General features: G+C 36.9%; 1 protein-coding gene across 1 annotated transcript; it reads left to right on the forward strand.

The window, feature by feature from the left end:
* Positions 1-39100: 39100 nt before the first annotated feature.
* LOC149822572 (LRR receptor-like serine/threonine-protein kinase GHR1) lies at positions 39101-56397 on the forward strand. Its single transcript, XM_089981654.1, is given in 4 exon segments — positions 39101-39690; positions 41119-42700; positions 53054-54592; positions 55717-56397. Coding segments are annotated over 3 exon segments (3306 nt in total). The 5' UTR covers positions 39101-39690; positions 41119-41517; the 3' UTR covers positions 56301-56397.
* Positions 56398-72089: the final 15692 nt, after the last annotated feature.

Consider the following 72089-nt stretch of genomic DNA (forward strand, 5'->3'; position numbering starts at 1 on the left):
TAGAGAAGTTATCTGTCAATCCTATCTATATGAGTGTTATGAAAGGTACCAAAATATAATGAAGATTGAGAATGATAAAGTCAGGGAGAAAGCGTTCGAATTGTATTATGCAGAGGATTATCCATCAAATATTGAGGCTGAAGACCAAAGGAAGAATGAGGAAGAACTAAAGATGAAGAAGAAGAAGAAGAAGAAGGATGACGAAGAGAAGGAAAAGCAAAGGAATAAGGAGGAGGAGAACGAAAAGCAAAGGCAAAGGAAGAAGTCGAAGGAGAGGGAAAGGTAAAGGAAGAAGAAGGAGGAGGAGAATGAAAGGCAAAAAAAGAATAAAGAGGAGGAGGAGGAGAGGGAAAGGCAATTGAAGAAGAAGAAGGAGGAGGAAGAGAAGGAAAGGCAACTGATAAAACAGGAATATTTTGAAAAGCAAAGAAGGATAAGGCAAATGAAGGAGGCAGAGGAGAGGGAAAGGCAAAAAAAGAATAAGGTGGAGGAGGAGAGGGGAAGGCAATTGAAGAAAGAAGAAGAAGAGAAGGAAAGACAAATGATGAAGATGGAAGATGAAAGGCAAAAGAAGAAGCATCAGGATGAGGAAGAGAAGGAAAAGCAAAGGAAGGAGAAGGAAAGGCAAAGGAAGGAGAAGGAAGACGAGGAAGAGAAGGAAAGGCAAAGAAAGGAGAAGGAAGACGAGGAAGAGAAGGAAAGGCAAAGAAAGGAGAAGGGAAACAAGAAAGAGAATGAAAGGCAAAGGAAGGAGAAAGAGGACGAGGAAGAGAAGAAAAGGGAAAGAAAGAAGCAGGAGGAGGAAGAAAAGGAAAGGGAAAAGAAAAAGCAAGAGGAGGAAGAGAATGAAAGAAAAAGGAAGGTAGAAGTATAGAAGGCGAAGGAGGTCGAGGAAGAAAAGGAAAGGCAAAAGAAGGAGAAGGTGGAGGAAGATAAGGAAAGAAAAAGAAAAAAGCAGGAGGAGGAAGAGAATGTAAGGGAAAGGAAAAAAACAGGAGGAGGAAGAGAAGGAAAGGGAAATGAAGGAAGAAATTGAAAGACAGAGGAGGGAGACGATGGAGCGAAGGACGGAAGAAGTAGAAAAGCAGTGGGATGTGGCGGAGCAACAAGAAAGGCAGAGGATGGAGGGAGGGGATGAAGAGGAAAAAGTTGTGACCAAGGTACGTAAATCGATCTTGTCGGTCACAATTTACTGTGATAGCGATTACTATGTACAACGATTATTATGATAGCGATTACTGTGAATGATTTATTGTGATAGGTATTACTATGTATAGCGATTACTGTGATATCGATTACTATGTATAGCTATTACTGTGATGGTGTTGTGCAACGATTATTATTTATAGCGATTATTGTCTATAGCTAGGTGTTTAAGTACAAATGGGACTAATTTATAATTGATACGAATAATATGTTATTTTGTGTTACAGAGAGGTCAGAAGAGAAGTATAGTACCAGGTGAAAAGCTCAGAGGGCAGTGTCAGTGGCTTGTAGTTATATCGTAGTATGATCAACTGAGTGCATATCAGAAGGATCGATTACAAAATATGTACTTCGGTGGCCTTCTGGACGAGCATTATTTTGAAACGTGCTGGAATACCATGACCTACCTGGTAATAAGTAAAATCATCAGACAAACACATTCCAGTTTGATTCTTTTGAGATCATTATGACCCTAGAAAATGTGGCATGGATTACTAGCCTTAAGAGTCATGGCAGTGTTGTCCTATTACGGGATTCAAATTATAACGTAAGGAAAAAGTGCACGACCTTTCTAGGAATGTCGATGGACGACTGAAGTCAATGTATTTCTAGTAAAAGCAATTCCACATCGATGAAAGTTTCTTCTTTCCGTAATAAATGGGAAGGTCAGTCTGCTACATGTGCATCTTAAAGAGCTGACCAAGAGTTGTGTGACTTGCTTCTTTATTTTTTTGGTCTTACTTTATTTTCTGATTGTTCTGGTTTGAGAATAAGTTACTTGTGGTTGTAGTACTTGGAAGACTTAGACGAAGTCAACAACTATGCATGGGGTGTTGCTATGCTCGCACACTTGTACAGTCAACTTTATTGTGCGAGTAAGGGTACAAAAACCGTCAGGGGGTTTTGGCTATTTGTTTAGATATTTGTTTATTACACATTTAGTATTTATAGACTAAGCTCGTTGAAGGTTGAAGTGTTACTAATATATTGTTTTTGTAGGCCTGGGCGTGAGAGCATATTGTCGCGTTGCGTTCTCAGTGTGGCCCTGCGATTTGTGGTTTTCTGAAGATCGGTCGGTGGGCTAGACTAAATGTCAAGGAGGATAATGCTAAGTTCATTTTAGATGGGCTGCAATTAAATGAGATAATAGTTTAAAATCATTTACAATCGGTTCAACATTTATCATTCAGTAGTATAAATCGTTGAAATGTTTAGCATTCTTAAGTAATCATCGTTGCATGATTTTGTCTTCGTTAGTACAAATCATTGTCGCTTTAGCATTTATCTTTTAGTACTGTAAATAGTAGTAATTGTTTGCATTCTTAGTAACAGTCGTTGTAATATATTTAGCACTCGTTATTATAAATAATTTTAATATTTAAGATTCATTAGCATGAATAATTGTTTGCACCTAGACCATAATCTCCAATGTATAGGTTGTGTGAAGACCATATAGAGATGGGGAGGACGAGGACCAAGAGCTTGTTGCTAAGGGTGCGAGACTATCTGACCGCGATATTTGGCTATTTAGCAATTATAAAGCTGAGTTGCAACATGGCAGTCAACTTCTCCTACAATCTGGCTTGGGACACTCTATCCCAAAGAAGCCTATGGAAGTGAGAAGGAAGATGAATAGTGGTGGAGCCAGGAACGTGAATTGGCACGAACGCTACAGGAAACAATTGGATAGTTGAAACAAATGAGATGTTTGTGTCATAGCGTATGATTATAAAGAATGACAATATGATCCCGACTATTTTCAAAAATATTGGGAACCCATGCATCGAAATCTGGAGATTGAGAATACTGAAAACCCATGCCTCCCTCCTGTCCCCCATCATGTCACATCCCAGCATAGAAAACCCGTTCATCGTCTCCCTCCGGCTACAACAATGATTACCTCAGTAACAACACACAACGAGGAGCGAACAGAGCTCACAAAAGAGAACGTAGTCTCTGACACAAGGTTCTAGATGTTGGAGAGGGAGAATAAGGAATTACGGAAGGAGGTGAGCAATTTGGGGAGACAAATGCAGTCACTTGTAGAGATGATGACCAGTGTTTATAATAAAATCGAGGAAACCAAGAGGCCACCGAGGATAGAGAGTCCACCAAGAAAAAGAAAGAGACAATTTGTATGTCATAGTCCATATGAGTCATCAAGTGCCATTGAATAAATGATAGTGATTCTTTTTATCCCAATAATTATTTGTTGTAATTCTATAATTCTTTGTTGTAATTCTATAATTCTTTTTTGTAATGTGACATTATTTAATTGTTTAATTCTTTTTTTAATAATTATAACACACAAGTACCACTGAACAGATCGTTGTACGACCTTCATAAATAAAAGTGATTGCATTCATTTTTTATAAGAGACCACGATTGGCTTGCAAACAGTTGTATATAAGAGATTGCGATTTATTTTTTATAGAAGGTGTTCTATCACGATCTGTAGAGCCATCCCACCTAAACCCATCAAATAATCAAGACAAATCTGTTTGAATATCCTATTGCAATTTTCCTTTACAAGCTTTGTCCTAAGGAATGATACCTTCCATCGTGATTTACATAATGACATTAGAAAATGGCAAAAAAGAAAAAATAAACAAATCGACATGATGTTTAGACTTAGTAAAGAACAAATCAAGTTAACTTGACCGATACAGACGTCATTGTGTATATCGCTCTGGGCGTGGGAGCATAGTAAAGAAAAAATTATTGAAGGTTATAGTCTTACTAATATATTTATTTTGTAGACCTAGGCGTGGGAGCATAGTCTTACTAATATATCAATTTGTGGTTTTCCAAAGATCGACTGGTGGTTTAGAATTAATGTAAAGCAAGATAATGCTAAGGTCATTTTAGATGGTCTACAATTAAATGAGGTAAATGGTTTAAAATCGTTTACAATCGTTTCAGCATTTATCATATTGTAGTATAAATCGTTGAAATGTCTAGCATTCTTAAGTAATCATCGCTGCAGGATTTTGTCTTCGTTCGTACAAATCGTTATCGTTTTAGCATTTATCTTTCAGTATTGTAAATCATTGTAATTGTTTTCATTCTTAAGTAATGATCGTTGCAGGATTTTGTATTCCTTAGTACAAATCGTTATCGCTTACACATATAACTTTCAGTATTTTAAAACGTAGTAGTTGTTTGCATTCTTAAGTAATGATCTTTGCAGGATTTTGTATTTCCTAGTACATATCGTTATTCCTTTAGCATTTAACTTTCAGTATTGTAAATCATTGTAATCGTTTGAATTCATAAGTAATGATCGTTGCATGATTTTATATTCCTTAGTACATATCGTTATCGCTTTAGCATTTAACTTTCATTAGTGTAAGTTGTTTAATCGTTAGCATTCTTAGTAACAGTCATAAGATATTTAACACTTGTTATTATAAATAATTTGAACGATACATTATAACCACATTCATTTTCATGAGTATTTAGTTATAATACATCATGACCAATGGTTTGACTTAGATGCAATACATGACCATCATCATCATCAAAGAAAACAGACATCATCATCAGCATCAACCCACTTCCAAATAGTGATGTGCTTCGAAACAAACATCATCAACACCATCATCAGCATCAACACTTTCGGTTTACTTAGTGGCCTTCGCTAGTCACTGGGAACGAATGAAAGCAAATCTATCTACCAATGGAGGTCCTTATCTGTTTGCAAGTTTTTTTCCAAGATGTATATTGGCAACAGATAAAGGTATAGAACCCAACAGGCTAAGAAGATGCAGCCCACACAACTAGAATATTTGTCATGAAGTATATCAAAGATTAGGCAGATATTTTTTCAACTGAAAAATATGGTTTGCGAATGATTGAGAGTCCGACAGTATGAATAGATCAAATAGATAGTCATCAGCACCCACCTGTCAATCATGCAGAATATTTGTGCTTGCTCCAGTATGGCGACAAAGATTGCGGATGATTATGGTCATTATATACTACGTAGGCTTTGATATACTTCACAACAAATACGACACAATCGTATGTGTCATTAATATATCAATGTATCCATAGAAGATAACCATTATAATCATCATCAAAGATTATACAAATATTTTCTTACGGCGTGAAACAACTAGGTTATCAACATCAAACACCATCCATCAAGCAAAGGTAGACAGAACACAGAAGAACAAATAAGAAAGAAAAATATAAGGAAGAAGAAGAAGGAAAAGAAGAAGAAGAAAAAGAAGTCGTAAGAGAAAAAAGAAGAAAAAGAAGTTGCTTTGCCGCAGAAAAGAAAGAGGAAGAGAGGTTAAATAGATCAGGGTTTTTGACCTGGACAACGGGTCAGGTCGGGTCACTCTCCCACCTAAACCCATCACATAAATCGAGACATTGTTCAGACTACAAATCTAGGTAACTTAATAAATACAAATCTAGGTAACTTAATAAATACAAATCGACTTACAACCACAATACTTTAAGTTTCATAATTTAACAATATTTGTCCTATCGCGATTTGTTGTTACGAGCTTTGTCAATGTGAATAATATATCCTATCGTGATTTACACAATGACTGATTCATAAATGGCGGAAAAGAAAACAATAAACATATCGACATGATGTTTAGACTGATATGTCATATCGCGTTGACTAGTTTTATAAAAGGTAGCTGAAACAACATTTTTTTATTTAACATGTAATGCAATTAATTTGCGCATAGTTTTTTAAAATGGGCGGTAGGTGAAACGATGTTTCCTTTATATATGAATGACACATCACACAAGTACATGAGGGTGTCGATTCGCTTTGCTTCATGATTATGGAACAGATGAACCGACAATTTTTTTAGAATGACGTATTCATGAAACGAACATATAATTTGCTTCATCGCGAATGGGGTATCGATATCGAGGAAGGAGATGATGACAGCTACAAGGCCAGCGATGTCGACAAAGAAGACAATGACACCTAGACGGCCAGCGATGGCGACAAAGGAGATGGCCACAGCTACACGACCATTGATGGCGATTCAGGCATATATTTTCTAAACCTCGTGACTGGTTTTTACAATATTTTCCTCTTATATGACGTATATTCAATTTGTGTTGTGTACTGTAGAAAGCAATTTTAATGTCGAATACTAAATATTATGCTCATGTCAGTGGAACATCCACAAAAAAAGGTGTGCAAAAATACTGCAAAGAGCTCCAAGAGAACATCAATGGGATGCAAGATGAATTTGCAGAAGGGAACACTATCAATAATTTTGTACGTATGAACCACTATCAGTTATATATTTACGTATTCCATGGGTATGTATGTTAACAAGTTCATATTTATTGCAAATAGACTATATCCAATCTTGTCATGTATATTAAAAGCAACGCAACAAGCAATACTAGACGCATCATCACCTCTTATTTCATGGTATATTGGTACTCTTATTTGTATATTTTATTTTATGATTTACTATTGTTGCTTCATGTTTTAACCTAACTATTATCACTCTTTCGTTCAATAGACGTGCGTTCGCCGAAAGCCATACACCATTGGATTTCAAGATGCACTACCATGCTGGGGTAACGATAATCACTGCAGAGACTTTTGGTCAAGTGAAAAGGTAAGTTAACAAACTTCTTGTCTAAGGTTTATGCCTAACATTCCTAACATGATTTGTCTATCGATTTTTAATATATTGTATCGATTCGCAGATATTTATTTCTACACTCTGGCAAACTGTTGAGCATTGGGTCTTATACGTGATGGATTTACAGGAAAAACAACTATGGTGCTATAACTCATTGGACTTTCACACTGGTGTACAACATGACATTATATATTTGGTAAGTTTATGTCTATAAGTGTATTGTATCTTTTACGGTGGCCTAGATTTTAATAGATTCTGCATTAATCATAGAAGGGATTCCTAAAAGACATTTTGAGTGTCGACATTGGTGAGTGGAGCTTGCTCTGTGCGGACCATGCTTCTTTACAAAGTAATGGCGTCGATTGTGGTGTATTCATAATGAAGTATATTAAAGCAATATATAATGGATGAGAATCTGGTTTCGACGTTGTATGCTTTTTATTATCCTCTGTTATTGGGGACTCGATTTATATATTGGTTTCACATTATATTTTTGTTGCAGGATGATATACCGAGATTTTGCACCGAACTATGCCAAAAATTGACTGAGTTTCTAAATGTGAAAGAAAAAAAAAATCAGCCGACAAGAGTACTTACAAGGCAACGAACGACGCGATCCCCCCAGAATTAATATGATGTACAGAGATTACTAACAGATTTTGTAGACTGTGTATACCAAATTTTGTAGACTGTGTATACCAAATTTTGTATACAAATTATGTAAATCTCTCTAGGTTGAAATAAAATTTCAATTTTACTAAACACGCAAATAAGTTGGACTATTATTTGTCACCTCTATAGACAACGACTCTTTGTAGATGTATCTCTACTTACAATTTGAGAATGTTCGTTGTAATCATTGTAATATTTGAGAAGTTTGTCTATATGAACAAATCATTATAATGTTCTCCCTAGTAAGTGTTTGTCCTTCGTAAATGAACATCCTATAAGCGATTAGAGATGTGTACTAATCAAAAGTTATTGTAATTTTCACCCTCCATGAATGAAAATCGCAAAAAGGATTAGCGATGTATGCTTGCATCCTTGTTATCATGTGCATCATTAGTGCACGTGTTCACTTCTTCAGGTGCATCATTAATACATATGTTCACTTCTCCATATCTTTTAAATGATTGAGATAGATCATCTTCATTACAACCAGATGATAAGCTCACCACTGTTATAAGCAAGATATTAATTTGCATTAGCAAGCGCATATGTTTACTACGATTTATTCAGGATGCATATAACAATGGATACCGATAAGGTTGAGCAAGTCAAAGAAACAATTTAATGAATCAGAGTATAAAAGCAATTGCGGTTTGTTATTTGCTTATACTATGCATCGAGTTGTTACTTACCATGCCAATAAAAGAAATTACATATCGTACATGTGTGTTGACGATAGCGCTTTACATATATCTACGATGCTATGAAGTGAGTTTAATAGAAATCGCTAAATGAGCAGGGATTTGAATACGAAAATTGCCACCGCAAGCGCATAAAAATGTATTTATGCATGCACACGTTTTAAAAGTCTTTCTACAAATATATACTACAAAACACATAATATCTTACAAATCGATATACATATCGCATAATATATTATAAATCGATACTACAATTCAGCATAATACCTTACAAATCGATACTACAAAACACATAATATCTTACAAATCGATAAATATATCGCAAAATATATTACAAATTGATACGAAAATTCAGCATAATAGTAAACAAATCGATATTGAAAAACAAAACAATATCTCACAAATTGGTAGTATGTTACTAAAACCGTGATTTGAGATACAATGCATATACTGAGTGAATGGAGGATATCGGATGGGGTAGAGGCCCTTCCTCGCATTTGTAAACAAGCATTCTTGTCAACAGGTCCCAGCGTCTTACAAATATCGATAAGTTTTCAACCATCAAAAGGACAAGATCCACCTGCAATAACAAAACAATGCTTTAATGGCACTCAAGATGACATACGTTCTTCAAAGATAGCACGATGACATGGAAAGGTACTCACAATGCCTTAATGGCACTGGTTGGAATGTTTGTGCGTCATTGCTTTCTTCCATAATGCCTAACGACACTGAAAAAGAAGAGAAGATTGTAAAAATAGATGGCCGACAAATTTGCCTATGACGCCCACCAATGATCGAACCAGTCGATCGTGAACATGAGAATGTTTTGTAACACAAGGCAGAAACGAGAAGGCAATAATGTGTTGTAAAATAGGCTAAAAAACAAGGTGAGAACCTCGACTCGAGACGACAACAAAGTTTGCATTGTCAAAGGGAGCCCCTGTTACAGCAGATGGCGCAAAAGTTTATTGCTTAGAGCAAAAATGGAATGTTTGGACTTTGAAGAGTTAACATCATACTTTCTTGATGAAAGACTTTTTTTTGTTCTTTTCTCAAACCATCGTTTCCCTTCTTTTGAATGGAGGATATTTTTGTAATTTTCTTGAATCATCGTCTCATGACGAGCATAGCAGAAAAGGGTACTTAAGTCTTTGCAACCGCACTAGATTCTGATGCTAAGTGATGCTGACACACACGGGGATACGAGCTCCATGAGCTCTTATACGTGGCACTCATTAGGACCCCTAAACATGAGATGTAGCTAACAGTCGTCTTTGGAGGAGAACACACACCACCCTCTCAAGAACGAACGATTACAATTACAATATAACAGTTTACACATTAGCTAATGTAGTAAAATGTTAACTGACGATAATGACGGGTTACACAATAATTGATTTCATGCGTCGTCTATCCTGTAGCAAATCTTCATTTGATGAAACGGTTGCTACATTCATGGGACCTCAGCTCGGTATTGATGAGTCAACCTACATTTGTGGAATGATAACATTGAATGCTATATTCAAGGAACCACCTTGATGAGTCACATAACCAACTCCTCTTTAACCGTATTGGCACGCCTACATTAGAGGAACTGATAATGTGACGACTCCAAGGATAAACCTGGATGGTTATCGTTCGAAATTATCGATTCTAAAGGACTTATCTTATCACGCCGTTGTAAGCTCAATGGGGGGGCCCGCACGCTGAGCTTGTATTGAAGATTGACAAACTACACGAAAGGAAGTGGTTTGGTGAGTCCATCTACAAGCTAATCATGAGAGGAGATGAACTGGACTTGAAAGTGACCCTTGCGAACGTGGTCACAAACAAAATGAAAGTCGATTTCAATGTGCTTGGTCCGAGCATGAAAGATAGGATTGGCAGTAAGATAGAGAGCATTGATATTATCGCACCATAGCACAGGTGGTGTGCGGGAAGAAAACTCGAGTTCACATAAGAGAGAGTGTAACCATAGGAGATCAGATGTAGCGCAGGCCAGGGCTTTGTATTCAACGTCCATACTGGAACAAGCCACAGTCATTTGCTTGCAGGACGACCAAGAGATGACGTTAGGACTAAGAAAAACAACAAAGCCGACAATAGACTTGCGATCATCGAGACAACATGCTCAGTCCGCATCTAAGTAGGCAATGAGATAAAGAGAATGAGAGGACTGAAGAAGTAGACCATGATGTAGAGTCTCCTTTAATTAGCGCAAGATTCTTTTCACAACAGTCCAGTGAGTATCAGTCGGTTGATGCATAAACTGGCAGACCTTATTGACAGCAAAGGCGATATTAGAAGGAGTAAGTGACAGATATTGTAGGCCACCAACAATGTTGCAATAAAGTGTGGGATTCTAGAATAAGGTTGAGCCATCTGTGGATAACTTGGAGGATGAGTTCATAGGAGTGGAGATGGGTTTGGTGACAACCATGCAAGCTCATTGAAGAAGAGTAAGGGTGTAGAGCCGCTGAGAAAAAGTAAAGCCAACAGAGGAATAGAACACCTCGATAACAAGAAAGTAACTTAGCCGCCCAAGATCCTTAATAGAGAAAGCCACACCAAGACGTGAAATAAGACAAGAGATCTTTGTAGAGAAGTTGTGGGTGATGACGATGTCATCCACATAAACTAAAATATAGATAAGAATACTACCCTGGTGAAAAATAAAAAGTAAAGCATCCGATTGAGAAATAACAAAACCATGAGAGACCAAGTAAGAACTGAGGCGTTGGTACCAGGCTCGCGGAGCCTGCTTCAGACCAAAGAGTGCCCAATCAAATTGACACAAATGATTAGAAAACTGGGGATGCACAAAGCCAGGCGATTGGCTCTTATAGACGTCTTCATCCAAGAAACTATTGAGAAAGGCATTGTTGAAATCTAGTTGACGAATATGCCACTTGAAAAAAAATGCAAGAGAGAGAACCACGCGAATAATAGTGGACTTAACAACAAGACTGTAGGTCTCAAAGAAATCAACACCTTCCTCCTAATGAAAACCTTTGGCAACAAGGCAATAGAGCCATCTACATGTCATTCGATGCGGTATACCCACTTAGAACCGACCACATTCAACTATGGTTGAGGGGGGACGAGATTCCAGGTGTGATTTTGTAAGAGAGCAGTGTATTCATCTGCCATGGCAGAATGCCAATGGTAATGCTTTATAGCATGCTTGTAGGTGGTGGGTTCAGACTCAAGAAGATGGGCACTGAAGGCAAAATAATTAATAGGTTATAAAGACGTAGAAAAAGATTTGGGTTTAAGGAAACTCGTCATAGACTGAGTTACCATCGGATAAGTGTGATCAGGAGCCGGGCAAAGAGCAAAATAGGGACAAAGAGGACAGGCTCCGAAGAAGGGGGCAAAGGGTCAGAAGTGTTAGAATTGGGTAAGGGAGAGGTAGTTGAACACGACATAGGGGAGTCAGATAGAGGAGACACGAGGGAGGGGGAGGAATTAGTCGGGTCAGGCATAGGTTCGAAAGTGGATGAGGGTGGGAGAGCATCAGGTGAGGGTGAGGGATTAACTAACACCACCATGGGGGAGACACCCCACTGAGCAAGGGCGGATGGAGTGATAGGAGAGCAAAGCCCTGAAGGAGCAAAGAGAGATTCATCAAAGAGCACATGACGTGAGACATAAATGCGACCAGTAGGAGGATGAAAACAAATGTAACCCTTATGACGAGGAGAATAATCGAGAAAGATACAGGCTTTAGTTTTGGGTTGGAACTTGGTGGAGTTACAGGCAGTAAAGAGAGGGTAGCAAACACATCCAAACACATGAACATGATGATATTCAGGAGATTGATTAAGGAGAAGTTTGAAAGGAGTTTTGCGATTAAGGACTAGAGTAGGTAAGTGATTGATAGGGTAGACCGCAATGCGAAAATCATCAACCCAGAAGTCATGGGATAGAAATGTATGGAAGAGACTTAGTCCTGTTTCCACAACATGTCGGTGTTTTTGCTCAACCAACCCATTTTGTTCAGGCATGTGAGGGCAAGAGAAGCAATGAAAAATGTCATTGGTTTGAAGATATGTCTGAAACTCCCTACTTGTGAATTCACCACCATTATCGGATTGAAAAGATTTAACATAAAACCCAACTTGACTTTCAATAATAGGCTTGAAACCTTTGAAACAGGCAAATACTTGAAATTTGGTTTATAAAGGAAAAAGCCATGCAAACTGATTAAAATCGTCCACGATTAAGAGGTAAAAACGAAACCCTTCACAAGAAACAATCATAGTGGGGCCCCAGACATCAGCATGCAAAAGTTCAAGAGGTTTTGAACTATATGACAAGGAACGTCCAAATAGAAATTTTCTAGCTTTTCCAATAAGACAGTGTTCACAAACTGTAGTACTCTTATTATTAAAAAAGAAATAACATTATTAGATTTAAGAAAATAGACGATCTTATTTGCATGCTCGAGGCGCTGATGCCAGAGATCAAATGTAGCTAAAAGTCATGCATAGGCTGCCATCGTTGAGGTGTCACTCGCCTTAATTGGATAGAGGCTCGTGTTGGTTTTTTGATCCTTGAAGAAAAATCTTGTTTGTCTGTCGATCCTTAACAAAAAATGCAAAGAGAGTGAATTTGAAAATACAATCATTATCTTCCGTGAATTTTTCCATAGATAATAATTTTTTGGTAATGTCGGGCACATGAAGAACATTCTCTAAAGTAAACTTAGAGCCTTTGAAGAATAAAGCCAAATCACCAATATGAGATATGGGTAACGTCTTACCATTCCCGATCATGATGGAATCGTTGTCCTGATAGGAGGATTTGTTTGTAAACTGTTGATCATCTATAGTCAAGTAATTGGTGGCACCAGTGTCAGGATACCAATAGTCATCAGTTGACTAGCGTAATGACATGGCCAAAAAGGCTTTGGGAATATCCTAATAGTTTTTCGCAACATGACCGTATTTGCTGCAGTACTGATAGATGACAAGGTCGTGTTGATTTTGGGAACTATTGAAGGGTTGATTAGAATTTTCGGAGAGACCTCTGCTCTAGCCACGACCTTGATTCTAATGACCCCTATAAGAGCCACGACTGTGACCTCATCCTCTAGAGGCCGTAAAAATAGTTTGAGAGGATTCTGGGATTTCAGTTTACTTAAAATGAAGCATAATAACTCGCCTTTCCTGATTGATCAAAAGGTCATACATGTTAACAAACGAGTGGAAAGTATCTCTGTTGGTAATTGAGGTAACAAAGCTCTCATATTCTATTGAAAGAATATTGAGAGTGATTTGCACGATATCAACATCGTCGTCCGGGCTATTTGCAACAGCAAGAGAATCGGCCAAGAACTTGATTTTGTTTAATAAAGGTAAGATCTTTCTTCAGGAACATAATTCTCAATCGTGATTGAGAGCCATGAGACTTCACAAGCACGACCCAGGCTTCTCGTGCAGTTTTGATTCTCAGGATTTGACTCAACATTGACTCAGAAACTGTAGCTTTGATCCAGCTTAATGCAAGTTGATCGGACTTACGCCAGCTATAAAATGCGGGATTTGCTTCTTGTTTTTTACCTTGTTTGGGAACAAACTCGGGGGGGGGGGGGGGGGGGCGGAGCAGAACCATCTACAAATTTGAGGCCTTGACTCATCATGACTGATTCTAATTGAGATCTGCAGAGAAGGTAGTTTTCTTTGTTCAACTATATGGATACGAGACTTGATACGACATTCCACTAGGTTGCGGCAATGTTGGAGACCATTGAAGCACTCAAAGGAACTTAAGGCTCTGATACCATGAAAAAGAATGATATTAAGGAGAAAACTTGCTTAACATCTCACTTCAACGTGATTGTAGGGATTGTATATATTCTTTTTTTTTCAATTATTCGATATACATTTGGTACAGTAAAGAACGATTACAGCTACACGATGACAATTTACACATTAGCTAATATAGTAAAACGATAACTGATGATAATGACGGGTTACACGATAATTGATTTCATGTGCAGTCTATCCTGTAGCAAATCTTCATTTGATGAAACGGTTGCTACATTCATGGGACCTCAGCTCGGTATTGATGAGTCAGCTTACATTTGTGGAACGATAACATTGAATGCTATATTCAAGGAACCACCTTGATGAGTCACGTAACAGACTTCTCTTTAACCGTATTGGCGTGCCTACATGAGATGTACCGCTAATGTGATGACTTCAGGAATTAACCTGGATGATTATTGTTCAAAATTATCGGTTTTGAAGGACTTATCTTATCATGTAATCCCACACTCCCTCTACTATAAATTGAGGCATGGTTGCTTGATGAGAGCAACCAAGGTGTCCTTTTTTCTCATTGGGTTCAGGATCCTTATCACCATCGACTTGAGTGCTTGAGCTCATCGTAGGCTTCGATAGGTTGAGGAGAACATCGTGCACCTACATGAACGCTCGTCTCATCTATGGCGTCTACTGGTATGTATGTTTTGTTTTAAAATTTCGGTTATAGTTTTCATGAACGCCAACATACACAACAACCAACTTGCATTTAGATTCACTGATGGAGAGGCCGGAAACAAATTCAAAAGCTCTAAGAGCAGCCAAATCCTAGTCATTTGGGGGGGGAGGGGTTAGCACTTAGCAGCCCCAAACAACAGGAGGTCATCAGCATATTGTAAAAGCGAGGGGCATACAGAATCCATGATTAATACCTACCGCATTGAACAATTACTGAGAGAGTGGGCAGCCTTGGCGAAGGTCGCTTTTCATCTCAAAATAGGAGCCACCACCTGTTTTCTAATAAACCAGCGCTACTGCTACGGTGCTACCTAAGCATCCATTATGAGTTTCCAAAAGGAATGTTTTTTGTCAAATATATTTCATTTACACGTGGCATATTCTACCGAAATAAAGAAATGAACCAAACCATATTAAAAGCATTTGAAGACTGACACACAATTTATTGTCATGTTCAAGAACACTCTATTAATTCTTTAGAGGTCTCAAATAGAAGCGTAAAATTCCGTTGATAGACTCAATCAAATGAAGCAAAAAAAGTAATCGGTTTTACTTGTCACAGTGCAAGGAGAGTACGCCCTTCACCGCAAGGCCTGAGCCTAATGAGAAACTATACCTAACGAGGGAGGAGAGTTTATGCAAAATTAACAGGGATGGGATCATCCTCTCTCTCTCTCTCTCTCTCTTTTCAGTTAGGTCACCCTTAACCTTCCAAAAATAATAGTTTTAAATGTTTTACGCTGTCGAGACAGCGACCATAAGTACGGCCGGCAGAGCCACCGTGGCCTGATCCTGTGGGCGTTAACCTTCCAAAATATCACCTTTTCTTTTTTATTTCTTCTTACAAAGATATTTTATTTTTAGATTAACTTATTTGTGCTGATATTTTGCCAATAAAAATGCGACAAAACTGAAAATTTTCAGTTTTTCGAAGTATTTCGTCTTTCGTTTTAGACCTTTTGTGGCTATGGTATCCAAAGGGCTCTCAAAGCTTTGAAGTTGAAAGAGGTCGAGAATTCGATTCCTGGGGTGCGTGTTCTTTATCGCAAGGACCAACTAAAATGGGAAATTATATCCAGTGGATAGGGGAAAGTATTCTCTGCAGATACCGACTCAAATCTATCGTTAATAACGCGCGTCCAAACCTTTTCTACACTTAAAAAAAAAAGAAAAGAAAAGAAAAAGGAAACGCAAACTCATTTAGTTTGATCCAGATCCAATCACGGATCTAACATAAATTTTGATCCAAAATTTAATTAATCAAGCAAAAGTAGTGGTAAAAATAGGTTGGATACATGCATAATATTGGATATCCAAGTTCAAATACGAATTTTAAGAAACAAGACTCAAACTGATTATGGGTCTGAGCTAGATCTGGCTTAGTAGAGTTGAATCTGGATCCGAATATATATGAGACAATTATGAATCTGGTAAGAAAAGGTTGGAAACTAGTAGTTAAATAGGGCAATCTTGGTCTAATATTGAATCCAAATCCATCACTTTATTTCGTGAAATGGATCCTTAAACTAATATCCAAATGTTCTTTCGAATCAGATTCAGGTATACTTAATCGGATTTCTTTTTGGACTTGGATCGCATTCTGTCAGTGTTTTGTGTTGGGTTCATGTTCAGGTTTGGATCAAACCTGGTCAATTTATATCTTTTAGGCATGAAATTTTTTCTCTTTAGTCCTTTTTTACCAGTTCCGGTATTGCTACAACCTTAATGGATGTCATTCAGATCCAGATTCATATTTGAATCCATTGAAAACATTAGGATTCATAATCGGATCTGAGATGACTTGGCTGGGAATTTGATCCATTTTCACCCAATGGGAAACAAGTTTTTTGCCTAGAAATGTGCTCACCTATCGGATCAGATCTAGATCCAAATACAAATCCAATAGAAATGGTTCTGAATTCCAATCGTGTAAGTGCTGGTCCAATCTGAATATGCACTTGAATCTTGTTTGAAGGTCCATATCCCTGAATAATTTATCGGATTCTGACCGAAGGCCCGAAAGAATCCTATCCATTGGCACCCCAAAACTGAAACAAGGCTATATTTGTCAGGTAAAAGTCAAGGACCAAATTTGTCCATTCATATCAACGTTGACCGTTTAATTCATCAAAGGGTAGAAAAGCCGGCTCCACTTCGTCTTCATATCGCAAGACCGAATTATCAGAAAGCCCTAGAGTTGTGAGAGGTATAACCAAAATGCCACTTTATTTTGGCGACGAGATTACCCTTCCGTGCCAGGATGCATAGTGCCCCAACAGTGGCTGCTGCTGAGTCACATGGCTAATTGTGAAAACCTCTGCACTCAATAATGGCGATATTATCCTTTGACCGCTCTTGTTTGACTAAGAAACCCTAATTTACTATGTGCAAGGCTTATGGGTTCGTGAATTTTTTTTGGGGGGGATAATTTAGAGTTGTTGATGGATCCGGTATGATTTTATCATGATCCGTACCAGATGAGATAGGATTTGAGTTTGGTAATAAATAAGGAGATCCAGATAAAAAATTCATGCCGGACAGAGGGAGAGGGTGTTGTATACTTTAATCTTTACAAATGCACCCGACTTCGATGCTAAGTCCGGTATGATTTTATCATGATCCGTACCAGATGAGATAGGATTTGAGTTTGGTAATAAATAAGGAGATCCAGATAAAAAATTCATGCCGGACAGAGGGAGAGGGTGTTGTATACTTTAGTCTTTGCAAATGCACCCGACTTCGATGCTAAGTGATGCAGACACACACGAGAAAACAAGCCCCACGTGCTTACATACCTTACGCTCATTGAGACCCGAGAAGACGCACCTGCCTGTCCCATGAGAGAACATATAACCTGAATGGAGGAGAGAAAAACATAAGTTCATCCCCTTCGTCCTCGCCCCTCCTCCATCTTCGCACGAGTTTGAATTTAACTTTCCTTCATCCCCAGTCCAAACAGGGGCGAGGCCGTTACCCCAAGTCCTCGGCCATCCATGTCAGTGGCCTACTTTGGTCATAAGTCCTAAACATTACGGGCAATTCGATAATTTCGGGCAAAAATTGTCAAAATAATAGTCCTTGTTTCAATTTGGGGGCAAGCGTAGCCTTCCTTCCACGGCGGATTCCAAACTTACAATCAAATCCGGTTCGTTGTCGGGACTCGGGAACTGCACGCCTCGGGGTCGGGGGATACGGTACGGTATCTACTTTGCCACGTGGTTTATGGGACCCATCCTCCCCACGAGCCTTTGACTCTCCGGGAAGAGCTCCCTCGTAATGATTATTTTTAAAGCCTCTATTTTTCATATAATTACGATAATGCCATCAAGGTATTGGAGGGCAAAATTTACCACAAGAGACAAAAGGGGCCTCTTCTCTGACATCCCTTCTTTTTAGACAATGCCGCAACCGGGTCGGATCCGGGTCCCACCTTCAGGGACCATCATTACCAGGTGTAATTGCAGCTTTCCCAGAGCCCTATGGGTAGGGGTGGCAATTTCTGACACGACCCGCCAACCCGACCCGCCAACCCGCCTCTTAGGCGGGTTCGGGTTGGGCTTAAGCCAACCCGTTTAATAAACGGGTCGACCCGCGTAACCCATTTATTAAACAGGTTGAGCTCGGGTTGGGGGTATGCCAACCGGCTGACCCGTTTAATAAACGGGTTAGGCGGGTGGGTCAACCCGCCAACCTGACTACCTGCCAACCCGACCCGCCAACCTGACCCGCGAACCTGAAAACCCGTTTACCCGACCCAACCCATTTATTAAATGGGTTGGCGGGTCGTGTCGGGTTACCCGTTTATTAAACGGGTCGGGTTCGTGTTTGCCACAGCTGACCCGTTTAATAAACGGGGCGGGTTCGGGTTGAGGTATGCTGACAGGCCAACCCGCCAACCCGACCCTATTGCCACCCCTACCTGTGGGTAAAAAAAAAAAGTCTGCTTTGGTCTGTCTTAGTTACTTCTGCAGTTGTTAATATCTATAATTTTTAAAATCACTTTTTAATGATGGATGCTTTTCAAATGCCTTCATTTTTCACTTTCATATTATTCTTAACACGTTAAAAAATGACTCCCTTTCTAGTTTTTTTTTTCCATCATTTCCAGTCATACATCTTTACCATATTTATTAGATGTTATTTGCCATCACCAATATGTAAAAAAAAACATAGATCTGAATCCGAATCCCAAATACATGTGGTAATACTGAGTCTGAAAAAGACTTCAACAAAAACAGCCAGGTCAGATTTTGAATCAGGTTAATTCAAAATCCGACTTAAAATGCTGATCCGAATCCGAAAGTAATCCGATGACCAGATCTCGATCTGATCTGAATATACATTTGAATCTTGCTTAAAAAAAAAAATCACATCCGAAAAAACATGTCAAATTCCAATCCAATATCCAGTAATATCTCATCCGTTTATAGCCCTAGATATGAAAAACACTTGGTAACTATAATGACCAGCAATTCATCTCTTATTTATTGTGCAAGTGAAATATGGCTGGCATTGAACCAGACCCTGTAAGCACATGTCCACTATGGTGGGGCCCAGTTGACTAGTTGGTGGATTGACTGAGAATAGGAAGCGATGAACTTTGTCATGCGTCAATGATGCAAAGACGTGCCCTGTGGGTGCGCGTAGTGCCACCACGTGTCCCCACGCTTGTAAAACGGTGAAATACCGTTCCACCCCTAAAACGAGATAGAACAAAACGATGGTTAACATGCTTTAAAGAAAACAGGCGGAAGGGGTTATACCCAGATTCTCCCTCTCTCTCTCTCTCTCACACCCACCTCATGAGGAGACAGCTGGTGATGTTTGTTAGGATTATGGTTTTTCATTTAGTTTCTTTTTTTTTAATAGCAAGAATATTTCATTAGGTTTTAGAGTTTTATTATGCTTTTTTTAATAATATTTAGATTTATATTTTATTTTTAAATAAGATGAATATTTAATTAGGTAATTCCATGTTTTTTAATTAACATCGAACATAATTATATATGCTTGATAAGTATAGATGCATAATTTATGATGCCTAAGAATTATGGTTTAGATTTTGGATTATGCTTTTAGGGTGTTATGTATTTCACTACACAAAAACTATGGATTAGCGACGACTTATATCCATCGCTAAGCCGTCGCTAAACTGTTTAGCGACGGATTAGCGATGGATATAGGCCATCGTGAATTTTTGCTCGCTAATTAGCGGAAAAACTTATCTGTCGTTAATTCTGACGCTAATTTGTGACAGAACCGGCATCATCATTCTCTGTGAACCGGCATCATCGTCCTCCGTGAACCGGCATCATCATTCTCTGTGAACCGGCATCATCGTCCTCCGTGAACCGGCGTCACCGTCCTCCATGAACCGGTGCTCTCCGGCGTCGCCGTCCTCCATGAACCGGCACCGTCATCTTTCGTGAACCGGCGTCACCGTCATCCTCCGTGGACCGGCGTTGTCCTCCGTGAACCGGCGCCGACGTCCGCCAGCGATCGCCGACCGTCCTCCGCCGTCGCCGTCCTCCGTGAACCGGCGCCGACGTCATCCAACGATCGCCGACCGTCCTCTGGCGTCGTCGTCCTCCGTAAATCGACGTTGTCGTCCTCCGTGAACCGGCGCCGACGTCCTCCAACGATCGCCGACTGTCCTCCGGCGTCGTCGTCCTCCATTCTCATGTACATGCCCTCCAACGCGCTCTCCGACGTCGCTCGGTTTAAATCGAGCGCGATCGATTTAAATTTCGAACAGGGAGAGAGGGAAAATTTCACGCTCGGTTTAAATCGAAAATTAGCGAGGGAATTTTTCCGTCACTAATCCGTCGCTAATTAGCGACGGAAAAATTCCATCGCTAAATCCCTCGCTAAAATGTTTTTCTTGTATTGAGAATTAGCGACGAAATAATTGTTGTCGTTAATTGTTTCATCGCTAATCCGTCGCTAATTAGCGACGGATTCATTAAGAAAGTTTTCTCTAGCTAATTTGCGACGGAAAAAATCCGTCGCGAATTTCCGTCGCTAATTAACATTTTTCTTGTAGTGTTTTTTCTTTTTAATTAGCATTAAAAATAAATAATAAATACTTGACTTTGGTTAGAACTTAGAATTTTAGGTTTTTGTTTTTAATTAGCATAAATGAGGAATCTATTAGGATTAGAGGTTTCTTTGTGTTTTTCAAATGGCAATATTCATGTTCATATTTGATTTATGTTATAATTTGAGGGGTTTTTTTTGCATTTTTTTATTTGTTTTAGTATTTGATATATGTATATTTTACAAAAAATGACTATATTGTACAACAAAAAATGACTATATTGTACAACAAAAAATGATGTGTTTTTTAAAAAACCTGTAATTTTTTAATATTTGCTTGATGTCCAAAACTGCAAATGTTTGACATTAAAATGATCATTTTAACCTTCGCACAACGGACCTCCTGAAGTTCACGCGATACATTGATACGCTCTCCGGGTATCGCACCCTCTCACTTAAAGGTAGATTCACACAAATTTTTTTGTAAACCTCATAAATTTTGCATAACTATATTTGTGAACCTCCTGTTGAACTGATACCTCGAAACATCACAAATATCATAGTAAATTTTCATATATAACATCAATTTTGTGAGATATACTATGAACTTCATGTTAATATATTATAACTTCATAAATATTTCACTAAATTTGCATGTATAGTATGAAGTTCACACACCCATATTTGTGAACTTCCTGGTCAAAACATTGCAAACTAACTTCACAAATCATGTTATTACATATGTGTTTTTTTATGAATTTTTGTATAATCATTAAATGTGAATTTTCTTTATTTATATAAAAAGTACATTTGCATAAACTAAGGTTTTTTGTGGTCCCTAACCAACAGTCCACAATGTGCTTCCCCTAGCAATAATTTTCGGAAACTATTTTTAGTGAATCATCATCAACGCTTCATCTGTGATACTTCATCTGTGAAAAATAAAAAACTAGGGAGTTTTACACATCTTTAATTATTGAACCTGTTATTTTTTTGAAAAAACAGCTTGAATCAATTGTTCTTTTGAAACATTGGCATGAGTTAGTTATGTTGTGGAAGAATTTCATGGTTTTCGAGTTATCTTTGCATGTTCAATATTCAATTATATTTTTTTCTTTAATTAAATTATTTGCATGTGAGTGTTTGGGTGATTATATGTTATGTATCATGTATTATAAACATAATTAGAGAACACTCTTGGCTTCTTTTGATTATTTCCTTAATGGTTCAAGGTTTTCTTTATAGGCTATTTTGTTTATTTTTTGTAATGTATTTTCTATAACCTATGCCCTACTCGCTTATTTTCCTGTGTTGTTATTATAGAAAATTTTGAATTTGTTTAATATGACCATTGAGAATACTGACTTGAAGGGAGCCACTAGAGATGCACGCGAGCCGAGCTTGGCATGTTAAAGCTCGGCTCGCCCAAGTAAACTAGTGTTGAGGCTTGACTCGAGCTCGGCCCGATCTCGACTCGATTCATTAAGCTTGTCTTGAGCACAACAGACCGAGCTGCCCGAACATGGCTCGTTAAGCTTAGTTGGGCATCAAAAGGCAAATGCAAGTCCCAATTGGGACTCAACCATGGAACCATCACAATTCACAACCAAAAAGAGGTTTCTAGTTTATTGAACTAACCTGAGAAGGCTCACCCTAGGTGTCAAGATCTTTCTTATTAGATGCCCAGAGTTGTTGAATGGGAGAAAAGGGAGTCAGAGACCAACATTAAGATGGTTGGGGTTAGTGTCGACTATACAAGCAACTAGAGAAGTAACATAGACGAGCTATGCTCCTTCTTGGGTATTGGAGAACTAGGAAGCTTCTCCTCCAGCGGTCTCTGGTCATAGGATGATGCTTGATGTGGTGGTGTTGGTGGTGGTGGGGGCGAAGGCTGTAATACCTATGATTTTTTGATAATTAGTAAAAATTAAAATATAATATTTATGCTTAATTTAAGTGAAATTAGAATTTTTATTAGTGTCAATTTAAATTTGAATTTACACATTAATTTGAATCATAATTGAATTAGAGTTTGACATTGAAATTGAATTTGGGGTTAATTAAGAGTGAATCTATATTATAATTTAATTTAATTTAATGTGAATTTTGATTTTTAATTTGGATTTGGATTTTAATAATTGAGTGTGGATTTGTTGTGGGTTTACCTAAATTGGTTTGGATCTTAATTGAATTTGAAATCCAAAATATAAATCCATGAAAAAATTAAATAGAAAATTTAGTGGAATGAAAAAGTGAAAATTTATTAGAGTTAATAAAATGTAGGAGTCCAATAGGGTGGGACATTCCCCTATGTGGGGCCATCATACTTGACAACTCGCTAGCTAGATATTTTTGAAAATTTCCTAGAGATATTTACTTGTACCTAAAGTCAAGAAAATTTTTAAAAGTTTCCTAAATTAAAAATCCATGTCAATTAGGAATGTAATTAGGCTTAGATTTTTATGCTTTGTCAAAATAAGTAAAGAGGACCCCTAGGTTGGGATATCCCTCCCTCCCTAGTGGGCCCCTCTTAGATGGATGGAGCCTCTAATTTGAGGCAAGCCAATAAAAATAAAAAAAATTCAAAAATTTTAACTTAAGGCTAGATAGTTTGAAAAAAAATTTAAACGCATTGAAAGAACCAAGTTAGGCCTAGGATTTTTGTATTTGTCAAAATGAAAACAAAGGGCTGGAAAATTGGTGTAGAATAGGAAGGTTTAGGGCATTGCTAATGGGATTTGGAAATCCCAAATCAATATAAAAGGAGAGGCTCACACGCCTTGCCTTTTACTCTCTTTCTCCCATATTCCATCATCTCTTTCTTGTTTCTTCTTCATCTCCTTCCCCAAGTGTTGAAGACCTCCACTGAAGGTAGAGGTGTAGCTGAAAGGAAGAGGAACAGCACGTTGATCCAAGCCACCCAACCAAGACACCTGTATGGACTGCTTCCCAACTTCGGTCTTGATTTTTGAGATAGGGGTGCTCTTGCTCTTACGTGTGAGCTTAGGATCAGTATGCATGTGCACACTGTGAGGGTTTTATAGACTGAAATACAGATCTATACCAGTCATAACATTTGTTATGTCTGATTAGATATGAATTTCAGAAGTAAAAGAGCTCACAAAAATCATTTTTTAGTAAAGTCAGGTATTTTCAATAAATGAAGTTTTTATTTGAAACAATTTTTGGGGGGATTCGATCAGTTAAAGAACCTGTTCGTTCTGCTGATATACACATTCTTATCACTATGATGGTTGATCCATTATGGATTTTAAAAGGGTTGAAAAATAAAAACAGTTCTTCAAGAGGTTAGTCATGCATTGGCTGAATGTTTTGTCTTGGTTGTTAAAAGGGTTCATATAGTGTGAGCCAACCTAAGGTCTATACATGAAATATCAGCCCAATATGCTTGTTGTACAGGCAGGCTATATGTTAAGAAGGCATAGGCTCCAAAACTGAATTTGGGTTAATTGGTTTTGGAGAAGAGCCATCTATCGATTTCTCCTCGAAAAAAAAATCAGTTACAACCTCAAATGTATAAGTTGTATGAGGAACTTGTGTACCCATATATAAAATCAAGATTCATGATGAATATGAGATTTTATATATAGGATTATTGTAAAAATTCAAAAAAGTATATATACGTATATATACTTAGTGAAAAATGTCTAGAATACACTTGGTTGGATCTGAAAACTTGTTACTTAATTGTTTCGATATGCTCTTGCAAATCAATATTTTTTTATTAATTATGCGAAAAATGGGTTGATCAAATATTATGTGGGTTAGACACTCATTACCTTTGTTTGTAGCATGACCATGTGATGCTAAAATTGTATGCAATCATGAATGTATCATGTTTCAGTTATGTAACCGTATTGTATGTGTGTTTTATTATTTTCTTTGCATGATTAAAATGTATTTCAATTATTAGTATTAAAAGTTCAAAACCAAATTTGCATTTGGGACTTAATCAGTTTCAGAGTTGGACTCGTAACTCCTAAACCACGAACCTGATGGCCACCAAAGTTTCTATAAGTTTTTAACACACGTAGAAGGTATCTCAGAACAAAATTGGGGCCCAAGGTAGCATGGTTTGAGAGCAAAGCTCGCTGAAAAACGAGACAAAATCTGCTTGATTTGCAGGGTTGTTCAGGACACATTGTAGTGTCTGATTTCTAATTTTGAGAATATGTGTGATCTAAGGACCAAATTTTTACACATGTCAAATCATATGTGTGGTATGACACGTGGTAAAAATCTTGGATTTTTTATCCTTACCAGTAATTCCCATAAAATTCATAAAAAATATATATATTTTTTAGAAAAATAAATTTTGTCAAAATTCTAAGTAGCGTATGATCCCAGAATTTTTGTGATTTAATGGTAATGAATTTTGACATAAGGTTTTGGTATCTGAAAGCTAACATATGTGAAAATTCATTATAAAAAAAATTATTTTTTTTGTTGTCTAATAAATTCACAATGACTGAATCTTTTTGGCAGTCCTATGCATGGTTTTAAAGCCCGATGAGTCATCACTCGGCTCATCCTTAGAGTGACTCGTGGCTAGGCTGGGTCATATTAAGTTTATATTTTATATAAAATATAAATATATAAATATATACTATGTATATTTTAGGGTATGTTATCAATATATTATATATAATCTGCATTATATGATATTTTTATAATATTTTAATATATAATAATATTAATGCATATATAACTATATTTTCATATGTAATATAAATAATACAACAACAACAACTACGCATTCATCCCAAAACAATTACGGTCGGCGATAAGAACCAAAAAAGAAAATCATTCTAGGTCTTCCACATGAATCGTTCTCTTCCAATCATTTCTATCCAATGCATATATAACTATATTTTTATATGTAATATAAATAATATTTATATTAAATTTTATATATTATATGTAATTATATATAAAATATATCATAGATGTTTATATATGCATAACTAGACTGAGTCATGAGCAAACTCGGCCGAGTCATGCTAAAACTCGTCTGACTCGACCGAGTTTTGTACATAGGAGAGTTGAACTGGTTTATGATCTAGTACTTGGATGATCTGAGTCGAGTCATCAGATTGACCCAATGAGTTTTCAAACTACGATCATGTGCCAAAAATAGATTATCTCATGTAGAGTTTGAAAAAAACTAGAGTTTTGTAATTGGTTCCTAATTTCCAAACTACAATGAATTTTGATGAATGGTTTATGGGGTTTGAAAGATAACATTTGTGGGTAACTTTGATAAAAATTTAGGACCCAAACTCAGCCTGCATGCTGGTGGGTGACCAAACCCATAACTAGAAAACTAGCTGATTTAGGTGATTGAAGTGTATGCTTCTGAAAATGTTATACTAAACATCATGATGACATGATGATATGTTAATTGCAAATAAGTGATATATATGCATGTAAATGAATGAGATGTATGAATATTAATGCATGTCAATGTATTTTGTTAGGGCATGATATTAAACTATGTTAATGCATGCCATTGAAATATGTTAATGTATGCCACCAAATTATGCTAATGCATATGTGAGTATGCCAATGTGTGATATGAGATTATTCAAATGCATTATATGAAATATATAAAATGTTTGATATTGGAATATGCAATATATGATAGGTAAATGCATGATGTGAAATGTGAATATGAATGTTAATGAATTATGTTGGGCATGCATATGGTAATGACATTGAAATCATGCATAATTGTGCCCAAACTGAAGGCATGTAACCCTAAAATTGGTTAACTATATAAATAAATGAATGTTAATAAAATTAATAAAAAAACAGAACATGACATTAATTTTATTGATGCTTAAAATAAAAAGGTAAGAAAAAATTCTATTGATGCTTACAATGAGAAAGTAAATTGTATTTCTAGCTTTGTGGGAGTTTATTTAAAGCACTAAAGGATGCTTCTCTCCCACCAAAGAGATAGGAGAATTGACCTTCACTGCAGCCACATGGTGGTAGGTGTGTAACTCATAAGTGAAGTCTGATCAGGATAGATGTGTTGAGAGCTCTCTTTCAACGATGGTCATCCCTCACCCAGGACTGGTGAATGGTGCATGACCAGGATTAAGTAACAAATTATTTGAATATATCCCCTCCTAAGTCATTCTCTTGATTAAGGTATGAATCTGTGTTAGTACCCACATATATTGGATATTGAAATAATAATTGATTGTGCATTTGTTTGGGCATTACATGCATCACTTATGAAAGAAAACATAAATAGAAGATATTAAAGCCATCCATGCATGAAAGAGATATCCGGTTCTCATTGGTAAGTACATGTATTATTTAACTAATCATGTATAGTTATGATATTTGCTTCTGAATCAAATTGTGATATGTATTTGTACTTGCAACCATGCTCTAAATGGATAACTGCTTAGTTGTTTGTATTTGAATAAAAGCATGCATCATGTATATTTGGTTATGTTCATATATTTTGTGCTTTAGTATTCTCTATTGAGACTCGATGAATATAACCCCAATTATAACATATAGGTACTGGTTAAGGAGCTCTACGATGACGGAATGTTGGGGCAGTGTCGAGATCCAGTCATTTCCTTTCTCGAAGATTGTTTTGAAGAGACAATTTTTGTCTATGTTAGTTTTAAGAGACTCTGATATAATATTTTAAATTGATGGGACTGGATTAAATTTGAATAATGAATGTTATTTGCATTTTACTTTAGTTGTGATGATTATACGATCTGTAATCCACCTAGAACGTTTAACTGATTTCAAACTAGTAATTTTTGTTGTGATTTCAAAATTAGTGGATAAAGGGTTTTGTCAAATAGATGACTTTTCTCAAACTCGGTTCTAAGGAGATATTAAATGCTGGTGTTTATGTATCCTGACTCCTTTGAGCTTAATTTGATTTAAGCAATACCATAGCAGACACCTTGCATTAAATTGCATATAAGAAAATCATGTTTTTTGGGTTAAAATTCGAGGGTGTTACAGAGGTGGTCAGGCCACCGTCGCTGCAACCTGTACGGGGGGGGGGGGGGGGGGAGGTGTGACACTATCACACATGGTGACGCAGATGTGAGGGTTCCCCATGGTATGATGGAAAGAGGAATAGGGCCCGCAAGAAAGCAGAGGGGAGTAGTTGCAGTTCAAGAACTGTCGCCGCTACTGGTGAAGCCAAGGCTAGGGTTTTGAGGTGGGGTGAGGGGTGGGGGGCTCGACCAGTATGTGGTCAAGATTGGTGACCATCTTCCATGAGTCTCCAATGGTATAATGGAGGTCAGAACTATCTGTTGATTCACACATATTATTGGTTGCAGCGACAATGGCACACTTGAAGGAAGACCTCAAGCTCGTGCCACCACCACCTTTGACCCCGTTGCAGTCGTTGATCAACCCTTCCATCTACTCATAGCCATCGTTGAGTACTCCTTGAAGATGGATGGGTAGCTCCTGATGAACATGATCACCCTGTGGGAAACCCCATCTCCTCCTTCTTCGAAGCCACAGAAGTGAGGCACTCTTTATCAGGTTCTTGAGAGCAACCATTGTCTTGTGATGCTTCTCATTCTCCACGGCGTGATCAAGGCCCTTATCCCTCTTCATCTTCATTAATCACGTCCACAAACGATGTCCTCCGGATGAGCCAGTAACTATGCATCTCCTCAAGGAGGTTAGCACGATGATGGAGGAGTGACAAAAAGGCTAGGTTTCCATGGATAGACATCAAAACAGATTAGAAGAACAAGAGTGAAAGAGAATAAATAGTGGAGAGAGAGAAGGAAGAGAGAGGGAAGGGGCTCAAGGGAGAGAGGGACGGGGCTCGAGGGTGGGGAAATTTTATTTTTAAATATTTAATAAATATATTTTATATTTTATATTTTATATTTTATATTATATAAAATAAAATATGAGTCAAGCCTTATTGAGCTTGGCAGGCAGATAAAGCTCGGCTTGTTTCCTTTGATGAGCCTCAAAGGTTAGTTCAATCTCAGCTCAATTACAAGATGAGCTGAGCCAAGCTTTACTAAGTAAAGCCAGAGCTGAGCCTGAGTCGGCTTTGTTCGTTGTGCATCCCTAGGGTCCACACCCACAACATCTAATATTGTTGGAACACAACAAAAAAGGCAAAGAAATAAAAATTACGTATTAGGTGATCTTTTGAATTATAAAGTATGAATTAGGCTTGACATGTGGGTAGAGAGGGAGCTTTTTCCATTGCCAAAAGTCTAGGTGTGCGGCATTTTTCATAGAAAATACAATATTGATAAATTGAGACTTTGACTTATACACTCAAACTTGCACCAACTAACACCTTTAATACATACAAAACAACAACAAACATTTCAAATATGGGCCAACTCTAAGGATGAATATAAAAAAACTAAAAAAATATGTTGACGAGTATGTAGCTACATTAATGTCTCCCATTCTAGAAGCATCTAAGGAGAGAGGGGATGTGGATTCAGTGGTGAATAGGTTTCACCCATTGACTGACTTTGAGGTTCTTTCTAACCTCAATCTTCGGATAGAGGAAGCTGGAGACATGATCACCTACAATAGCAATGGTGAGATAAAGATGATACCTCAGCAAGAGGAGGATGTGAACCCTAAGGTTAAGATTAATATGGAGGGTCATTAGGAAATGAAGGTGAAAGAGGGTCCTCAAGAAGTAGAGGTGGGTGGATCAAATGCTCAGTCAAAGGTTGAGATTGCAGTGGAGAGTGCACAAGATCGGATGCAATGGAGGACAAGGTTCGGTACTCCAAGGAGGGGGTCATAGTAGGGAACAAGTTTCGGTGCTCATAGAAAAGTTCTTTGTTTATTTGTTATATATATATATATATAAGATGCTTGCAATCATTAAGAATTTTACAATGATTAAATTATCACATATATATTGCAATTTAATTTTTAAAATGTTATATATTTGTGTATGTAATTAAATGATTAATTTGACTGATTCTATCAAAATTAATTGTGATAGTAAGATCTGCAGTCTTAAGATTCAAAGGATCCAACAAGCAGCATGCACCGATTTTGCTGGTTCCAAATACACGAATGGTTTGTAATACTAATAGAGGATAAGAAGGACCGGTTGGATCAAATGCATTTTTAGAAATTCTTGGAGATCACACCATGAAGCATCAATCACAATCTCTTAAAGGCCGTTGTGCAGTTCTAGAATCTGGCAACCAACATATCCCAGTTCAGAGATATTGAGATAACCATCACGTTGGAAGATATGACATAAATCACTAGATTTAAGTGTCATAGGAATCCAATGAGTGCACATCAGTGGAGAGATTTTAAGTACATGTCTAATGTTTATTTGGGAGTGAAAGATGATGTATTTAAAGCTTAAAAGCTAAAGTTATCATAGCTGAAAAATCACTACGACCCAATAGGATAAGGAGAATGAAGAAAAAGCTACCATGTGTTGGAGGGAAGAGCAGTGTCTGGGTGGACAAGGAGGTGAAAGCATTCTTGCTCTACTTCTTTGGCAAATGTGTGTTCATCGATGCTAGTAGAAAGATGATCCACAACTCACACATTTAACTATTGCAAGATCTGCATCATGTCAATGAATAAGCATGAGGAGCAGTCTCACTTGCATATCTATATGAAAGTTTAAGTAGCGTGAGGCTTGGAAAAAGAAATATGGTCAGCATGTTGGTTTTGTATGAGGTATTTATTTCTTTATTTAACATTTTTTATATACTATACAGTGTATTAATCTTTGCAGGTTTGGATATGGGAGCACATATCCATTAGAAGGCCCTTGAGACGTGACTATCTTCCTAAATTTTTATGTGTTGCAATGTGGAGTCGGTCATACAATGAATAAAAGGGTTATGATTAAAAAACATTGGGTCCTCCTGTGAGAAGGAACTATTGTGCTACATCATTGTAACTATTCTTTAAACGATGTTCTACATTTTTATAAATAATGTGATACTTGACTAACCATGAATAAAACTTTGGTTTATATGTAACATGGTGCCCTTATGAAGACGCAAAAGAACACAACTAAGATGTGGGTGTGCAAGTGAAGCATAGTTTAAAAACACGCTAGGTCAACTTAGTGACTCAGTTGACTCGACCTGGATCACCCAATCACTGGGTCAAAAATGAGTACAAACTTGTTTTGTACAAAACTCGACTGAGTCATGGCGAGTTAGCCGAGTCATGCATATATATACATGTATACTATATTATATATATAATCACATATATTATATAAAATATAATATAAATTATATATATTATATATAAAAATATGGTTATACATATATTAATAAAATTATACATTAAATATATTTAAAAAAATATCATATAATGCATATTATGTATAATATATTGATAAAATACTATAAAATATACATAGTATATATATTTATATATTTTATATAAAATATAAAGTTAACATGACCCGACTGAACCACCCAGTTGACTCGACCGAGTCACCGAGTTGACCTAGTCGAGTCACAGGTCATTCAAGGACGAACCGAGTGATGAGTCAGTGAGTTTTAAAACTATAAAGCAAAGTACATCGCGAGAAAGAGCATTTGGTTGCAGAACATGAATGAAGTTATGCGCTAAATAGCCAGTTGAGTGGTCTGACAATTTTATTTTGTTCAACAATCACCCAATCACCCTTGCATAGTTAACAGAATAGTCTTATGCACAATGAAGGACCAGACAAATGATTACCCTATGATCTTCTTATCCAAACTTGAAGACTGGTGCGAAGGCAGCGATGACATCTGCTTGTTATCCATGGTATGTGCCTGCGATGATGAGGATATAACTGTTGCCAACCTCTAGTTTACAACCAGTGCTTTCGCAAAGAGGGCCATTGAGGAAGAGGAACTTTGGGTGAAGAGTCTAAAACACGTAAGGACTAAAGGTGGAGTAGATTACTAGTTGACTCCTGCATTAGCTGAAAATTGCATGCTGAAGAAGTTGTTTCAAGCAAAGGAGTCTATTATACGAACTCAAGTTGACCTTATCATTAACGACTACAATGTCATCGAGTGCCAATGAGCGTTCCTAATACATCTACAACAATGACGTTCATCTTTGATTATGCATATATATATATATATAATAATAATGATTCATTGTAAATTTGATTACTATTGTAAAACATTGGATGCAAATTTGACATATGTTTTGTACATTATATTTTGTATGTTTTTTATGTTCTTTAAACAAGTTTGCATATTTAGCTTCATTTCAAGTTTAATGTTTTGTAACAAGGACATGCACAAAATATATTGGTCATTGTAAATTATTAAGTCATTGAATTATCTTCGATTGAATTATATATCTATTGTATGATGTCGATTTTAATTGAGTAGGTGAACTTGAATATAACATATGAATTATGAAAATGTTGTAAATTTGAATTGATGATGTGATTTTGAATATAACAGGTGAATTATGTAAATGTTGTAAATTTGAATTGAGTAGGTAAATGCTGTCAATTTATGAAGATAAAAAGGATTGCAAAAAAAATTGAAAAATGACCAAGATTTACGAGGATGAGAAAGTTCACAAAAACAAATATGCACACAATCACCAATATTTGCGAGAATAAAAAAGTTTGCAAAAAAACAATTTTTGAACTATAAGACCAAGATTTGCGAGAATGAGGAAGTTCACAAAAAAGATTTGCGAAAATAACCAATATTTATGAGGATGAGATATTTTGTAAAAAAATTTATGAAATGACCCATTTTTTAGGATGAGGAAGTTCACAAATAACAAATGTATGCAAACTTAATACTTAAGTCTGCAAAAACAATTATACATACAATAACAAATATTTGTGAGGATGAAGAAGTCTATAGTTTTGCGAACAATAGGACCAATATTTGTGAGGATGAGGTAGTCCACAAAAAGTTTCATGGACTTTCTTATCCACACAAATATTTATCATTTTTCATAAATCTTTTTTGTGGACATCCTCGTCCTCGTAAATCTTGGTTCAGCTATTTGCAAATTGTTTTTTGTGGACTTCTTCATCCTTGCAAATAGTGGTCATTTTTTGCAAATCTTTTTTATAGACTTCTTCATCCTCACAAATATTTGTTATTTTTTGTAATTTTTTTCACAGACTTTCTCATCTTTGCAAATATTTTTGTAATTTTTTGTGCAGAATTTTTCATCCTCGAAATTCAAATTTACAATATTTACTAGTCAATTCAAATTTATAACATTTACGAAACATCTAGAACTTATAAATTCAAATTTACAGCTATAGAACAAAGACCAATATATTGACACAATTCAAATTCAAATTTACAAATTTATATCCAAAATATCAATAATTTAAAAAATATCAAAAAATCTATCAAATTTATATTCAATAATCTGTCAAATCTACATCAAATATTTTACAATAGTAATCAATGTATAGTCCTCAAAATTATTCACAACTCAAATTTTGATCTCTTGTTTTTCAGCACCTGATAGTCTAATGTCTCATCCTCTACATTTTATTTGCCATTTGAACATTTTATGTTCTACTATGGTCTTTTTTGGGCTTTTGCCTCTTTCTTAACCTTCTTTTTGGCATCTTTCGAAGCCATCTTCTCCCTCATGAGTTTATAGAATTGAATCATAGGCTTTTTAGTTTTTGTTACATCATTATGAAAAAAGATTATTAGCAAACAACTAACTACAAATTATATAATCAAAACTTAACAAAACAATACATATAAACATGTGCATGCATGAAGTTTAATTCATTGTTTATGCTCAATTCATGCATGTACACTACGATAAATATACCATAATCATACCTATAATAATCATATACCAAGTCAAGCACATATATATGTACGAATTAAGTTAACAAAAATATGTAAATTATAATAGTTGCAGTCAAACCATGGAGCGAAAAAATAAACCTGCAATGTCAATATTAAACCTATCGAGTATAAGAGAGCAATAAACACATTATTGAATAAGTAATGTTATCATACTATATTTTTTATGTTCTTATTTGCATTAATTGTGTTGCCTATGGAATTTTACATCTTGAACTCCATCACATTCATATTTATTTTTCAAAAAACACAGTGTTGGTTGTCCTAGTTGACAAAAAATAAGATTTGCAACATAAATTGAGTTTAAAGTCATTGTACATATGCAAATTTATATTTTGTAAGTACAAAAAAGTTGTTCAATGGATACCTTATCAGATTCAAAAAAAGGATACGCCAATTCTCCTGTCTCCAAACATCCACAAGTCCTATCTTGCATCCTTTCAGTTTCAACCATTTGTTGTGAACAATTAATGTTTATTAGTTAGTTTCTATTAGTCGTAGGGAAAATATTAGAAACCTCGCTTTTAAGACTCACAGAGAAATAATGAGTAAAGTAAATGGTCATTGACAATTTCATTTTGTCTGCCATGTCCTTCTTGTGGGTCGCTTCGAAGCCTTTCTATAAATCTTGCTTAGATGCTACATAAGAGAAATATATGATACATTCTTATTAGATTCAAATGTATGTACATACAAACATAACAAAAGAACAAACAATCAAACATGCAAACCTAACACTGATGTCACTTAACAACAAAGTTTCTTCATAAAAATTATGTTCTTTTGATTTTGGTGGCCCTTTGCTTTCTGTGTCAATAATTTGTTTTCATCACCAATCGAAAAATAAATATAAACATATACACCAAATTATACCACTAATTGTATACACACATGACTCGGCACATTGACTATACCTGAGGCAACACATCTGAGTCTTTGTTTGGAGTTGTGGATGAAGGTTTAAATCCCTTTATGTTACCATGTTTTATTTTATGTTTACAAGTATTCATTGTGAACTACCTAAAATATACATAGAAGACATAAGACATTGGAGTTGTTCATTCAAAAAACACTAAATAAATATAAAAAAACAACACTTAACAAATATATATTTTGCAAAGTATCTAACATATTGTAAAAAAACCCTAAACATAGTCAACTCTAAACAGTAAATCTAATGACAAGTATTAAATAAAATACAAATATATATATATATATATATATATATATATATATATATATATATATATATAAGATATCCACAACAACAACCAAATACAAATATGCATGGGGTTATTAAATGCTCATATCTACAAACAAAATAAAAGTTCATAATAAAATAACGTAAATACACAAGGGGCTATGAAACTCACATTTCCCCCTAACCTAAAAGGTCAATGTGAAGGATACCACAACATCATCAGAATGTAAAAAAAAAATAAGAATCATCGCAAACGAAGGAAAAAAATGTTGAGAGTTGTATATGAAAAAGGGTTAAGGTTCTTTCCAAAAAACAAGCAGGAAAAAGAAACAAATGAACAAAAATGACTTTATATATGATTCAATGAGCATTCAAATTTCATGAAACTTCACAACATATTGTATGCGTAAATCGCCATTTTTTTGTGAATCTTATCAGTTACTTAAATGAGATCTGCACGACGATATATGAACGTTGTACTATATATAAAAATTTAGTAGAATATTTTTGAAGTTTCTAGGTTTCAGTTATTGAAAGTTTGCAGATATGATTATGCGAACTTTAAACTATATATGCGAATTTAATACGATATTTGTGAAGTTTTTAAGTTTCAGTTTAACAGGAAGTTGGCAAATTTGGTTATGCAAACTTCATGAGGTCCACAATGTGAATCAACATGTAAGTGGGTGTTTGCAATACCCAAAGAGCGTATTGATATATCCCGTGAACCTCATGAGGTCCTCTATGCAAAGTTTAAAATTGCCCTTTTAAAGCTAAATATTTGCAATTTTGGACATCGGGAGTATTTTAAAAAAATATAGGTTTTTCGAGAAACACATCATTTTTGCCATACAATAGAGTAATTTTCTGTATATTTTATGAAGGTAGTTTGACCATTCAAATATTTTTGAAATGTAGACATTGGATTGATATTTCATACTTGAGACTTCATTTATCAAAAGGCTCTATGAGATTATAGCAGCGAGACTCATCATGTACTTCATCAGTATGTTAATTTACAAATTAACTTGATTGTTTTCACTTTGAGTATCTTGAATATTTTATTTTTAATCCAGCTTTGAGTGGGTTGTACTTTTTCTAGCTATTTATAGAACATTTATGGTGTCCTTTGTAGATTTTTTGAAAGATTAACTAATTAATTGACTATTTATTTGCCGAAAGTTTGTGTTTGTATGTGTCATCTTGCTGAATACATTTCAAGATCGAAACTTTTAGTCACATTGAATTATCCATGGAAGGTACTTCCTTTGGTCTTTATATCAAATAAAGCTAAATTTTATATTCTACAAGCATGTTATTGTGGTACTATGCAGTTTTTCAATAATTTCCTTTGTTACTCAAAACACGTTGCTTAGTTACAACAAAGTTTCCTAATTTTGAAGATGGCACTCTCTTGTTCCTCAATTTTTTTGCACTTGTTAGTATAATTTATTGTTATAGTGATTGTTTTTCTCCTTTATTGTGCATTTGTGCCCACCTTAGTTTAAATTCTTGGTTTCGCCCCTGGATGGGCCCATGTGAAGATAAGAGTTGTGCCAAATGATGGATCTCATATCCATCACTACCTCCAGTATGAAATCCTTGCTTTGTAAAACATATAGAGAGAGGAAATGATCTAACCGAATTCATGGAATCAAAACTTATATCGTCATATTTTTATTCTAAGTAGATCTATTGGATCTTAAGATCTGCGGGTATCAAATGATTCAAGGCAGTACAAACCATAGAACAAATAAGACTAGCTTAAACTCCAAAGATCCAGTCTGGTCAATTTTGCTTTGGAGTCCAACGTATCCTCAACAAGATAAATGGATTTAGTGTTAGTAATAAAAGTAACTAAAGACTTAAGAAGTCCAAGTTATGGAGCGGCCAATCAAAGGTTATAGTGACGATCTTTTAGTGGGACTTTCCTGCATCCTTGCCACAATAAACGTATAGTGACACCTCTGAATTAGTGACGATTTTCTTGGTCTTTAGGCATTTGGGGATGCCACTAAAGACTGTTTTTCCAGTAGTGACTTTTCCTTGATAGGCAGTAGTAATAACACTAGTAACAATACAATCAGGAGGGAAAACAAGTTGGATTCAGTTCGGATGTAAGCAACTTTGGATCCTACATTATAAGATATAAAAAAACCATATTTGAAGTCGGATAGTGAAAGGCACAGTCCTTAGGAATCCAGATCCAAATAGCTTTAGCGTGGATATGGTTTCAAACGTATTAAGGTTTTGGATGTTAACTGGATTTGGATTTTTTAGTCTTGGATATGAAAATCTGAAACCAGATCCAACAACTCAGTACTCGATGGTTCTGAAAATCCAAAAGAAACCATATCTATTGGACTATTACCATCATAAATGCAATAGCCAGAGTATTCTGAAAGAAAGCAACATGGACAAATGGCTTGGAGCTTAGTTAATTTCGGTATATCCAATTCATGGACTTCTCTAAATGCGTGAGAGAGAGCTGGTAAACTAACCGAGCAGCTTGTTAGTTGGCTCGGTTCGGCTCGCCATGAACTCATTCATGATCAGTTTGTATAGCTGGTGAGCTAAGCCATGAACAGCTTGTTTAGCTTAAACTAGTCGAGCATGAATACAAGGTGTTCGGCTTGACAGATCTCATATAAATAAAATATTATATATATATATATATTATGTGCAATACATTTTAAAAAAATTATTTTTTAAGTATATATATATATATATAAAAATATATATTTCATGTATAAATAATATGAAATGTTTCTACACAAGCCAACTCGTGTTTGGCTCATCCCATTCAAGGATGAGTTGAGCTCAAACTCAAACTCAAACTCGGCTCGGCCAAACATGAACATGATCCTAATCCATTGTTAAATGAGTCTAGCCGGAACATGCCTGTTTGGTTGGTTCGGCTCTTATACCAGCCTTAGCATGAGATCATTAAAATTCAGTATAAGATAGAAATTTTAACACAAGTAATTTTCATCAATCCTTTATGCACCAATCATCCTGACCTAGATCTTGCCCGTATTTGATCAAGTTCTCATTGAATTTGACATAGGGCTGTTAGATGGTAATGTGCTCGAGCTTGACAGTGTGAAAGTGTTGGTTTGAGGTAACGACCACTAGCTTAGCTTTTTCATGTGAAAAGTGAAAAAAAGATCACACAAGTTTTTCTTTCCATGTTTGCATCCAGATCCAAGTTCTAAGGGTGGCAATCGGGTCGGGTTGGAGGGTTGGGTTGGTGGGTTGGCGGGTCAGCATACCTCAACCCGAACCCGAACCCGACCTGTTTATTAAAAGGGTCGGCTGTGGCAAGCACGAACCCGACCCGTTTATTAAACGGGTAACCCGACACGACCCGCCAACCCGCTTAATAAACTGGTTGGGTTGGGTGAATGGGTTGGCAGGTTAGCGGGTCAGGTTGGTGGATCAGGTTGGCAGATGGGTTGGCGGGTTGACCTGCCCGCCTAACCCGTTTATTAAAGGGGTCAGCCGGGTTGGCGGGTAGTGTCAGGTTTTGCCACCCCTAGATCCATTCATTGTGCTTGTTATCTGCAATCGTAATGATAAACATTTCAGACAGCGGGTGCTAAATTCTCGTGATAAATTAAAAACATTTCATACTTGTGTGTTTTTATCGGGGAAGCATCAACAAAAATAAATATTGCATTTGTAAATAAAAGATAAAAATATATCAAATAAAATTGTTCATTTTTTCACAAAATTAGTTAATAAAAGTGTAAATGATGCGATAAATATTTTCGTTGTAAAGAAAATGCATTTGCATCAACTCAGATTAGAATCCGAACCCAGATCAACATCTTCAAACAGAGAACAAAGTCCGACACGACCACGGGTGTCCACCAACCGGAAAACACTGGGAATTAATTTCGTGCATGTGAAGGTTGCAGCAGCACCGGCACATCATCACGGCAATAGAAACTCGTAAGGGTATTTTAGTCATTTTATCTGTAAACGGAACAAACGAAGGACCCTTAACAGGAACGCCGTAAGGGCATCTCCGTCATTTTGTAAGGCACGCGTTGCGGGCAGCCTCGTTGTCCGAAAACAATTAGAAGGGCTTTTCCGTAATTCTCAACCGAAAATTCGCGCTTGTTTTCGGCGGGGGAGGAAGCAAAACTCGCGCTATGGCAGTTTACCTAGGTGCAAATTACTATTCTACCCTTAACTCTCGGGGTTCTCGCGCGAGACGCGGGTGGGGGGAGAAACTCTACAAAAGCCGTCTCGTTCTCGCCCGTCCGAACCCGCCATTTCCTGGTGCGGACTGGCTCTCGTGCTTTCTCAGGACTCGCCATTTCGATCTTCAGGAGGTCTTCCTTCTTCCTCTGGCGTTGCATCGACCGGAAAAACGGGGTCTTTGGGGACCTTTTTCTCGTGATCGTCGGCGGTAGATCGTCTGCTGGGGAGCGGATCGCTTGACGAACGCTTCGACTCTGAGAATCGCGAATCGAAGCTTCGTCTCTGGTGAAGCATCGCCGTGTTTCGAGCTCTGTAAGCCGTCTCCGGTGGTGAGAAGTCGCCGTGCTTTCACTTTTAGCTTCTGAGTGTGTCGAGTTGAAGCTTCGGTCCTAAAAAATCGCCGAGTTTTGCGGTACAGATGAGAGGAGTTACCGTTTCTCTGACGATTCTGTTTTCTTCAGATTACTGAGCTTCTGGTTGGTCGAAGATCGGCTCTGTGATTGAAAAGATCGGCGGATTCTGCGGGTTTTGAGTTTCTTGAGCTCGTTTCGAGCTCTCGGACCTCTCTTTCGTGCACGACCGCTCATCTTTTAGCTGCGTCCGAAGCATTTGGAGTAGCGATCGGTCGATGTTGAAGCGAGTTGGAAGATCTTTGAGGTAAACAGCTTTCCCTGCGTCTTCTGTGAAGTTCCGTTCGATTTTCTTTAGAGACGAAGTTGCTTCTGGGCAATGTGGGACGAAATCGGAGTCAAAACCGTCGGTTGAGGAGAAGCGCAATCCGTTTCCTATTCTTCTTTAGTCTAGTGTCTGGATAATCGTTGGGTTCAGAAAGGGTGGAATCTCTCGAGTCGTGCTGCCAGAAAGGGTGTCTCTCTGTGCGAAGCCCTACGGTTTTCGTTTTTTTCGTGCTCAAGGTCCAGTGAGAGCTCAGGTCTCTCTACTGAAAAGATCGCCGACCCTTTTCGAGCTGGCGACTGCTTGATGGTTAGATGGAGTGGGTAAGTTCGAGTTAGTGCCAATTAATAGCGGCATGCGCGGAATGCAAACTATTAGAGGGCTATTGATCGCTTAAACTCGGTCAAAACGTTGCCGATCCTGTCACATAAATCGGCCGTTGAAAGACAGAAGAAGGCGATTTTTTCCTCCTGATTTTTCGGCGCTGGTTATAACTCGTGGGTGTAAACTTGTCGATTCTTGAAGCTTCTTTTTCCGATTCCTCCATTGAAGGTGGTTCAATGACGCCCATTCTCTCTCGTTTTCCTTAGTTTTTTGGAGTTAGTTTTCCTTTTACCTTTTTTACCTTCAGTTTTATAAAAAAAAATTCAATAAATTTTCTTGTTAAAAAAATTCAGTAAACTTTTGGAAAGAGGTGCTAAAAGGTTTTGAGGGAAAATGAAGACCAAAAGATAGTAAAGCCGCTTTTTTTATTTTTTATGGTTAAAGACGTAACATTTCTAGATAGTAAATTAGTGAATATTGAACGACATCTATTGAAGGTGAATGGTTCTTCCCATAATAAATATGCTCTTTTCCTTTTTTCTCATTAATGTTATGTTAAACCTCGAGTGATGAATGGGCGTCCTTCCCTTTCTCTGAGGGACTTCAGCTGGGCAATTTTCGCTTCCGTAGAGTTGAAACAAAGTGCTTCAGTAGGAAAAGAGGTCGATCATGGAAGCGGATATCCTTAAAAAATGATGATTTTACCTTGGTTTCAAGCGTTTGGCAATGTAGTAAATGGATGGAATAAGTGCTCTACCTACAAAGGAAAGAATGACTGAAAACGACAAAGTTGGTGGTTGTTAGTCCTTTAGTGAAAGCTGCAGAAGCAGAGTGGGAAGTTAAAGTTTGCAATCTTCTTTTATACCTCAAATCTTTTGAGAGTAGAGAAAGTTCAGTATTTCTAAGAACCGTTTTAGGCGATTCACTTTGTGAAGTAGGGATAAAGAGATTGGTACTCTGAATCTTAGTGTCATTTCTCTGTTGCATTGTTTTTGTGGAAGTTGGTAAAGAAATAAATAAAGTAAATCTCGACGTTCTATTGCTTGAACAATTGTTTAATGACATCTTATTGTTTTCTTTGCCCAGAATTACCCTGCTAAGGGCGGAGGGAAGCTAGTTTCTGATAGATCTTCTCGCTATAACTCGAGCTCTTAGCTGGGTCGAACCTGTGTGTGGTAGCCTTGGTGTGATTTTACAGCCAGCTATGGGATCCAGCTTGGTAGGTCGACACAATCCCATAAAGTTTCTGATAATGGATCTGCCTTTGATAAAGAAAAAAGTCGTATTCTGTAGGGAAAATCTGCTTTTAAGCTAATGAGGGCTCATAACTTTGAACGGTTGGCCAGCCAGTGAGGATACTGTTTCTACCAAGTGAATACGTGTGTATCGTGCTGTTTCAGTTACCCTGCAAGTCATCAAGTCTGAAGAATTGCACTGCTTCCTGCAAAATGGCCTTTTGAATGCTTGAAGCAGTATCATTCACAGATGTGGTTGAAATCCCAAAAGCAATTTTGGTTTTGCATCTTGTCTGCAGTTTCACCATCCACCGTAAAGATGATACTCCTGGTTCTTTTATGTCTCCCTTATCTCTCTGCTTTGGCTCAGCTTCCTTCACAGGACATTCTCTCACTCCTCCAGTTTAAGAAAGAAATAAAGAGTGACCCATCTGCTTCCATCATTAACTCATGGAATGAGGAGTCAATTGATTTTAATGGATGCCCTTCTTCCTGGTATGGCATTATCTGTAGTGGTAACAGTGTTGCAGGTATTGTGCTCAACAATTTGAACCTATCTGCAAATTCTGATTTAGGTGTATTTGCAAACCTTACAATGCTGATAACTTTGTCTCTCTCAAATAATTCAATCACTGGAGAACTTTCCCCGAGCATTGGAAGCCTCCGTAGGCTCCAATACTTGGATCTCTCAAACAACCTCTTCTCAGGATCCTTACCTTCAGAGATAGGACACTTGCATAGCTTAAAAAATGTCTCTTTATCTGGTAACAGTTTCTCTGGACCAATTCCTGACTCTATTAGTGGGCTAATGCCCATCCAGTCTATGGATTTGAGTCATAACTCTTTGTCTGGTGTGCTGCCTGTTGGTCTCACTAAGTTGATTCAGTTGGTCTCTCTGAATCTCTCATGTAATAAATTTACTCAGAATATTCCTGCTGGCTTGAATCGCCTTCAGAATCTAAAAATGATTGACTTGCATCAGAATCTGCTCAGCAGTGTAATCAATGAGGAATTTTTCCTTCTGTCCAGTGCTACTTATGTTGACCTAAGTGACAATTTGCTCTCAAGTTCAAGCACTCGGAAAGGGTTTCTGTCTGGTATATCAGGTTCACTTCAGTACCTGAACCTTAGAAAAAATAACATTACCGGCTCACTGATTAAGCCAAGCGATTTACCACTTATGGGAGAACTAAAGGTTTTGGATCTCAGTGATAATCAGTTCTCAGGGGAGCTTCCGGCATTTCAATTTGCATATGCTCTTGAGGTTCTGCGACTTAGTAACAATGGTTTCTCTGGATTTGTACCAAATGGGCTTCTGAGAGGTGATTCTTTGGTGTTAACTGAACTGGACCTGAGTGGCAATAATCTGTCAGGTACTTGTCATTCTTTTTAATGGGTTGCCTTATTTTGCATAGTGGCAATAATTCCTTTTTGTTTTTTCATTGATTGTAAATGGTGGGGGTCCAAAGTCTTGGTTCAGATGCTGCAATACCTCTGCTCTGCTGATATTTTGGGGGTAACGTGCCAGTTGAGAGAGAAATTCAGAGTACATCACATTCACATGGGTACCAGCATGTTGTATGACATGGGTACAGCTGGAATGTTCCCTCATTTTGACGAGGCTGTGGGTACACACACATAGAGTAATGTGTATCTTCCATACCATTTATCTCCCAGACCATCCTAGACCTCTTTAAAAAGCATATTCGCGCCCAGTATTTGCTTAACCCAAATCTGTAGATGTGTTTATCTTATCATTGCTTATTTACTAAAAACCATGCTTTGGATTGAACCAAGATTTCTTGATTTTAGTTAATCAAGTTTTTGGTGCAATATATATATATATATATATATGTTGTTGATTTTTTTGTTGAGCTAAACACACACACACACACACACACACACACACACACACACACACACATATATATCATCGTACCCAAAAGGGTTGGCGCCTGTGCGATCGCTGCTAAAGGCACTTTTTTTTATGCATGGCACACGGCCCCATGTTCAAATGTTGTTCGACGATACACTTTCTCTGATATATATATATATATATATATATATAGAAAAATTGGTAGCTGCTCAATCCATAGGTGCTCAACCCACACTCAATCGCACTGACCGTTCATAGCATGCATGTGATGGACAATTAACGCCCAAAAAACAAGCAAAAAAAAATCAAGGTTGTAAGTATCATATTGTTACTTGTATCGGTCGAGCCCAAAATAAAATACATATTGTATCGTAAAAAATCATAATTTTTAATAAAGAAATCATAAATTTTAATAAAAAAATCAAAAAATTCTCAAAAAATCTTGAAAACAAGAAAAACTTGCAAAAATTCTAAAAAAATCATAACACATGAAGCAATGATGAATTTCATAAAATACAACTATAAAATCACATATGAAGCATTTATGTCGCTATGAGTTTCATAAAACATTATCATACATCAACTATCTCACAAGAACAATGCAAAATATTAAATATCTTGCAATTAAGAACATGCCCCATTGTCATGCTGGATCATTTGATGCCATCCTTGTTGGAGGAGTGTAGAGATTGATTTTTGCCTTGATATAAATCTCTAATTTCCATGGATCCAACTTCACGGTAAGTCGACGGGGGGGGGGGGGGGTTACAAGGGGGTAGTGCCTAAGGTAGAATTTTTTTGTAGAGTAGCTTTGTAATTTTACTTATAATATTTTTTTACCTTAACCCATTTCTTTGAGTGAAAAAATGGTAGAAATGCACTTTTATTTTAGTAAACTGCAAAAACCCTCTTTCTTGGGCACAGATCGGCCCTCCAAATCGCTCTCACGAGTCCTAGGGTACGTGGATACCTCTCTAATGGGTTCTAAACAAATGAGGAAGTCATCCCTCGAGATATCTTTAAAACCCAAAATTGAAAATTTATGATTCAGCCCTTTTTTAAACGCTACGATATGAGTTTGTTCATGCGATACATACAATACAGATACAAATTGTATCAATATTTTTCATAGTAATGATACATATCGTACTGTGTCATATGATATGGTACGATATATACATCATATGATATGGTATGATATATACATTGAAAAAGTGCAAAAACAAGCAAAAAAACACAAAAACAGACTTTTTTTGCTTAAAAAGCCCTTTAGTGGTGCTTCGAAACACTGCTAAAAGCCCAGTGGAGATACACGTGAGATTTTTTTGTTGCTTTTACTAGTGTTTCAAAGCACCGCTAAAGGTCCCAGCGGAATTGGGATCTTTAAAACGATTTTTTTGTGCATTTTTTGAGTTTTTGCATGATTTTTTGTGTTTCTTGCACGCTGACCGTCCACGTGCATGATGGATGATCAGTGCACTTGATCTCAGGTTGAGCACATATCTCTCTCTCTCTCTCTCTCTCTCTCTATATATATATATATATATATATATAGAGAGAGAGAGAGAGAGAGAGAGAGAGAGAGAGGCATTGCATCCATTGAAAATAAGAAGAGAGAATCGTTTATGGTGGTTTGGACATATTCGGCGAAGGCCTAATGATGCTCCAGTTAGAAGGATGGAGAAATGGGAAAATATATTAGTTAAAAGAAGTCTGGGTAGGCCTAAGAAGACTTGGATGGAGATGATAGAAAATGATATGAATGCTTTGAACCTCACCGAGGACATGGCATTGGATAGAAATGATTGGAGGAGAAGGATTCATGTGGAAGACTCAGAATGATTTTCTTTTTCGGTTCATATCGCCGACCCCAATTGTTTTGGGACGAAGGTGTAGTTGTTGTTGTATATATATATATATATATATATATATATATATATATATATATATATAGAGAGAGAGAGAGAGAGAGAGAGAGAGAGAGAGAGAGTTTGATAAGGAACTCCCTCGGAATAAACTGTAATGTTTTTTGTTATTTTTTTGCACATCCGACCCCTCAGATGTGATCTATATGTTTAGGTTAGTAGAGATCGGTGATTGGATCATGTTATTCCAATATGTATGTAAGATTTGCAGGGGTTGAAAAATCAATGACATGCAATGTACCAAATTTTTAACACCCACAAAATCATAAAATATCATCCAAGAGTCCATTCTTACTATTTTGAACATGCTGAACACATCCATGGGTTTAGATTTGGTTAAAACAACTTGCGACTATGAGTTCCAACTAGGTGGTTCTTATCCACGAGGGGTACCATGTACTGTTCCCCCCCCCCACCCACCCACCCACACACACAGGATAAATCTTTGGAATGCACGTCCATACAATATCAATGAGTGGAAGCTCATCGATATGACTTGTTTCGGCTTATACATGATCTAAATGTTTTATTTAGTAGGGATCAGCCCTTAGATCATGTTTTTTTGACAAAAAAAAGTTTTTTTAATAAAAAATTAGAGCCATTCCTCATCAAATAAAACATGTAGATCACTTCTGCGGTGTCAGATTGAGTCAAAACAAGTTGCACCTGAGTTTTGACTCATTGATACAGTATGACGCATGTACTAAAGACATGTATTTTATTTATTTATTTATATTGGTCATGGTGCCATGAGGTGAAAACATCTCTTTTTCTTTTTTATTGTTTTACACAGAATTAACTTTCTACATGGACACCTAAAAGGGAAGCATGTGGGTGTGACACTTGGACATGGCTTATGCAATGTAAGGTTGTGGTCAACCGCACCAATGTCCATTTCTGTCTGAAACTGAACTTGGTTAACTAAGTCCAGTTTTTTCGATATTATGTACATAACGTGCACACACATACATATATATCATACTCATCGATATTGCCAATATTTTGAAAATATCACAATATTATCACCATTTTAAGGTAGGCCAATAATATCGGCAGAATATCATGATATTTTCAAAAAATTGCTCAAATGAAAATATCATGATATTCTTGTCACATTTTTATAAGATTCTTATCTTATATATTTTAAGATTCTTATTTTTTATCTTTTGTATTTTAAAAACTTTAAAAACTTGTTTCTTTATATTTTTGCAAGATAAATAATACAAAACATATTTTTTAATTTCTTATTATTATTTATATTTTTTAAAATTTTTCGATATTTTCCATAGAAAATCCATTCTTTGAAAATATCTCCAACAAAACCTTTAGGCGAGAAATTACCTTGACCAATACAGGTGACTATGATGTATATACATATTCGCACCTCCACACCTAAGTTTTTTTGAAATTGTTGAGTCACACCCTTCACACCCACACCCGCACCCGCACCCGTAGCTATGTGCCATAGGATGTGATCTACATGTTTTACTTAGTGGGAATAAGTTCTTGGATTATCCAATTATAACTTGTAGGCATGTTTCTATAAGGCTTAAAAAGCAACACAATATGATTATCTTCTTGACTCAAATCATGTTTTTTCATCATTCAAGAGTTGATCTTCAGAATTTGGAACATGCTGAACACATATATGAGGTCTGATTGGGTCAAAACAACTTGCACCAGGGGTGGAGCCACATTGTGGGGAGGGTGGGCACCTGCCCACCATGACCCACAAAAATCCCTCAAGGGGGGGTATGGGTGCCCCCACCCTGACCTGGGCACTCATTTCCGACGGCCCCAACCCTTTTGGCTCCCCTCAATAACCTAACCTCTCTCTCTCTCTCTACAGGATTGCGTCCAACCATCTACCCCCCAACGGCCTCTCTGGTAGACACCCTTGGTGGCTGGATCTTCCTCTTCTTTTTCTTGGATGTGTCCCAAAAAAACTTGTTGGGTCTATTAGTTTTTTTTGCTTGATAGGGTTTTGATTATAAGTTAAATGGCATGAATGTAATTATGGTTTTAGGATTTTTAAGTGTTTTTATTTTTTTAATTTGTTTTTGGCGTTTCATAACATGGGTACTTATTTCAGTCATTTTACCTTGTGCTATGCTCGCTAAAAGACAAGACTCTGGGACCAACAATACTTTTTTGATTTTTCAAATTCATTCAGGAACAAAACATAAACATGGTGTCGAGCTTTTCCCTACAGAATGATCCATACATCATCAAGTTCCTTCTTCACTGTGGTGTGGTATATTAATTAAAGGGCCCTTCTACGTTTTACTAAGAAATATATTAGGCTTGTGCATCTAGGGAGGAAACCAAGTGTGCTAATTTCATCTAAAAATTCTCTGCCACTTCACTGTCCATGCTGGAGAATTTGATCTTTGCAATATTTGACAATGAATGATGTTAGAGAAGGCTTCATCTGAAGTTCCAAAAGCTTCTGCAAAGGGGATATAGAGCGGAGTCAAATTGGAGTATATGTTGCACCAGCACAATGATAGAGATATGTCTTTAACTCTTGGAAATATTCTTGGGAGGCTGTGTCACATGGATATGGCTGTGTATGCGGGGATTGTAATGAGATATTGTGTAAATATAAAGAGTGCTATAAGCACTTACAACAATGAATAAAAGAGACAATATCACAAGTCCACTAAGGGACAATACAAACACAAGCCTTCAAGAAGGCAACAATATAAAAAGCCTCTTATTGAAAAGCGAGAGAGCTCTCAAGCATGCATACATACAAGGGGTTCACCCCTATTTATACAAGAGGGAGTGGAAGGAAAAGGAAGGCCAAGGGCCTCAAAAGGAGAGCCCAAAAGGGGGCTCCCATGGAGTCGTTGGGAGCTCCCAACATTTGTGACCGTTGGGGGCTCCAACGACTCTATGATTGGAGCCCCTTTTAGTTCCTAAAAAATACAAAAAATAAAAAACAAAAAAATAAAAAAAAAGAAATTACATTTTAACAAAAAATAAAAAGTTGTTTTCTAAAGCAACTATGTGAAATTACAAAAATACCCCTATCGGGTATTGATGTAACATATATATATATATATATATATATATATATATATATATATATATATATGGAGTACATTTTAACACCCCCCTCAAACTTTACGGGGAAATGACAGAAAGTTTGCCAAGGAGAAAATGAAGCAGGGAGCCGGAAGGGTTTTAGTAGAGAAGTCCGTCAACTGATATTCTGAAGTGACATATGGTAGAGCAATTGTTCATCGTATGTATTCATCGCGAACATAGTTGCAATCCATTTCAATATGTTTGGTACGCTCATGGAAGGTATGATTGCTTGCAATATAGATGACACTCTTGTTGTCACAACGTAACTTTGAAGCTTCGGTAATATCAACCTCCATGTCTTTAAGCAGACTGCGAAGCCATACAAGTTCCATTGTTATGGGTGCCATAGCCCGATACTCAGCTTCAGTAGATGATAGTGAAACTTTCTGCTGCTTCTTGCATCTTTAGGCAATCAAAGAGTCCCCTAGAAAAACACAAAAACCAGTAGTTGAGACTCGATCATTAGGATTACCTCCTCAATCTGCATCAGTATAAGCAAGAAGATTCAAGGAAGAAGAGGAGGATAGAAATAGCCCTTTATTGATGGTGTTCTGAATGTAACAAATGATTCGAAGAACAACGCTCATGTGCGCAGTTGTAGGAGCATGCTGAAATTGACTAACTGAGTTAATCGCATGGGTGATATCTGGTCTGGTGATGGTTAAGTAGGTGAGAAACCCAATGAGTTGTCTATAGGGTGTGGGATCTTCCAGAAGAACCCCATCCTCCAACCGTAATTTGGCATTAATAACCTCGAGAGTCTACTTTTTTATCATCTGAAATGCTAGACTTAAAACATATATCTACAACAAGCTTCATCTATGACAAAATATATCCTCGAGAAGAATATGCAACTTCAATTCCAAGAAAATATCTAAGAAAACCTAAATCAAACATATCAAAATTATTTTTTAACATATTTGTAACATCAACAATACTATTGTGATCATTCTCAATGATAATCATATCATCAACATAAAGTAACAACATAACAATACTAGTACCTGCATTTTTAACAAAAAGAGCAGTGTCAGTATAACAAGAGTGAAATCCTAATTTTATCACGATATCACTGAAACGATCATATCAAGCTTTAGGGGCTTGTTTAAGGTCATACAACGCTTTTAAAAGCCGAAGAGTTTGACCTTGCTCAATATTAATTCCAGATGGTAGATCTATGTAAACTTCTTCATTTAAACTTTCATTTAAAAAAACATTTTTTACAGCAAGTTGATAAATAGGCAATTTTTTGGTTGATGCGACAGCTATTAAAGTCCTAACACTGGCCATTCGAGCTACGGGAGCGAATGTTTCTTTATAATCAATTTCATATTCTTGTGAGTATCCCTTAGCGACTAACCTAGCTTTATATCGTTCATCGCTTTTAGTTTTGACTTTGAAAACCCAATGACACCCAATAGGTTTTTTGAGTGGGGGTAGATTAACTATTCCCCAAGTATTAGCCTTTTTTAGTGCAATTAGTTCAACTTGCATTGCTTCAACCCAATGGGGTATAGATTTAGCTTGATTATAGTGATCCGGTTCAAAATAAGAATGTAGGGTTATTAAACATGATCGATAGTTGGGTGTCAAAGAATCATAGGATACAAACCTATTTGGTGGTATTGATATTCTAGAAGAATGTCTAATTTGTGGTTCCTCTGTAGACTCAGAAATTTGGGAGTATTTTTCGAGGGCACTAATAGGGTTTTCTTGATTTCTTCTTAAGTATACGTTCATATTTGCATCATTATCATTTGAGGGTATTATATCAAGGTTGGACACCTCACATGTATCTTATATGCTTTCAAGAGAATCATTTTGTATGTCATCAATAAGATCATATAAAAATATGTAATCAATTTCATTTGTTTCTTCTATTTTATCAAAACCATTCTCATCTTCTAGAAATGTTACATCTTTTGAAACATAAAGTTTATCATTTTTAACATCATAACATTTATACCCTTTTTTATTTTCACCATATCCTAGAAAAACACATTCAATTGCTTTTGGAGACAACTTATCTCTCTTATGCAATAAAACAAAGCATTTACAACCAAAATACGAAGACGATTGAAATCAGGTAAAAATTTAAAGAGTTTTTCATAGGGAGAAGCATTTTTTAACTTAAATTTAGGCATTCTATTGATTAGATAAGTTGCGGTTAGAACAACTTCGGCCCAAAACTTCTTTGGAATATTTCTAGAGACAAGTAATGTTCTATGCTAGGCCATTTTGTTGAGGGGTTCTAGGACATGATTTTTTATGACAAATTCTATTTTGAGTTAAATAGTTTTGAAATTCATGAGATAAATATTTACCACCGGAATCGGTTCTCAAAGTAGATATGTTACTTTGGAATTGATTTTGGATTTTTCTATGAAAATCTTTAAAGAAAGTAAATACTTCTGACTTATGACTAACAAAATAAATCCAAACATACCAAGTAAAGTCATCAATAAAAGTAACATAATAAGAATAGCCCCCTTTAGACATGATCAGAGAAGGTCTCGAGACATCCGAATGCACCAATTCAAATGGTCTTGAAGAAAGAAAAGTTCTAGTTGGAAACGGAATAAACTTCATTTTTCCAAAAATACAATCTTTGCAATTAATTTCTTTTTCCTTACAAAATTTGTTTCTAAAGGGAAAAATGTACATTTTGGAATAACTTGGATGACCAAGTCTTTTATGCCAAGTTTCCATATTTTTTTTCTTGGACATAAGAACAAAAATAATTTGTGGGAAGGTCTAGATGATCCATGTAGAGGTGTTCCTTTCTATGGCCTTGCCCAATCCGCTTCTCTGACCGGAGATCCTGCACAAAGCAACCATTAGATGAGAAAGATATTTCACATCTATGGTCGGCAATTTGGGAGACCGAAAAAAGATTTAAATTTAGTTTGGGAACAACTCTTACTTTTGGAACACAAAAATTTTGAGTCTTTAAAAGAGCTAATACTTGAAATTTTTAAAAATGTTCTATCGGCCGTAGAGACACAAGAACCCTTTGAATTGGCGCAAACATCAACAAGTGCATTTTCATGGGAGGTCATATGAAAAGAGGCTCCGGAGTCAAGGATCCAAGAATACGTATCGGGTGATGATGTAGAAGCAATAGCTGCACCGATGTGGAGGAAGAAGCTTTAAGAATTTGTTGAAGAGCCATAGATATTTGCCCAAGAGTTTCTTTGAGGTCACCATTCTTGCCTTCATCTTCTTTGGTGATAGTTTCTTCAAGAGAGGCCACCTTAGGCTTGAAAGTTTCATTTGTTTTTGTCTCAATTTAACATATTCCATAGCAACCCATTTTGGCTCTAAAAGAGTCAATTCATCCCATAGTGGGTTTAAGGCACTATAATAGTCTTGAATGATAGAATCACCTTGTTTGGTGGTTCTAATCTTTTTTTTGCAAAAAATACGCTCTTGCAAGATACTTTTGGTTTTACATACCCTTTATAAAGAACCAAGCCTTATTGGCCCGACGAAATTTAGCTATATTAGCACATACCTTGAGTTCAACATTGTTCATAAACCACACAAGGATTTTTGCGTGATTGCTTTCCCAACCTTTCACTTCTTTTTGATGATTTTCAATGGTCTTTAGGCGAGCATTTCCTTCAAGAGCCTTTTCTTGACCTCCTTCATTCTTTGTGAGCATAAGTTTAGGTTCCAGAACGGTACCCATGACAAAACCCCAAAGTTTCTTTCCTTTGAGTTTGTTTTCCATTGCTGATGCCCACATCATGTAATTCTTTCCATTGAGCTTGAAGGATAGGTCGATCTTTGCCTCCATGATGTTTCCAAGAAGTGAGAAGAGAAGAGATACATAAAATATGAAATATACGTACCACACTTTTCTTTCAAGAACCGAGTGACTCTGATACCATGTAATAAGATATTGCAGAAATATAAAGAGTGCTTATAAGCACTTACAACAATGAATAAAAGAGAAAATATCACAAGTCCATTAAGGGACAATACAAACACAAGCCTTCAAGAAGGCAACAATATAAAAAGCCTTTTATTGAAAAGCGAGAGAGCTCTCAAGCATGTATACATACAAGGGGTTCACCCCTATTTATACAAGAGGGAGTGGAAGGAAAAGAAAGGCCAAGGGCCTCAAAAGGAGAGCCCAAAAGGGGGCTCCCATGGAGTCGTTGGGAGCTCCCAACGGTCACATTTGTGACCGTTGGGGGATCCAACGATTCTATGATTGGAGCCCCTTTTGGTTCCTAAAAACTACAAAAAATGGAAAAAAAAGAAATTACATTTTAACAAAAAATAAAAAGTTGTTTTCTAAAGCAACTATGTGAAATTACAAAAATATCCCTATCGGGTATATATATATGGAGTACATTTTAACAGGGATACAGCCATTTTATGAAACTCCAATATGACTGAAATAAAGAGGAATATGGAACATGAGTGAAAATGTAGTAGTTGGGTGGTCTTTTTGCCTTTTTTTTTTCACTTTTGTAATTCCTTTGATGCTCCCTCCCCCTCCCTCAGATCAAGAGATGTAAATACTTCATTGAACAAAAATTTTCTTAGTATGTTCTGTTGTAGTCCTAGAAGTCTGGTCTTTACCCTGTTGGTATCAGAAATTTTATCTGGTATTTTAGTTCAACCTTTACAACATTCTACCACAAAAGTGTCTTTGGATACATTCTTGGTTGTTCACATTTGGTTTATTGCTTTTGTTTTTCAGTTTGTGTTTCCTGTCTAATCGTGATTATCAGCTGTTTGTTAACTATGAAGATTACTTGTTCAATTGTTAGTTTCTTTTGAGGATGACATTTTTATTTTTATTTGTTGCAAGTTCTAATCATTGACTATTTGTATACTGCTGTTCTCATTATTTGTGCTTGTATGATCTCGTGTTTTAGGTCCAATAAGTATGATCACTTCAACTACTCTACAAGTTATTAACCTATCATCAAATGCCATTTCTGGTGAACTCCCACTCCTGACTGGAATCTGCACCACTCTAGATCTGTCAAACAACCAACTCACTGGAAATTTATCTGTTACTGTAAAATGGGGAAACAATCTGGAATTTGTTGACCTAAGTGAGAATCAGCTGTCCGGACCTTTTCCGGAATCAACTTCTCAATTCTTGCGGCTGAATGCTCTGAATGTTTCACATAATTTGCTGACTGGATCACTCCCATCTGTTCTTACACAGTTTCCCAAGCTCAGCATTCTAGATCTGAGCAATAACCGTTTCGATGGTCCCCTTCTTTATGACTTGTTAGCTTCACCCACATTACAAGAGCTTCATCTTCACAACAATTTCTTCATTGGTGATATCCCCTTCAGACCCTCGTCAATGAACAATACTCATCTTCAGGTCCTTGACCTATCTGTGAATCGTCTGAGCGGTGCACTTCCCTCTGAAATTGATGTCTTGACCAACCTGAAAACACTTCACATTTCTGGAAACAATTTTTCTGGAAACTTGCCCGCTTCTATAACCAAGCTTGTTTCACTTGTTTCTCTTGATATGTCTTCTAACCAATTTACTGGCCCTTTGCCAGAGTCGTTTCCACAATCTCTCCAGAGCTTCAATGTTTCTTACAATGGTTTCACAGGCCTGATTCCAGTGAACCTTAGGCAATTTCCTGATTCTTCGTTTCATCCTGGCAATGAAAATCTGATGTTTCCTTATTCCCCATCTGGACCTAATTCTGGCCCTGGTGGAAGTCACCACAAACCAATTAGTGCTATCACAAAAGCTGTGGTGATTATAGCTTGTGTGGTTGCATTCACCATCATAATCCTTCTGGCAATTTTCATACATTACAAGAGGATTTCAAAGACAAAACATAGTGCAGAAAGCAAACTTGTTTGGGGTTCAGGTGTCACAGGTTCTTCTTTGGTCGTATCTGCTGATGAACTTATTGCTTCTAGAAGCAGAAAGGGTTCGCCTCCTCCTGGTATCATGAGTCCTGATGAGAAAAAATCAGGCATCAGTGGTGGTGATGTTGTGGGCTTTTATTCACCTTCAAAGAACAGTCAGTTCTCTTGGTCACCAGGTTCAGGTGGTTCATCCACTCCGGAACATATGGGGAAATTGAAAGTGCATTCCCCGGATAGGCTTGCTGGAGAGCTGCACTTTTTGGATGATTCCTTGACCTTTACACCAGAAGAATTGTCAAGGGCACCAGCAGAAGTGTTGGGGAGGAGCAGTCATGGAACGTCATATCGAGCTGCTTTGGACAATGGGGTGTTCTTGACTGTGAAGTGGTTAAGAGAAGGGGTTGCAAAACCAAGGAAGGAGTTTGCAAAAGAGGCAAAGAAGTTCAGTAATATCAGGCACCCAAATGTTGTGGGATTGAGGGGGTATTATTGGGGCCCAAGCCAACATGAGAAGCTTATTCTTTCTGACTACGTAGTTCCTGGGAGCCTTGCAAGCTTTCTCTATGGTAAGCTCAAATTTGAACTTGCTTGCTTTTTCCCTATCTTTTTGCTGTTGTAAGGTGTAACCTGAAGATTGTTTCCTTTAAGTGCTGCATCTTTTTACCCCTGTTCCTAATGTATGTGGACCCTACTATGATTTGAATGCGACCACCAACCACTTGCAGATGGCAGATTCTACCATCTTTCTGGCCTGCCCAGTATGATCTATGCACTGATGAGCTATGAACTCAATCATGATCCATAGCAGATGATGATTGAAACACATTTTCAATCAAAGGATCACTGACCAGGATGGTGGCTGTTGGGGCATACCTGAAGTGAACTGTCTTGTAATTCATACATGAGCATTTGCTTCAAATCACTGTCACCAATATCGATGATATTTTGAAAATATTGCGAGAAATACCAATATTTTAAGGTAGCCGATATTAAAGGGAATATCTCATGATATTTTCAAAATATCGCCAGAAGACAAAATATCACGATATTTTTGGGAAATACTATTTTTTTTAAGTTTGCATTTCCTATTTTTTGTTTCTTTTATATTTAACATGTTTTCTTTATATTTTTGGAAGAAAATAATGCAAAACTTATTATTTTCTTAGCTTTTTTGTTGTTATTTATATTTTTTTTTCAAAATTTTGAACTCCTGAGATTTTCTCTAGATTTTCCCAAGTTTTTTCAACTTTTGAAAATCTCTGAGAAATATCCTTGCCAAGATAATACCTTAAACGATATAGGTACTATGCTTCAAATTTACCTCTGAAGTCAAAGCTCTAGGCTGTTCTGGTATTAGCCTGTTCCTGCTAGTGCATGCACGGCCCAAAGTGAATATGGATGATCCAACATCCTTTCTCTAAATATGCTCTGAAAATTTGTGTAGTATAGTTCTATGTGGTTGTTTTCCACGTGTAAATTATCTCCCCATATGGTCCTTTGTTTGATTCTACTATGCATCTGGACTAGCAGAATTCAGGTGGATAAGCAAGGTTCACTTTATACCACTGAACCAGTCGGATACCATATCTTTTTTTTTTTTGAAAGAGATGGATACCATATCTGATTACCCTCTTCTACTGTTATGTTCCTTGCCTAGGTTCTAATGTTTTTTTTCTCTGTTCCTCTGTAGACCGGCCAACCCGAAAAGGTCCACCATTAACTTGTAACCAACGGCTCAAGATTGCAGTGGATGTAGCTCGTGGCTTGAATTACCTACATTTTGACCGTGCACTTCCACATGGCAACCTTAAATCAACCAACATCTTGCTGGAAGGATCAGAACTAAACGCACGAGTTGCTGATTATTGTCTTCACCGTCTAATGACTCAGTCTGGCACAGCCGAACAAATACTGGATGCTGGGGTTCTTGGCTACCGTGCTCCTGAATTGGCAGCTGCCAAGAAGCCGATGCCTTCATTTAAGTCAGATGTCTACTCATTTGGTGTGGTCCTTCTGGAGCTTTTGACAGGAAGATGTGCAGGAGATGTGGTGTCCAGCGAGCAGGGTGGGGTGGATCTCACTGACTGGGTTCGGGCACGAGCAGCAAACGAACATGGTTCGGAGTGTTTTGATGTAGCAATTGTCACAGAAAGTGGGAATTCAGCTGTAGGGAAAGGTATGCAGGAGATGCTGGCGATAGCATTGAGATGTATCCGTCCAGTGTCTGAGAGACCAGGAATCAAATCTGTTTACGAGGATCTTTCCTCTATCTGAGATGAATTTCTTTATGAACACTTAGTAGTGTCGATCTGGTTTAATTCAATCTTTGTAAGTTTAATTTTGTTCAGTGCTATTTCCTTTTCTTGGGGTATGAAATAGGGTCTAAGGCCTCCTGAGATTTGGGTTATGCTTTGCTGTTGTGATGGTGGTGGATGCTGCTGGTATGATCATATCCGCATAACTGAAGCCTACTTGAAAGAAACGCTCCATCCTTCACGGGGACGGAGGAAAGGTCAGTTTGCTGTTGATTGCCATTGAATAGACTTGGCTTGGAGTCAGGTCAAAAAAGGTGAAATGCTGATTTGTTTATACGTATTCATTAAAGAGGAATATCACACCGTATAAATTTTCTCAAGTACTTGAGGAATAGCTTGAAGTCCTGGGGAAAGGGAAAATGTTTTGAGAACTTAGGCACAGTTGTCAACTAATATTGGAATCCTTTACAGCCAAGTAAACAACTGATTCGTCAAGTTGCATTCATCTGAAGCCTTGGTTCAACTTTGGCACCGGTTGAACCACAACTTTCTCAGGTTAAGCTCTCATCCGTTGCGAAGGTGGCCTAAGCGGTTTGATGTTTGGCTGCTTGATGTGGTGGCTTGCACATACGTATGTCCATTTCTTTTTTTATGTTGAGAAACTTTGGCCTCTTTGCATGTCAGGTTGGAGGAGGACATTATGATCAAGTTGCTTGATAGATCTAGGTTTGGAATCAGTTTTTGACTTTTTTTTTTGCATGACCCACATTAAAATGAGTGCTAGCTTAACTAATTTTTTGTTTTTATGATAGGCAAGCTTGGGGATGACCCCGTGTGATTTGAAACCTAGATCTCTACGTAATGATAGTGCAACCCAACCATCACAACTATCTCATTCTGCTTCAGCTTGACTGAGTATTTGTTTACGGTTCAACTTGTTAAGCTCTCATTAAAGCTTTATCGGGCCTGTGATCCCACCTATAAACTTATTTTTGACAACCATTTTGATTATGAGTTTTTTCAACTTGTTTCGATCAGTTGACAGTTTCAGTAATGCCTTAGTCTTAATTGAATGGTACACTATAATCAGCAGCGCCCATGGTCGATTTTAATTCCTTATTCTCTAAACTGCAGCCTACCATTGACCCTGATGGAGTTGAAAAAAAATCCCATCAGATTTATATGCCTCCTAAAATACCAATCTCATTGTTGGCTCATAAATAAAATGCTGTTGTAATCATGGATTCATATTTAAAAGAGCAAGAGAATGCACACGCCAATTGAGGAAGATTTACACAGGTTGAAAGTATGACACATTCGATTTAACGTGGTTCGGTGAGATATCACCTATGACCACGGTACACTAATAGTTTTCTACAAATGTACAAGTCGTCCCCTCCTACCTGAGACTCTCTTTATTGAAAAGATAGTTACAAATGGGAATCTTAAAACAAATGAGAAGATTTGTCAAACTGCTTTCTCTCTCTAGGTGGCGCTACTCTTGGAGAAGTCCATCTATTCCGAGACACCTGAAATGGTGAAACCCTATAAGGAAGCTTCCTGGGTGGAGCCATATGTGATGAGTCCTTATCTTTATCAGCAGCAGGGTGCTTCTTGGGTGGCACTACATTTGGTGAGTCATCCACATCAACAGTAGTTGGGTTATGATCCAAACTGAACTGGATCGGATCTATAGCTTTAACATCCTCTCGCAAACTCAGTGGGCCAGGGCAGACATTGAGTTTGGATCTAAGTTCATTGAATCTATCAGTTGGTAATGGTTTTGTAAGAATATTCGCAATCTGATCATGAGATGAAATGTGCTGAATCAACTGTTTTTTGTGAATTTGATCCCGAACAAAATGAACATTAATTTCCACATGCATGCTTCGTTGATGAAAGTTAGGATGAGATGCCATGTAGGTGGCACTCACATTATCACATCATAGAACTAGGGTGGACTTGGGAGAGATACCAAGTTCATGAAGCAGGATTCAAATGAGTGTAGCGGTAGTGTTGGCAACTGCACGATACTCTGCCTCAGTACTAGATTTGACAACCATGGATTGCTTTTTATAATTCAAGAGAGTAAATTTGGGCCAAGATAGACTGCATAGCCTCCAGTTGACTTACGATCATTTAGACAACCAACCCATTAAAGAAAGTGGATAAAAAAAAATCTTCAGTAGGTCTTATGAGAAGATCAAACTGGATAGTGTGCTTGACATATCATAGAATATGTTTGACAGTTGTCTAGTGGTCCACTCTAGGTCGAGCCATAAATTGACAAACTTTATTGACTGTATAGGCTAAGTCCGGTCTGGAGAGGGTCAGATATTGGAGGGTGCCGACAACCCTCATGTATAGGGAGAGACAGGTATCGACGGTCTTGCATTTGTTCTTTTCAGTGCCAGCGTTCAGACATCTTCCTTTTCACTCTCTAATTAGAGGAGCGGGCTCTAATTTATAGGCATTCAAAACAGATCCAGATCATAGGACTCTTCGAGTTTAAATATGGTCCAAATAGATCCGTACTCTTCTCGGATAAGAGATGAGGTCAACTAGGAGGAGTCCTTCCTAAAAAAAAGTTTATCTGGGAGAAATATTCTCTCAGAATCGTGCAAAAGTGGTTGGAGATGAGATAAATATGTCTCATTTGCTCGAACTAATTGGACAACTAAATTGGTTTGTCCGTCTAGAGATGGATGACTAAATAGGTTTGGCCATCCTCTAGAGAGGATAAACCAAATGTTAGATTGGTTGGACGACTGAACTAGAGTAGCCATCTGAAAACAAGGCAGGTGTTGGATGGCTAAACTGAGAAAGCCATCCAGGGTCGGACGGCTAAACTGAGATAGCCATTCAGAGTCGAATGGCTAAACTAAGATAGTCGTCAAGGGTCGAGATGAAACTGAGATAACTGTCCAGGGTCGGACGACTAAACTGCTTTAGTTGTTCAACAGATCCTCTGGGTTTTCTCGTGCTATCTTCCTTGTGAACTTCAACCTGCAATTTGGTTCTTTCAAAGATGTTAGTATTTTGGGCATTTTAAAAATTGAGTATATACAAAAATACATCATGTTTAATCATATAAATATATACACATGCTGTAAACATAGATATATATCTCACATCATTGATCAAACATCAGATCTTACGTTTTTACTTAAGAAATTGTTTTTTTTTTTCACAAAACCGATTTCCCTCAAAACGATTTTTAGAGTTTTATAAAAATCTTTATACATGGCACCATATCCGATCTAGGATGATATGTATGTGCTTGTATACATATGGGATCAATCCCATAGCATGTACATGTAGCCTAGTCTATACACACATACAAGGTTAGTAGGCTCCTACCTCAAAATAAAAAATAGTAGGAACTAGAACACCTTCTTCTTTGTTGCACCACCAATGGAGGAATAACCACTCAAACTTCAACACCATTCCAAAAGAGGTCATGTGGGATGAAAAAGGGAGAGAGAAAGAAGGGAAAAAGAGAAAAGAACTAAAGACTAACCAAAATAAAGATATAGGGAGGGTGTGAGAGGGGATTCTTCTTTTATAAGTTTTCACATGGGTTTCCTAGTCCCATATGATTTCTTCTTAAAAACTTGAGGGAGGGAGAGGAATACCAAACTTGCCTTAATAGTGACCTTTTCTAAGTGGGTTTCTTAATTAAATGTGCATTTATTTAGGTAACCCAAGCCATTTCTGATTCCTAGTTAATTAGGACCCCTTTTTCACTAGTCAAATTAATAAATTTTGAGAAGGAAAGGTGGCACATCCCACCTTGGCTAGAGCATGGCCCCCACTTCTCATGTATTCTCATTTAATTCCCCCCTCTTAGATTCTAGGATCCAAACTCAATGGGGCATCCCACCCATAGGTCCCACTAGATCCACTTACCCAAATCGATCCAAATTGAAATTTGAGTCCAATTTGAATTTATATCCCAATTTGAGATTTAATCCAATTTGAAATTCAAACCCAAAATGAAATTCAAATTCCAACTTAATTCACATCCAAATTGAAACTCAAATAAAAAAATAAAATTCAACCCAAAAATTGAGACATAAAATTCATCCTTATTCATTAAATAATTTAAAAAAAAATCAAGGTATTACATTTATACCTCTAACAAATTTAAAAATAAGATGATGATTGGATGTATGACAGCTCGCCAACATGAGGCATTCTAATAAATCTATAGGGAGAACACAATAAGACACATCTGAAGTACAACAAACAAATACACCATTGTTATGAAGGTAAAATAGAGTATTTATTATTTATAAAATAAGTTATTAATAGTTCGCTCAATCCGTTAAGTACCATTTGGCAATGCAAGAATGCCATAAGTACCCCCTACATCAAGTATTCAAAAATGAGAGCCTAAAGAAACATTGAAAAATGAAAACAAAATTATAGGAACCAGTTGACAAAGGGACTAGATGCGTACAACACCATTTCCACTTCCTCCACAGTAGATACTGTTAGAAAAGTTTTAAAATTAAAATCTTGGTGATTTTGTTTACTACCAAAAGTGCCTTGAAAAAGTTTAGTCCCATATTTAAGAGAGAAAAGTTTTTCAAGAAGTTTAAATAGAGAGTTTGTTATCTATTCTTTACTTTGGTAAGCCTTGAGTCTTTAGGTGGTTTGCGGACGTTGCTGCACATTGTGCAGCAATGGACGCGCCGTTCACGCGCACGCGTGCGCGCGTGTGTGCGCAAGGGTGCTTGAGGCACAATGTGGCATTTTGATGGCGCACTTCGCACGCTCGCAGCGATGCGAGGTGCATATGAGGCGCAACTGTCCGTTTTGACTTTTCAGTTTTGAGATATTTGGCCGTTTGAAAGGTTTTAATAGCATTTATATTGAGTTTATGATGCTTTGTGATTGTTGGACGGTTTTGGAGGCCTTTAATTGACAGTCAAAGGTGGGTGACCGTTCAAGGACCTTTTCATCCTATTTTCAAACCGTCAGAATTATGGCCATTAATCTCATTTATCTCAAAACGTTTTGGCCTGGCTAGTCTATAAATCTCTTCCTTTTTCGTCTTTTGGATCATCAGAATTTCTGATTCTCTAGTTTTCTTCTTTCTTTTTTCCCGGTTTGACTTGCAGAGTTCATGTGTGGGAGAGGTCATCTGTTCTTGCAAAGCAGTGACTCTCTTGAGGTTCAAGCCTAGTTGTATCCTGGGAACTCAGTCGTAACAAAACCCTTTTTTGCATCTTCAAAATTCCCAGAGTGGGGCAATTGAAGTTCTAAAGATAGCGATCTTAAGAACGTGCCTCTAGGCTTGAGATCTCTTTTCTGAAATCCATTTTATCACAAGGTTGAAATAACAATTTTAGAACTTCATTATGGCCTCTGGTTCAACATCCAACTCCATCAATCTGCTTAGCCGTGACCTTGAAAAACTAGATCGATTTGATGAGTTAAACTTCAAGCGGTGGCAATCAAAGGTCTCTTTCTTGTTGTCCGAGCTGCATATCGACTATGTCCTCAAAAAAGCCTGTCCCACTATCGCTGATGGAGAAGTTGAGACAGAAGAACAAAAGAAAGAGCGAGAGAAGTGGCATACTGACAACTAATGATGCAAAGGGCATATCCTGAACACTTTAGCCAATTCTCTCTTTGACTTATATTCTCTATTGGAGTCAGCTAAAGAGTTGTGGAATGCTCTCGAGATCAAGTACAATGCAGAAGATGCTGGTAACAAAAGGTTTATCGTAGTTCAGTATGTTAATTTTTCTATTGTTGATGATAAGCCTATGCTTGTTCAAATTCATGAGATGCAAATTTTGGCCTATAAGATCAAAAAAGAAGATATGTATCTTGATGATGACTTCCAAGTTACTGTCATCATTGGAAAACTACCAGATTCCTAAAAAGAATACATGAATCACCTAAAACATAAAAATGAGAAAATTACTTTAGATGATCTTCTTAAGGACATCCAAATTGAAGAGGAGGCACGTCTTCGTGACAAAAAGAATTCGAGTCCTAAAGAGGGTTATCCTAAAGTGAATTTTGTTAGTAACAAGGGTGGCAAAATCATGAAAACCCAGAAAATAAAAAAGAATTCCGTGAAAGGAAAAAAGTCAACTGATAAAAAGAAAATTAGTTGCTATGTTTGTGGCAAGTTTGGGCATTTTACTAGAGAATGCAGAGAAAGGAAGATGACTTGTCCTAAGCCAAATGAGACAAATGGGAGGCTTGTTGCTGTAATCTCTGAAACCTTCATGATGGCTGCTAATAAGGACTGATACCTGAATACTGGAAGCACTGTTCATGTGGCTAACGACAGAAACTTATTCAAGTCGTATGAAGTAGTGGGGGAGGGATGCAATCTCTTTATGGAAAACTCTTTCTCAACTAAAGTGCTGGAAAAAGGGAGTGTGGAAATTAAGTTCACCTCCGGGAAAGTCCTAACACTTGAGAATGTCCACTATGTTCCAGAAGTTTGAAAAAATTTAATCTTTGCAGATCTACTGTCACGAAATGGTTTTAAGATTGTTATTGAGTCTGAGATTGTAACTGTGACCAAAGGAAAAATCTTTGTAGGAAAAGGGTTTGCCACTGGTGGTATGTTCAAGATGATCATAAATGAAGCTACTACTTCTGTTTATATGGTTGACTCTTATTTTCTTTGGCATTCACGACTAAGACATATAAATTCTCGTTGCATTCATAATATAAATAACTTTGGTCTTCTTCCTTGTCATGTTAGAATAAAACATAATCATAAGTGTGAGACATGCATTTAAACAAAGCTAACTAGACTCTCGTTTCCTAGTGTATAAAAGAATTATAAATTGCTTGAATTAGTGCATTCTGACGTGTGTACGATAGATAATGTTTTGAGTCATGGCGACAATAGGTACTTTATTATTTTTATAGATGATTACTTGAAATTCTGTTATGTTTATTTGATGAAACATAAATCTAAAGCGTTTTCCAAATTTCTTATTTATCTAGCTGAAGTACAAAATAGGTTTAAAACAAAGATTGCACATTTAAGAACATATAGAGAAGGTGAATACTTAGGTGGAGAATTTGATAAATTTTGTGGAGATAATGGTATTATCTATCATACTTCAGCGCCTAGAACTCCTGAAAAAAATAGAGTAGCAGAAAGAAAAAATAGAACACTTGTAGAAATGATGAATGCTATGCTTCTTAATATGGGTTTGCATTCCAACTTGTGGGGCGAGGCTATACTTACTGCTTGCTATATTCTTAACCGAGTTCTTTATTCCAAATCTGAAAAATCATCTTATGAATTGTACTTTGGTAAGAAACCTAATCTTAGTTATTTTTGTGTTTAGGGTTGTTTAGCATATGTTAAAATTCTAGAAAATAAAAGAAAGAAGGTTGGACCTAAAGCATTTAAATGTGCATTTGTTGGATATGCTGAACATAGTAAAGCATATAGATTTCTAGACATTGTTAATGATGTTATTGTTGAATCTAGAGATGCATCTTTCATAGAATATTAAAATGTATTTGATTCTCTTCTTAATGACAGTCGTATTATAGTAGATGAACATCCTGTTAATGACATGATTAAATATTCTAATGATTGTGCTACTGAACCAGAAACTGAAGTTAGGCACAATAAACACATTAGAAAACCAACCAATTTTGGTTCTGACTTTTATACATTTCTAATTGAGAATGATCCGATGTCTTTTCAAGAGGCGATGTCTTCTCAAGATGCTGCCTTTTGGAGAGAAGCTATTAATGATGAAATAGAATCAATTATGTCTAATAATATTTGGAAATTATTGGATTTACCTGTTGGTTGAAAAACTATTGGCTGCAAATGAATTTTCAAAAAGAAATTAAAAGTTGATGGTATAATCAATAAATTTAAAGCTCGTTTGGTTGCAAAAGGTTTTAAACAAAAAGAAGGTATTGATTATTTTGATACATTTGCTCCTGTAACTAGAATATCTACTATTAGAATTCTGATTGCTATGGCTGCCATATATAAGCTTCAAATCCATCAAATGGACGTGAAAATGACATTTTTGAATGGAGAATTAGATGAAGAGATGTATATGGAGCAACCTAAAGGTTTTGTAGTGCTAGGGCAAGAGCGTAAAGTTTGCAAACTTGAGAAATCCTTATATGGATTAAAGCAAGCCCTTAAGCAATGGCATGGAAAATTTGATAGTTCTCTGGTACATAATGGTTTTCAAATTCATGATGCTGACAAATGTGTCTACAATAAAGTAGATAGTAGCTCAATTATTATTATTTGTTTATATGTTGATGATATGCTTATTTTGGGTAATAATAGTGAACACATAAATCAAACAAAAAGATTTTTATCTTCCTTGTTTTGTATGAAAGACTTGGGTATTGCAGATGTTATTTTAGGAATCAAAATTGTAAGAAATAATAATCGCATTGTATTATGACAATCACATTATATTGAGAAAATTCTTACAAAATATGGATATCTTAATAGTTCACCAGCATGCACCCCATATGATCCAAATATGAAATTGACTCCTAATGTTGGTGCAAGTGTTCAACAATTAAAATATGCCAGTGTTGTAGGTAGTCTTATGTATGCAATGAACTGCACAAGGCCTGATATTGCCTATGCAATGAGTAAAGTGTGTAGATACACTAATAATCCTGGTCATCAACACTGGAATGCAGTGAACAGGATTCTTAGATATCTTAAGCATACTTTAGACTATGGAATTCACTATACCGAGTTTCCTACTATTATTAAAGGGTATAGTGATGCAAGTTGGAATACCGACTTTGAAGATTCCAAGTCTACGAGTGGTTGGGTTTTTACCCTTGGTGGAGGAGCAGTTGCATGGGGGTCTAAGAAACAAACATGTATAACTCATTCTACAATGGAATTTGAGTTTATTGCTTTGGCATCTGCTTGTAGAGAAGCTGAATGGCTTAAGAATATGCTAGTGGATATTCCACTAGGTGAGAATCCTATACCTGCTATATTAATGTTTTATGATAGCCAATCAACTATATGTAAAGCAGGTAATATGAAATACAATGGGAAGTCTAAACATATTAGTCTAAGACACAGTTTTATAAGACAAATGATTGATGACAATATTATATCATTGAAATATATGAAGTCATGTCAAAATTTTGCAGACCCATTTACGAAAGGCCTTTCGAGAGATGTCATCAATAAAACATCAAGGGAAATGAGAATTAAGCCAATTAAGTCATCACCTAAGGATACCCAACCTAGAGCGCTGGAGATCTCACATGCATAGGTTCAATGGAAAACCAATTGGTGAATGAGAGATATTGAGCATATTTATATAAGCCCATTACTGATGTGTTCTCATGAGCTGTAACTAATATGAGGGTTGAGCCAATAGCTCTTAATGAGTTTGTAGGCCATAGGGCTAGGGTGTGTGTTACAGTACACCTAGACAAGGTCACCTATATGAGTGTAGAAGTGTGAGCCATTTCTTATGAGAATTGGCAATTCTCTAGAGCACTCATGAATTCAAGGAAGCACAAGGCTCTAAATGTGCCAACATGAAATCCACACAATTGAACTTTTGGAAACCTATGTATGATTGAAAAACTCCGTTAACAATATAAGGAGCTAAGTTCAAGGTAAGTCCACTTAGCACCTTGGTTAATTTATGTTTTCTTTCAATAAGTAGGGGTTCAAGTCTTGTAGACACTCTCACTGATGCATAAGTTTCTATGCAAGCCAAATATATTTTAAAACTAGTGGGGGATTGTTAGAAAAGTTTTAAAATTAAAATCTTGGTGATTTTGTTTACTACCAAAAGTGCCTTGAAAAAGTTTAGTCCCATATCTAAGAGAGAAAAGTTTTTCAAGAGGTTTAAATAGAGAGTTTGTTATCTATTCTTTACTTTGGTAAGCCTTGAGTCTTTAGGTGGTTTGCGAACGTTGCTGCGCATCATGCAGCAACAGACGTTCACGTGCATGCGCGCGTGTGTGAGCATGGGTGCTTGAGGCGCAATGTAGTGTTTTGATGGCACACTTTGCACTTCACATGCTCGCAGCGGTGCGAGGTGCATATGAGGCACAAATGTCCGTTTTGACTTTTCAGTTTTGAGATATCTGGCCGTTTGAAAGCTTTTAATAGCATTTATATTGAGTTTATGGCGCTTTGTGACTATTGGACGGTTTTGGAGGCCTTTGATTGACAGTTAAAGGTGGGTGACCGTTCAAGGACCTTTTCATCCTATTTTCAAACCGTCAGGATTATGACCATTAATCTCATTTATCTCAAAACGTTTTGGCTTGGCTAGTCTATAAATATCTTCCTTTTTCGTCTTTTAGATCATCAAAATTTTTGACTCTCTAGTTTTCTCCCTTCTTTCTTCCCAGTTTGGCTTGCAGAGTTCATGTGTGGGAGAGGTCATCTATTCTTGCGAAGCAGTGACTCTCCTGAGGTTCAAGCCTAGTTGTATCCTGGGAACTCAGTCGTAACAAAACCCTTTTTCACATCTTCGGAATTCCCGGAGTGGGACGATTGAAGTTTTAAAGATAGAGATCTTAAGAACGTGCCTCTAGGCTTGAGATCTCTTTTCTGAAATCCATTTTATCACAAGGTTGGAATAACAGATACAACTTTTCCCCCTAGAAAGAAACAAAGGTCTTGAAGCGACACAAGCTTCCTCTAGGCCACCAACCTGAACATCATAGATGAATACATAATTATTATGTTGTATCATACAACACTCTAAATCACAGATTTCTTAACATAACAGCCTTATATGCACCAACAAATTGAGTTAATAGTTTCTCTCCACAATTTGAATAAGGCTAACAATGTACCATAAAAGTAAGAGTTCCAGCTTCAGCACCAATAATACATCTAGACACAAGAGCATCCAACAAATGGACAACACCCAAATAAGTCAAAGGTAAATGCCACAAATGGCAGGTCCAATTGATGAATAAACAAATAGAAATCCCAAAACCACAGAATCTAGAGCCAACTTGTCGCATCAGGAGTCAAGTTCACTCTGGTTGCACTTAACACCTCTGAGTAGGGCTACACAACTAGCCGAGCTAGCTCAGGCTCGATCTGTTTAAGCTCGGATAAACTTTCTTTGGAAAAAAATAAATGTGCAGAGCTTGAGCAAGGGCTCAGGCTCTCGGTACATATAAACAATCCAGCTTAAATAATCTCTAAAAACCCGATTAAGCTCGGCTTAGAGTTATAGAAATAGATTTGATTTTATATGTGTATATATTTTGTCCACTACATGTGCATAAAATGTGTCTTACCTTAATGGGGGTAAGACGTTGGCCACATGTGGAAGTGGTGTGGGTTAAAAACCCCGGAAAGGTTGTTCATAAAAGCTTTTGACATGAATTTCAAAAACTTAAAAAAATAAATAAAGGTGTTCAGCTTGAGCTCGACTTGAGCCGATCATCGAAAAGGTTGTTCGAGCTGAGATTGAACAATCAATTTTACTTAACAAACCAAGTTGAGACCGCCCAAGCTCTGCTCGAACCTCGCTTGTATGCAACTCTATATTTGAAGCAATTATGAAAAATGGGACTTCATAACTTAAAATGGTAAACAATAAAAAAAGAGAGAAAAGAACAAACACTGCTTAATTAGATTACATGGATTTTTTTCTAGGAAAAGGCACAAAAAATGGGTGGGGATGTGTGTCCTCTACTTAAGGCATGTTTGGAAGAGAGAAAAACTCTCATAAGAAAAAAAAGTTTTGCCTAGAGAGTTTTTGACATGAGAACTCCAAAAGAAAGTTTTCTGCTTGTTTGTGTAGCATAAGAAAAATAGTGGAAAAGTGTAAAAAAATGAGAGATGAGAAGAAGGGTGGTGGTGATGGTGAGATGGGTAGTGGGGAATGTAAAAATAAATTTTCTCTTGGTAGGAAGCATTCCTCCACCCCTTCACGGAGGAATGTTTTCTATAAAAAAATGTACTTTTTAGAAAAACTCTCAGAAAAAGTTTCTCTCATTTGGAACGGTCAGAAAATTCGTACAACTTTTTCATTTTGCATCATTTTTCCTACATCTTTCTCACTTCCAAACATGCCCTTAAGCTCCACACATTCTCAAAAGGGTATTGGTTATTCCAACTCCAGCTGGAATTTTCGTCAGTTAACATTTATTAATCTCACTGTCTATTCAATGAGGCAAAAAGCAGGGCAATTGCCCACCTCATTTAAGAAAACTCACAATGTAATATTGAACTAGTATTGGCTTTGTTTTTCAAAGGTTTTAAGGTTTTAGAAGGCAATGCCCCCACCCTCGGCTGAAAAAAAAGAAATCATAGTTTTACTTTCCTTTTGCCATAAAAGGTGGAGTCTAGAGGTATTGTTTTAAGTCTAGAATTTAGAAACTTGCTACATTATGCAGTTGGTTATTTTTTAAACACATCCGATATAAATTTTTCATAATAGAACCAAAATGTATTTTTTACTTAAGGGTGTTTGGAACCCTCATGTATGAAATCTAGGATTTTCTAGTCTGTCCAACCAATTCCCAATCCCTCCCCCTCACCCACCCCAAATTAGGATTACAAAGCTGTGAATTTTCTCATGCATTCCATGCATCCTCTCATACATTTCATGCATTTCGCATCCTCTAACCAGTTTTCTTGTAGAAATCCTATAAGCTCGTAAGTAAGCCTACCCAGTCTCATCTCATATATAGATGGACATTAGGTCCTTGGGATGTCCTACGGATTGATGAAACAATTTAAAATTCATTTGACGAGTGTGTAAACCATCCCAAAACCATTCTTTTTTTAAAGGCGCATTTACAAAACTGACACAATTTTATTCCATTTCAAGTAGATGTCTTTTTTGTTTTTTATACTTTTGCCATAAATGCTTGTCTTTGTTTTTTAAAAAAGTAGTTGTCTTCATTAAAATCATCCATCTTTTGTGTGATTTTTAAGTGACACAACACTTGTTTCTTCTTCGTTTGAACTCGCTCAGACAAGACTTTCTGCTCACAGTCACCGAGTTCAAGGAAAAGACCTTGTGTGGAATAAGAAAATAGCTTAATCTGCAAACTAACCTCTTGGTCAGACCTCTCTGCCTATATAGACAAGCATTACATGAGACCCTCATGTTAAGCTACGTACACGTCTTTAGGTACCATCTTGCATCATCAAGCTGTTACGACAATGAAGCCATACATGATACTTCAAGTACAAGGTTTTGATGATGAGCAAGTAGAATCAATTGCATTTCAGCTAAGGCTATGAAGAAAATGAAGAATTCGGTGAAGAATCCTTGAAGACTAGTGTGCAAATGTTTAATTCATTAAAAGTCTTAGATTCTTGTAAGAGCCTTACTTAGAGTGCATATTTAGGTTGCATTTCACCTTAAAAGTCTTTAGAAAAACTTTTCTAAAAGGAACTCTTTTGAAAATCTTTTTAGAAAACTCTTTTCTTAAATTTTCATGTTTATTAGTCGACCAATAGACTTATCAGTCGACTAATTCTTTCGCGCCATATTTTCTAAAAAGTCATTCGTGTCAAATTAGTCGACCGAAGGTTTTATCAGTCGACTGGACAGAATGTCTGTTTTTTGGAAAATTAGCAGCAGTCGACTAATGCTTTTTATCAGTCGACCAAACAGAATGTTTGTTTTTCAGAAGTTTTTAGCAGCAGTCGACTAAAAGGTTTTTCAGTCTACTGATGATATTATCAGTCGACTAACTTTTCTCAAGTCGACTAAGTTTCAAAAGTTCAGATTTTCAAACGGCTCGATTAACAGATCAGTCGATCGACGATAACTGTCAGTCTACTAATAACTAACTATTAGTCGACTAACTGATGTTTCAGTCGACTAATTTTGCCGTTTTCCTGAAACTTCAAAAAGGCATGTCTTTTCATTTTTCAAACGTTTTGATCATTCAAAATGGACAGTTTTGACACCCTTTCATACTCTCAACGTATGGAATCTTTTAACTATAAATATGAGTGCATTCTACACTCAAAAACAATGAAATTCAATAGAATTATATTGAATTACTTCTTGCTTTTCACTTCTATCCATTCAAGTATTTGTTTTCTCACTCACGTGATATTTTCACTTCAGTTTTTCACTCAAATCACTTTGAGAGATAGTGAATTCGTGAGTAGAGTGTTTCAACAACCTCAAAAGCCAATTGCATTTCATTTGCATTCAAAAGGAAGGCTCATAGGTTGTATTGTAAGTTGTTATTTCTTTTGTGTAAAAAGGACTCCTTGGTGTAAATGAGTTGTTTGCTTTCAGTGGGATTGTTACTGAAAGTGGGACCGGTTATGGTCTGTGTGATCTTGTAGTTTACAAGGTTGATAGTGGAAAATCTCAAGCGGGTTTTGCTTGGGGACTGGATGTAGGTCGGGTTTGACCGAACCAGGATAAAATCTTGTGTTCTTTGTGTGTTTGCTTTGAGATTTGCAAAATCCTTCAATATTCCGCAGAAAGTTATAAAAGCATTATTCACCCCCCCTCTAGTGCTCGTTGCCTCGATCCTAGTGCACTTTCATTTGGTATCAGAGCACAGGTTTGCTATTACTTTGATTTGACCATCATCTAGCATGGCAACTACAACATCTCAGCACAAAGAAGGAAGTTCCTCTGTTCGTCCTCCTCTCTTCGACGGAACAAACTATGGATACTGGAAAGTAAGAATGACAATATTCCTGCAATCCATGGATCTCGATATCTGGAGAGTTGTTTCAGAAAAGTACCAAACTCCATCAACTGATTTCAGCCGATGGACCGATGATGAAAAGAAGACTGCTTCACTTAATGCCAAGGCAATGAATGCCTTATATTGTGGCGTTGACAAGGTAGAGTTCAATCACATCTCTCAATGCTCTACAACTAATGAAATCTGGCATACTCTTCTCGTAACTCACGAAGGTACGTCAAAGGTAAAGGAATCTAAAATTGCTTCTTTAGTTCATAAATTTGAATTGTTCAAAATGAAGCAAAATGAATCTATATCGGACATGGTAACTAGAATGACCGATATAACTAACACTTTGAAATCCCTTGGAAAAGAATATTCACAAGTGGATTTAGTCAGAAAGATTCTAAGGTGTTTAACTCCTGAATGAGAGAGAAAAACCACTGCTATTGAAGAAGCAAATGATCTCAATACTCTCACTCTTGAAGACTTAGTTGGTAACCTAATGGCATATGAGGTCCAACTTCAAGATAGACAAGAAGAAGAGCCTAAAAAGAAGTCTCTTGCTTTTAAGGCTACTTCTGACTCAGAAAATTCTGAAGAAGATGAAGATGAAAATATTGCCCTCATCACAAGGCAATTCAGAAGATTCATCAAAAAGGGAAGATTTCAAAGAAAGGCAAAGAAAGCAGATTCTTCCATTCCCAATGAAGTAAAGTGCTTTAACTGCAAAAAGGCAGGACATATCAAGAAAGATTGTCCTCTTCTCAAATTCAAGCCCAAGGACCAATTCAAGAAGAAAAAGGCATTTCAAGCCTGTTGGGATGATAGTGACTCCTCTTCCGATGAAGAATCAAATGAAGAAGTCGCCAACATGTGTTTTGTAGCACAAGAAGATTTGGTACACAACATAAGGAGCAAATGGATATTGAACAACGACTGTTCCAAACATATGACTGAAAGGCCGGAGTTATTTTCCACCCTCCAAAATAAGGATGGAGGAACCGTCACCTTTGGTGACAATAACAAGGGAAAAGTGATAGGTATTGGTAATATTGGTAATCCAAAATTTCCCTTGATAGAAAATGTTCTTTTAGTGGATGGTTTAATGCATAATTTAATATCTATTAGTCAATTATGTGATAAAGGT

The sequence above is a fragment of the Nuphar pumila genome, chromosome 11, assembly GCF_984573655.1.
Source record: "Nuphar pumila chromosome 11, dmNupPumi1.hap1.1, whole genome shotgun sequence".
NCBI lineage: Eukaryota > Viridiplantae > Streptophyta > Magnoliopsida > Nymphaeales > Nymphaeaceae > Nuphar > Nuphar pumila.